The following is a 68,007-nucleotide window of genomic DNA, read 5'->3' as shown; positions in this document are numbered from 1 at the left end:
ATTTCTAAGGGGAAGATAGTTTAACATTACATCAGCTTGTTCTTCACGAAACCAGGGTGTTTTCTGCATACTTCTTTGTTTATGAGGGTCTTGTACATTATCTTCTGGCCTTGGGGCCTATTAACATTTTATGCAAGTCAGGTGAATGTAAACCTATTTTCTGTTTCTATGGTGATCTTAACTGAAAGGTAGCAGTCTCATAGGGCAACAGTACAGAGTAGAAGTATAACCTTGTTAACATAAAAATTAATCCTTCTGCAGAAGTGGTCAGTTGCATTTATCTAAGAAGTTTACCCCAGACTGACTATGCGACTTTGGTGAGGCAGCCTCTGCCTAGCACTCCTGGCTGACAATTAACAACCATCTCATTGTTACCACACTAGGGCTAAGTTCTTATTTCTCTAGATCTTTAACTATATTAACAATGGTTTCTATAACACAACCTTAGCACGTTAAAAGCAAAAACACAGCAAGCAAAACACAGCAAGCAAACATCAACCCAATAACCACCTTTAGAATAATTTTTCTTATGTTTTCTAATAGGACTTATTCACCCCTCAAAAATGCTCTATGTCTATTAGGGCTTTTATATAATCAGGTTCTTTATGCTATTTTATGATTAGGATATTATAAGCAATCATGCATATTAGTACCAAGGGCATAAATGCATTTGGCTAACAAACTACTAGCAAAGGAGTTTAAATTAAAACACTCCTTTCACCCTGGATAATCTCATAAAATACCACCACCTGGGAAACTTATTGATTAAAGTTCTAAATTGATTCTTAGTTGGGAAGAGATCGGGGAAGGCCTTCTGCCTGTGTCACAGAAATTCGGGAGTAGTCTATTGAGGCAGGCATCAGAAAGACAGATATCATCTTTAAGGTGAGCGCCGGGGGCAGCTTTTCGAAATCCCTGAAAACCTGATCTGCCTTGCCTGTCAGGCTTTCTCCTCGTGACCTTGTCATGGGTGGGATCTCGTGTGCTGGCTCCTGGCAACAGAGGATCTTTCCCATAGTAGTGTCCTCTAAACAGCTAAACTGGGGATGCTTTAAGCTAACGGTACAGGCATATTCACGAAGGGGCTTGAGGGGTATGGGCTTCCCTGTGACTCAGATGGTAAAGAATCTGCCTGCAATGTGAGAGAACTGGGTTCAGTCCCTGGGTTGGGAAGATCCCTTGGAGAAGGGAATGGCTATCCACTCCAGTATTCTTGCCTGGACAATCCCTATGGACAGAGGGGCCTGGTGGGCTACAGTCCATGGGGTCGCAAAGAGTCAGACACAACTGGGTGACTAAGTACACACACATAATAGTGTATAGTAATGCTGCTGATATGAAGTTAAACTCAGGTAAATAGCGTGGAAATGCATATTTATAATGGCATTTATGAAGGAGTTGAATTTTTTTTTTTTTGAAGGAGTTGAAATTTAACTGTCCCAAACTGTGGTAGACTAAAAACATAAATTTGCAGGACTTATGCTAGGGGGCATCTTCCAGGACTGCTACTGCCAGTACCCCTGACTGATACCCCAGCCTGAGGCATCCTTCGGGGTGTGTGTGTGTGTGTATGTGTGTGCACACGTGCACACACATACACACACACATGCATGCACATGCATGCATAAATGTTGGGGTGTAGTGGGAAAAATGAGTAATAAGTATTAGTTCAGTTCAGTTCAGTTGCTCAGTTGTGTCTGACTCTTTGTGACCCCATGGACTGCAGCATGCCAGACTTCCTTGTCCATCACCAACTCCTGAAGCTTGCTCAGACTCGCCCGTTGAGAAGATGATGCTGTCCAACCATCTCATCTTCTGATGGCCCCTTCTCCTCCTGCCTTCAATCTTTCCCAGCATCAGGGTCTTATCCAATGAGTCAGTTCTTCGCCTCAGGTGGCCAAAGTATTGGAATTTCAGCTTCAGCATCAGTCCTTCCAATGAATATTCAGGACTGATTTCCTTTAGATTTAACTGGTTGGATCTCCTTGCAGGCCAAGGGACTCTCAAGAGTCTTCTCCAACACCACAGTTCAAAAGCATCAATTCTTTGGCTCTCAGCTTTCTTTATAGTCCAACTCTCACATCCATACATGACTACTGGAAAAAACATAGCTTTGAATAAACTGAACTTTGCTGGCAAAGCAATGTCTCTGCTTTTTAATATACTGTCTAGGTTGGTCATAGCTTTTCTTCCAAGGAGCAAGCATCTTTTAATTTCATGGCTGCAGTCACCATCTGCAGTGATTTTGGAGCCAAAAAATAAAATAAAATAAAATCTATCACCATTTCCATTGTTTCCCCATCTATTTCCCATGAAGTGATAGGACCGGATACCATGATCTTCATTTTCTGAATGTTGAGTTTTAAGCCAACTTTGTCACTCTCCTCTTTGAGTTTCATCAAGAGGCCTTTTAGTTCTTCTTTGCTTTCTGCCATAAGGGTGGTGTCATCTGCATATCTGAGGTTATTGATATTTCTCCCGGCAATCTTGATTCCAGCTTGTGCTTCATCCAGCCTGGCATTTCGAGTGATATACTTTGCATATAAGCTAAATAAGCAGAGTGACAATATACAGCCTTTGATGTACTCCTTTCCCAATTTAGAACCAGCCTGTTGTTCCATGTCCAGTTCTAACTGTGGCTTCTTGACCTGCATACAGATTTCTCAGGAGACCAGTAAGGTGGTCTGGTATTCACATCTCTTGAAGAATTTTCCACAGTTTGTTGTGATTCACACATCAATGGCTTTGGTATAGTCAATAAAGCAGAAGTAGATGTTTTTCTGGAACTCTTCTTGCTTTTGCGATGATCCAGTAGATGTTGGCAATTTGATCTCTGGTTCCTCTGTGTTTTCTAAATCCAGCTTGAACATCTGGAAGTTCATGGTTCACGTACTGTTGAAGCCTGGCTTGGAGAATTTTGAGCATTACTTTGCTAGCGTGTGAGATGAGTGCAATTGTGCAGTAGTTTGAACATTCTTTGGCATTGCCTTTATTTGGGATTGGAATGAAAACTAACCTTTTCCAGTTGTGTGGCCACTGCTGATTAGTATTAATTCAACAGGAATGAAAAGAACTTAGCTCTTTTTTTTTTAAATGCTTAAACTATATGCCTTCAGTGAATAGGTTATTTATGTACATTGTCAGGAGTAATATTAAAAATATTTAACAACTGGAATCAAATGGCCATTCAAGACAGACTAGTGACCAATCAGAATGGGCCAGGCTGGAAAGGACTCTCAAAGCTGCACTGGTGCCAATCAGCTGAACATCATGACTCCACATGATACCAATTTAAATAGATACTGAAGGGCCGACAGTGAAAAGTGAGCCTCCCTCCTATTCTGTCTCCCAGCCTCCCCACTCACCTCTTCCAAGGCCATTACTTTTACCACAAAACGAGCTTTGAAGATTTTGTAATAAGACAAAGCTAGGCTTTATCAAAAGAGAAATTAATTTTCTAAATGTATTTGTTTCCCCCTCTAGTATGTTAATTACCTAGGCTAGTAGACTTGACTGAAGAGCTTTACATGCGGGAGCACCCCAGTCAGCCCATCAGCCATAAATGGCAAGGGGAAAGGTCCTTTCTTTCCAATCCATGAGATTGTGAAATATAACTCATATTTTTTGGCAAGACAAAAATTTAAACATAAAAAAGTTTTCTCTGCCCTTTGGCCTCCTCTCTCCTACCACTGTGCATTGTGTATTTGCATAATACATCAACAAAAGCTCCCCCATTAGCAGGAAACACCTGTTCAACCATAAAAAGCAACATTCTCCTAGTATCATCAAGACAACTCCTTAAAAGATAACATTCCTCCTTGATCTTGTAAGGGCTCGCATGACCTACCACGAGGATGCTTAGATTTGGGTTATGTAAACTGTCAATATCACATCATTTGCTGTACTGCCCTCTGTCTCGGAAAACCTATATAACTGTGCCTTAATTTTCAACAGGTGGGACAGTTCTCAGAGCTTTATTTTATTTACTAATTTGTTTATTTTTATTGAGGTATAATTGCTTTACAATGTCACATTAGTTTCTGCTGAACAGTAAAGTGAATCAGCTATATGCATATGTATATCCCCTCCCTCTCCCACCTCCCTCCGGCCCCTCCATCCCACCCTCTAAGTGATCACAGAGCACAGAGCTGAGCTCCCCGTGTGATATGGCAAGTTCCCACTAGCTATCTATTCTACACCAGGTAGTGTACTCTCTGGGTTTTCCTGATGGCTCAGACAGTAAAGAATCCACCTGCATTGCAGGAGGCCTGGGTTTGATCCCTGGGTTGAGAAGATTCCCCTGAAGGAGGGCATGACAACCCACTCTATTATTCTTGCTTGGAGAATCCCCATGGACAGAGGAATCTGGTGGGCTGCAGTCCATGGGGTTGCAAAGAATCAGACATGACTGAGTGACTCACCACAGCACAGCACAGTGTATTTGTGTGCGTGCTCAGTTCCTCAGTCATGTCTGACTCTTTGTGATGCTATAGACTGTAGCCCAGCAGGCTCCTCTGTCCATGGAATTTTCCTGGCAAGAATACTGGAGTGGGTTTCCATTTCCTCTTCCAGGGTATCTTCTGGACCTAGGATCCAACCCATATCTACTGCATTGGCAGGTGGATTCTTTACCACTGAGCCACCTGGGAAGCCTATGGCAGTGCATTTAAGTCAAATCTAATCTCACAATTCATCTCACCCTCCTTCTACCTCCCCTACCATGTCCACACATTGATTCTCTGCGTCTGCATCTTGATTCCTGCCCTGAAACGATGTTCATCATTACCAGTTTTCTAGATTCCACATACATGAACTAATATATGAAATTTGTTTTTCTGACTTACTTCACTCTGTGTGACAGACTCCGGGTCCATCCACATCTCTACAAATGACCCAATTTTTGTTCCTGGCTTATGGCTGAGTAATATTCAATTGTATATCTCAGAGCTTTCTGAGAAGCTGTTCCCAGGTTATAATTCTCAAATTTAGCTTGAATAAAAATTTCCATTTCTTTCTTGGATTGATTGATTTTCACTGACAGAATTATAGTTGAAAAAGAGAAGAAAGATGTGTTAGATAGGTTGAGAGGAGAGCTGAGGGCTGGGGAGCTGAAAGCACATTGCCTCATAGGCTGTGCAGAACCAACCTGTGGGTCAGCACTTCAGGCAAATCCAACGACATACAATGAGTCTTCCTCACAGAGACAGAGGGAAGGGACCCCAGAGATGCGTTGGAGTATAGTTGTCTTGAGAAGATGAGGGACCTGCTGCATTGAGGATCAAGAAACCAGAAGATGACAGTGGCAGAGATCTAGAAGGTTCTACAGTATGGGTGAAATGGAATCAACCAGGGCCCAGGGCAAGGCTGTGACCCAGCTAGGACAGGCCAGAGTAGCCCTCACCAGCAGGTTACCAGCAACAGAATGCCCAAGACTTGCATCTCAGAGAACAGTCAAAATCATCCTCTCTGTAGAAAAGTCCAGCAAGAATTTAAGGAGACTTTGTAGATCTTAGGACCAAGATCCCAGAATAGTGTCTCAAGTTCATGTCAGCTACCCTTTGTCTTTCTTTTTATCCTCCCATGTGTCATTTTGAGGATAGCCGACTGATAGAGATGGACTATTAAGAGACTGAGTGTTTTAACCTAAATTTAGAGGAAATATTTAAATTATTTCAACTGACTAAGTTTATAAATTGGTCTAACATTTAGAGTTTTTCCCCTACTGTTCCCCAAACCTGAGGACATTTTATTTACACAGCTGAATGGATCTTGAGTAAATCTGTGACATTGCCATAAAAATATCAAGTAGCTTTTCATATAAAAAGCTGCCAAGACAGAAGGTTATGTCTTTTGGCATTTATGGTTTGTTTTTCTAAGCTTAACTCTCAGAAGGTAACTATATTTTCCTTATAGCCAAAATTTTGATGGATTTCCACATATGGCCAACTGTACACATACATGTAAGCCAAATGATTTACCTGAGTCATAGACTATATGAAAACTAAAACAAACATGTTTGGATTAGTGCATTGAGGAAGGTTGCCATTACTGAGAAAGAATGAAATAAAATTAAAAGTCACAAAATTAATGTTCTAATTAACAATTCTCAATGAGTAAAGGGAAACATTCCACTAAGTAGAAAATGCATTTTACTGACTAAAGTGATCAAAATAAGTAAAATGTGATTGTGAATATGGTATCAAAAATGTGAAATTTGAAACCCAAGAACCATTTTATGAGAGAATTTAAAAAGCACTTGGTGACTATTGCTATTAGGTATCCCTCCCATCAGGTGCTTTTCTTCCTCTGAAAAAATCTGAAGCTAAAATTAGCCTGTCTGCTCCCACCTCTACTGTTTTTGCTAAGGATGAAAGGAAGAAAATAATGCCAAACACTGTAGATTGGTGGTGGAGGGAATTCGATGTTTACTGGACAAATAATTTAGTATTATTCTAGGAATTGTTGTTTAAAGATGTACATTAAGACCCATTTCAAGTCCGTACAAATCCAATCATTCATCTTCTGCATCATAGTCACCGTTAATGAAAAATTTAATATTGATACTTTGGCAAATATCATTTTTTTGTTCTATCATTTTGATAGACAACCAAGAGTATACATGAATTGAGAGCAAAGTTCATGATACCTATAACTTCCCTAGTGGTCCAGTGGCTAAGACTGAACCACCTGGACTCATTGCAAGGAGGTGAAGTTTGATCCCTGATCAGTTCGTTGCCATGCCTTCCTCTAGGGGATCTTCCCGACCCAGGGATCCAACGCATGTCTCTTATGTCTCCTGCACTTGGAGGTGGGTTCTTTACCACTAGCACCATCTGGGAAGCCCCAGGGAACTAGATCCCACATGCTGCAACTAAAGATCCCCCATGCCCAGATGATACCACTCTAATGGCAGAAAGTGAAGAAGAACTAAAGAACCTCTTGATAACCATGCCGACAAAAGTCCATATAGTCATGGCTATGGTCTTTCAGTAGTCATTTACGGTTGTGAGAGCTGGACCATAAAGAAGGCAGAATGCTGAGAATTGATGGTTTCAAACTGTGGTGCTAGAGAAGACTCTTGAGAGCTCCTTGGACAGCAAGGAGATCAAACCAGTCAACCTGAATATTCATTGGAAGGACTCATGCTGAAACTGAAGCTCTAATACCTTGGTCATCTGATGCAAACACCTGATTCATTGGAAAAGACCCTGATGCTGGGAAAGACTGAGGGTGTCAGAGGATGAGATGGCTGGATGGTGTCATCGATGCAGTGACATGAACTTGGGCAAATTCCAGGAGATGGTGAGGCACAGGGATGCCTGACTTGCTGCAAGCAGTCCATGGGACTGCCAAGAGTTGGACACAACTGGGCGACTGAACAACAACATGCCCAGATGAAGATCTAAGACCTCAAGCGCCACAACTGAGGCCCAGGACAAATAAATATTTTTAAAAAGTTCATGACACCTGCATGACATTTAACACAGTGCCAAAAACAAGGTAGATAATAAATGACAGAATTGAATTAACTAAGCCTTTCAATGGCTCCTAGTTTCGATTCATTTAGTCCCTAGTGGAAAGCTTTAACAAAGCATGGTAATGAAACTTTTTCTTTCCTCAAGTGAATTGAGAATGCTTTATGATGTTCTAGATTTCTTTAGCTCTGTTCATGTAATTGTGACTTTATCTTAAACACTTATTATTTGTGTGGATATATCTGGGAATTAAGGGCTCATTAAAAAAACATTTAGTTGATTACGGTAAAATGCCTAGATCCATCCTTCTGCCTCATTTTTCTTCGAAGCTATCAAACAACAAAACAATGGTGTAGGCGGAAAACCGTTTTTGTGATTGTAACTCACCGTGTTAAGGTCTAAAGATGAGGTCTAAAGTCTCTCAAGGAGGCTTATCTTTAATTTTTCTTCTCCAAAGGATTAAAATCCCATAACGAATTATTTTTTTTCCATTTATTTTTATTAGTTGGAGGCTAATTACAATATTATAGTGGTTTTTGTCATACATTGACATGAATCAGCCATGGATTTACAAGTATTCCCCGCATAACGGATTATTATAGAACACATCTTGGCACGATCAAAACATTCTGACAAGGACCAAATCTAACACTATTAGGCAAGGCTATTTTTTTTTAATGGAAAAATTCTTTAAAACACCAGTATATCTGATAAGAGTTCTGAGAGATGGGATCCTTGCTGGAGGGAGGCTGGGGGGTACAGGTGAGCACCCAGTGAGCACCAGCACCTGGTGATGTCACAAGCTGCTGCGGGCTACAAGCCCCGGTTGCTATGGAGGCCGCGTTCCCGCCTCTCCTCCACCCCAGGCTCGCGGCCCGCTCGGGCAGAGTGATGACCCAGGAGAGCAGCTGGAGAGGGCGGCCGGATCCCGGTGCACCATGAGCCTCGGGCCCGGCCCCGTTTCGGGCCGATGTGCACCACATATTCCGCCCGCCTCTCTCCTCCCGGCCTCGGCTGCGAGGGCGGCAACGGCTGGACAAGAGGCCCGATTAAGGCGCCGGGCTTCTCTACGAACACTCGCCGCGGAAGCGGGTTCACCAGCCTCGGGGCTCTGGAGCACCTAAGTGAGAGTGTACGCAAGCTGAGAGCGGGGGGCGGGGCGTGAGGCGGGGACTGGGCGGGGTCGGGGCGGTGTTGGGAGGGGAGCCGCGGTACTGGGTAGGTTGCCGCCCGGAGACCGACGGCCGCGCGGGTGGGAGAAAGCAGCCGGGGGAAAGGGAGGCTAGAAGCCCAGCAGAGGGCTGAGGGCGGGGTCGCGGAGCCCTGCAGAGCCAGGTACGGGAGAGGCCCTGGGCGGGGGAAGGGCTTCCCAGGTGAGATGGGAGGCTCCCGGCTCGAGCGGAAGCGGCAGTGAAGCCAATCGCCGGGCTATCGGCCGCCTCCTCCCGCTAGGCACCGCCTTCCCGTCCTGCCCCTGTGGGAGCAGCGCCCCAGGGCACGACCCTCGCCCTGCGCGTGCGGCCGTAGCGTCTCCGCGTTCGGCCCCGCCCCTCCAGGGCCCCGCCTCCGGGCCCCGCCTGCTTCCTGGCGCGAGCGGCTTCCTGACGCGATTCCCCGCCCCCTTCGGGTTCGCTCAGGGAGTCAGGCCCCTGGCCGCCACCGCCACCTCGGCCGCTGCCGCCGCCATCGCCTTCATCCTTCGTCCCCCACCATGGCCGAGGAGCTCTCCGCGGCCACGTCCTACACCGAAGATGATTTCTACTGCCCCGTCTGTCAGGAGGTGCTCAAAACGCCCGTGCGGACTGCGGCCTGTCAGCACGTGTGAGTAGACGCCCCCTCCCCCGCGCGGAGCCGGGTGGTGGTTTAGGCCCCGCACCCCGCCCCGGACCCTGGGACGTGGCCTGGTGGGAGCCGAGCCCGCCGCGGCCTCCCCTCTCCTCAGCTCGGCGCTGAGGGCCCATTCCCGGTCAGTCGGAGGCCGGGCCGCCCTGCCTCCGAACTCGCGGGCCTCTCGCTGCACCCGGCCCCCCTCAGCCCGAGCCCCCCTTGCTCCGGAGCTCCCTCGTCGTCGCGCCCCCGGGGCAGTGCCCAGGCCAGCCCCTGTGGCGTCCTGGCTCCTCGAGGCCCCGACCCTCTGCTGAAGGCCCGGGAGGAACTGCAGAGAACGTGGAGCCTTTTTGTTTCCTAGCAACCCGAGTGAAGGCTGGGGTGTCGAGTGTCAAAACCGGCCTGAGGTGCCCGCTCGCCGCGCTCCGCGACCCTACCCCCCACTCCCGGCTCTCAGGTCTCTCTTCCTTTCAGGACATTGGCCGCCCATCGTTTCCAGATCTAGAGCTCTTATCTAACTTAACCTTTCAGTCCCGCTTCACAGACCACCCTTGAGAGTGTTTTAATCGGTTCAAAATTTAGTGCAGGTTGGAATGCTCTAGAATGGATTGGCTTCCCTCATATGTTAGAACTGACAGGATTTCCGGGTATTGAAGTGATAGTTTCCCTTTGTTTTACCATTCTGCTTATTACTTGATTGCTACAACGATGGAAATGAGAAAGACCGCCCTTGTGAGGAATGAACTGAATTGAAGGCTGTAACCGTAGGGAGGGTGGTGGAGCACAGTGAGGGGTTGGTTGATTGAGGTGGCCTGGTGCTGTTCGATTTGGCATATTTAAAGGAAGCACTTCGATAATTAATAGAGGCTGCTAGGATGTCAGTAAGATTTAGCAGGAGCCCTTCTTGTAAAGGTAGATAGCACTTCTGACAAACCTGAATGCTGATCGGGGTCTCTGGAGGAACTTTTTAAGTAAACACACCAATTCCCAGGCTCCATTCCAAACTTAGAAAGAATTTATGGCAGGTGAGGCTTGGAAATCTCGTTTTGAAAAAAATACACCCAGTCTTGAAAGTTCTGTGTGCTTGCAAATAGCTGAAAGGAATCGAACCATTTTCTAAACCGATTTCTCTTTCCGCTGGGTTCTGTAATTTTGTAAAGAATGGGTTGTTGAATTTGGGGTTAGTCTCAAATTTCCTTACAGCTGTTTCTTGATATCCACTTTTCTCACTTCGTTCCCAATCTGTTGTCTACCTTACTCCTCTTCTGTAGTGTTGTATGAGCCCAAGAATATGTGAGTTTTCTTGATAGAAGTTACACCAGTTATAGTTTTGCCGCTTATAGGAGATGAATGACAGTCTTTATTCCTTTATTATTTGGTGCAACAAATGCAGGTAGTTAAAATATCTTGAGATATTTAGGGCACAGTGTATACCTTTTGGCTTTTAATCTACAAGTGTTTATTTTAACTTGATTCCTTTTCTGCCCTTGGGCTAGCAGTGGATAGAAGAAAGGGAGGGAAGGAGGGCAAAGTAAGGAAGTAGGTCTTTTTTGGACAGAATCATTTCTAGTACCTACTGGGTCATTGACCTCATGGAGCTCATGGTAATCTCTAGTTCCCCTCAAAATTCCATGCAGTTTGCTCTGGTTCACTTCCCTTGTGAGACATTTTGTTAAATCAGACTGTAGTTTGGCTTGACCTCAAGGCTGTGGAAATGAGTGTGGAGATGATTTGTTGAGGGTTTTTCTCAAATCATCTTCTTTGGGCTGGAATGCGGAAATAAAATAGGGACTAGATTTTGGTAAGAGGAATGGACACGTTCTACTCACTCTTCTCCATCCCCTTCTTTACCCACACTGTCCTCCATCAAACACATACAGTTGCTCTAAGGTTCTGACTAAACAATAAATTAAGGTGGAAGGAGAAAACATTTTCTTTGGAAAGAGTGATAATGGTAGAACAGGGTATTATTAGAAGGAGTTCAGTGGGGAAATAAAATTGTACTGTAAATAACCTAGTTTAGAATGTCATTTGCTCTTCCCCTTTCACAGAGAACAAACCTGGGCCTCAAACAAATTTATTTTAGCTACAAAAGGAATTTTTTGTTCATGGGTAGTGAGAGATGAGGTGATGAGAGCTTTGGGCCCCTATGCCATTTCAATGGCAGTGAAGGATTTGCCCATTCTGGTAAATTCATTTATCACTGGAATAACTTTACCAAAAAAATAGATTCCCATTTAATCCTTATTCATCCCCTGGTGGCTCAGATGGTAAAGAATCCGCCTGGAATGCAGAAGACCAGGGTTCAAACCCAGGGTCAGAGAGATCCCCTGGAGAAGGGAATGGCTACCCATTCCAATATTCTTGGCTGGAGAATTTCATGAATAGTCAGGAGCCTGGCGAGCTACAGTCCAGTGGGGTCTCAAAAGAGTCAAACACGACAGTGACTAATGCAAGAGTAACGTGCCTTCAAACAGCTATTGTTGGATACCTTCTGGGTGTCAGGTACAGAGAATATGAAGTGGTCTTTCTCTGGAGAATGTTAACAGTTTAATGGAGAAGATCTGTATCTGAATGTGATTGGTATGGAAGAAATTGAGGAGGAAAATTTATGTGAGCTTTGAAAGCGGGTATCTAAATTAACCTATGAGTAGAGGAGAGAGTTCCTGGATGAAGTAATAGCTTAGGTCAAAATCAGTATTCAGGGTTTGTTGGGGAATACCCTGACTAGGTGTACAGCACGGGGAGGGGTTACCAGGATGACTGTTTCTAGGTTACAAAGTTTGGCTGGAGCCAAAGATGAGAGTAGTGAGAGGGAGCTTAGGGATGTTGGCGGGAATTTACTGTATAAGCCAATTTGAACTTATTGCTGAAAGCCATAAAGATCTACTGAATAATTTTGTCAGGGGAGCAGCATGGTCACATTTAAATTTTAGAGTACTTATAGTTACTGGCCTGGTCTAGTTTGGTACTGGTGAGATTAGTGAAGAGATCATTCATTGCTCTGTCAGAGAGAGAAATGATTAGAACTTGAACCAAGATAACAGTAGAGGGACTGGAGAGAGAAGGTTCCTGACATTTTAAGGAGATTGTGTAAGATTTGATGATTGTCCAGTAGTTAAGTGTATGTACAAAGATCTGGAATACATGGAACTAAAGCTGTGAGTATGGATGTAGCCACTGGGGGAGGTATATAAATTGAAAGATAGCAGGGATTGAGATGGAACAAAGTTCTAGAGAACATATATTTAACTGTGGAGTGGAGGAAGGTGCAGCCTGAGAAGGATTAGACAGAATAGGGAGAAAACCAGGATAGTGTGTGACAAGCAACCAAGAAGAATTTTAAGGAAAAGGTAGTCAGGAGTGTCAGATGCCTTAGAGTGGTCAGATGTTTTGAAAAACATGTAAAGATGAATTAACAATATTAAAGTTAAGCAGGTATGTTTCAGAAGGTACAGACTGATGTACCTTCTGTAAAAGTATTTATAGTGAAGTATAAATGGTATAAATGGTGAAGTATTTGTCTCTCTTGCTTTTATCCTTTGTAATCTTCAAAGGCTCTTTGAAGCAAACCTCCCTTTTTTTTTTTTTTCCATTCATTCAAAAAATCTTTATTGAATACTTACTATGTACCAGGCAGAAACAAAACAAAATTTTTCTCTTTTGCTGAACTTACTTTCTAGTTGGGGAGGTAGGCAATAGACAACATGACAAATAAGCAAGTCATACAGTGTGTTAGAAAGTATTAAGTTCCATAAGCAGGGCCTTACAGAACATGGTAAGAACTTTGGTTTTTACTCTGATTTTTTGTTTTTTTTAGTGTAGAAATTCAGGTGTTTTTTGTTTCTTATTGGGGTATAATGGCCTTACAATGTTGTGCTAATTTTTGCTGTACAACAAAGGGAAAGCAGCTGTATGTATACATATGTCCTCTCCCTCTTGGAACCTGCTCCCCACTGTCTCCACACACACCCATCCCACACATCTAGGTCACCACAGAGCACCAAGCTGGGCTCCCTGCGCTGTATAGTAGTGAACCAAACCTTTGTCTATTTTGAATGGTTAAGGAAATAACTCTGTCTGCTGTTAGATCTAAGCTCTATCACAGTGAAAAATGACATACAATGACAAGTTAATGCCTGCCAGACTCTTAAAAATGGAAGTCTAATCCATTTGCTTTGGGGCATATATGTAAGGAAGCATCTTTTATTTATTTTTGTGGCACCAGGCTGCATGCAGGACCTTAGTTCCCTGGCCAAGAATCCAACCTGTGCTCCCTTAAATTGGGAGCATAGAGTCTTAACCACTGGATGACCAGGGAAGTCCCAGGAAGCATCTTTTAAAATGAGCTGATATAGATCAGCTTCCACTTCTCATTAAGCACAGATTTGTATGATTTGTGTATGTGTGTTTATGATTCTTTGTTGACCTGCTTTGGATTATCCAGTCCCTGAATTTTCACTTACTGTTTCTTATAATTTGAGCAACTTTATAGGTATCCTGTTTGGGCATTTATGCTCTAAATACATATTTTTAAAATTTCTTCTTTTCTACATACTAATTATAATTCTGAAAGCCAGGCTTGTGTGGTTTCTTGCTGATTTAATAAATGCTGCTCTAGGCCATCCTTTTCTTAAAGTTTTTAAGACTTTATCTAAATGTTTTTGAAAAATATTTATAAAGTGGTATAATTTAAAAAACTATACTATTTAATTATATAACATAAGATTGATTTGATTTATTCTTAAAGACTAACTTTAAATATCTGATTTTTGAAAAAGTTTTAAGTTATTTTGGGAAATGATTTTGATTATACACTAGGAAAATAAAAGATATACAATTTTAAATTAATAGTGAAGCAGGAGCTTGATGGATGGGAAAGTTGCTTTTCTCTCCCAGTGTCTGATCAACCTGTTGTTTGGAGAATGGATAAGGAAAATTCATCAGGCATTTGCTTAAAGTTAGGAGAGATTTAAAGATAACCTTTTAAATTGTTTCACTATCCTAAAGATGCGGGCTCCTTTGATATATCAAAATAGTTCTAGTAATCTTGACTTGCACCTTTTTTCCATGTCCCTTATAGTTTGTTTTGAAATAAACTTTGTCTAGCAAATTCAGATAGTCTAGTGAAAGGGAGATGAGGAATAAGCAGTTTTGTATCTGAAGAAATGTGCTTGATGGTACAGAGGCAGAAACAGAATGGAGATAAAAGACCTGAATAACTTTCTTTGTGTACCACGTATCACAGTTTATAATCATAATATTTTTGGAATCAGTTGATTTGATAGATGCCATTCTCTCCAGTTAGACTGTAAGCTCTTAAAAGGCAGCAACCCAGGTCTACTTTTACTTATCTGAGCCTGGTATATGCATTTGGTACTGAATAATTGTATGAATGGGTTTGTGTTAGGAACTCACAGCTTACTAGCTGTATCACTTGGGCAAGCCGTTTAGCCTGTTTTCTTCTCCATAAAACGGGTAGAAGCAGCCTGTTTCTCAGTGTTATTGCAAGGACCAAATGAGGTAATGTTTGTGAATGATAGTAATAATCTTGTATGTGTATTTTATAGTTTTCAAAACCCATCAAAATATAAAAATATTTTTAATTTAGTACCTATGGCATCTAACATGAAAAGCTAGATTATTTTCGTAAACAAGGAGAAATCTTACTTCTAGTGTTTTGGTCCATATGTTTAAATACCAAAGGCATTATTGTGAATGGAGAATATTGTAATTCACAATTTTAAAGGTACAAAAGGAAATAATATGACTGTCTCCCACAGTCACTGTTACCTTATATATTCTTCCAGAGTGCATACTATATGCACTCTTTAGTACATTGCTATTTTCATGTTTTAGTGTATTGGAGGTTATTCTGTATCAGTACATAAAGGACCTTCTTTCTTTCTCTTTTTTTTCTGGTTGTAGAGTTTTCATTAATTCATTCAGCCAACACTGAGTGTCCATTATGTGCTGACAGTACTGTTGTATATTCTAGGGCTCTAGGGGTTCAACAAACTAGGCAGAAATTCATGACCCCATTGGAACATACTGAGTGTTCTAGTATTCCGTTGTTTGATGTATCATTGTTTATCTAATCTCTTACCTGATGAACACCTAGGTTGTTTCCAGTCTTTTTGCTGTTACAGATAGTGCCACAGTGATTAAACTTGTATGAATACCATTTCATATGTGAGAGTTTTTCCTGTAAGATAATTTTCACAAGTGGAATTGCTGGGTCAGAGGGTAAATACAAGTGAATTTGTCAGCTGTGTCACACAGGAATGATTATAGCTATATTGAAGTGTTTTGTACATGAAAGGTGCTCATGGTTTTGATTTGAGGACTGTGGATTGTATTTTGGGTTAAGTAAATTTTTGGATTAGATTAAGGTAGGTTAGCATTCAGTGCCTACTAGATTGAAGGCAAAAGGAGAAGTGGGTGGCAGAGGATGAGATGGTTACATAGTATCACTGATTCAGTGGACATGAATTTGAGCAAACTCTGGGAGATAGTGGAGGACAAAGGAGCCTGGCGTGCTGCAGTCCATGGGGTCTCAGAGTCAGACGTGACTTAGCGACTGAGCAACAGCTAAGTGCCCAGCTCTGTGTTACAGCGCTGGTCACACAGTGGTGGACAGTTAGATATGATCCCTGCCCTCAGAATTGGCATTGATGAGACGCATTTAGTTCAAATGAACACTCAGATAAATGTGTAGTTACAAACTCATAGGTTGAAAGAGCAAGTATGAGAAGGGGAGCAGATCTAGGTGAGTTGGTGAGTCGATGGCTCAGTAGTCAAAGACCTTTCTTGAGGAAGTGAAATTGTTGCTGAGGTTTAAGTGATATGTAGGTGTTTAATTTGTGGAGGACTGTGTTTGTATATAGAGTGTGTTGGGGTGAGGGAACATTCAGGACTTTGTTTTTCAATGAAGAAACACCTTGCCTTAGTCTCTTACAGGTTTATTTATAAAGATATTTATTTGTTTGGCCGTGCTGGGTCTTCATTGCGACATGGGGGATCTTTTTGTTGTGGCATGCAAACTCTTTGTTGTGGCAAGTGGGATCTAGTTCCCTGACCAGGCTTAAACCGGGTCTCTGCCTTGGGAGCTCAGTCTTAGTCATTGGACCAGCAGGGAAGCCTTGTTTACTTATTTTTTTAAACTCTTGGTTTCCTTATCTGTAAAATAAAGGAACTTTTAAACATTTATTTATTTTAAGAGTTTAAGATAATGTATGTAAAGTTTCTCAAACCCTGCCTAGCACATATTAAACTCTCAAAAAATAGTTTCTGCTGTTTGTATAGATGTCATGTTGCTTTTTACAAAACTGGGCTTACACAATGCCATTAATACTATTAAAGTATATATGTATTTTGTGAGCTTTTTTGGTAAACCACTATTTTGTTAGTTTAATACAGTTCATAACGGTGTCTAGAAGTCACTTTAAAATTTGTTTCTTTAGTTGCTAGCAAGCTATATGCATTTTTCCATATTAAATATTTATATCCTAATTTATAATTTTATTGTTCAGAGTGTGCTTTATGTACATTTGTGGTCATTTCTATGACTGATTCAGTAATAATCCATTGTAATTTATTACTTATTTTACATTCTTTTCCTGCCTTTGTTTTGGTATATTTCTGTATCTTATTATACATTCAGATTTGAGATACTTGATTCCCTTTATCTAAGTTATAATGCTGTTCCATTTTTTCTCTTTGTTGAATCAGAAAATTGTCCATTTTCAGACTTACTTGGAATCTACTAAGATAATGGTTTTGAGTCTTTATTAATTTGCCTATCTTATTTAATTGACCTTAGTACTTTTTAGAGGGCATTCCTTTTCTATTGTTTCTAAAATCTCTTTAGTATATTTGAATTCTTATAATTTGATTCTTGGGGGTTTTTTCACTTTCATTAGTTACTTTTGCTAATTTTTAGCACAGTATCATATGACTTGTTGACTGTTTTTGGATGCAGTATATACACACAAACTTGGTGCAAGTACCTATGCTGTAAGTCCCATCAGGGTAGGGATTTTCATCGCTTTTGTTCTCTGATGTATTCCTAGTGTCTGTTATGTAGTAAGTACTTAATACATATTATTAGGTGAATATGCATTATACTATATGGATAAGTTATTTATTTTGAGATTATTGTAGATTCACATGTAGTTGTAAGAAATAACACACAAATTGTGTACCCTGACCCAGTTTCCCTTAATCGTAATGTCTTGTAATTAAAACCAGGGTATCTCACTGATAAAGAACATTTCCATCACCACAAAGGTTTTTCCTGTATTTCTTATATAGTCACACCTACTTTCCTCTTGATTCCACTCTGTCCCTCCTTCACCCTTGGCAAGCACTAATGTTCTCATGTTCTCTGTTTGCATAATTTTGTCATTTCAAGAATCTTAAATATTGTGCAACTCTGTAAAATACAATAAAAAAATAAAAACTCACTGAAATGTATGCTTTAACTGGGTGAATGGGGTATGGTATATGAGTTTTAGCTCAGTAGTTGTTGTTCAGTCGCCCAGTTGTGTCTGACTTTTTGTGACCCCATGGACTGCAGCACACCAGGCCTCCCTGTCCTTCACCATCTCCCAAAGTTTGCCCAAGTTCATGCCCATTGCATTGGTGATGCCATATCCAGCCATCTCATCCTCATATTTCAATAGAGCTGTTACCAAAGAGAGAATGTTATGTAATGTTATATAAATGGAATCAAACAATATATAATTTTTGGGGATTTCTTTTTTCCCTCAGCACAATTCTCTAGAGATTCAGGTTGTTGTGTGTTATCATTGGTTCCTCTTATTGGTGAATATGCATGCATACATGGATGGATGTACCGCATTTTGATTAAACATTGATCCACTGAAGGTAATCTGGAATAGTCAGTTTTTGACTATTTCAAATAGAGCTGCTATAAATATTCATGTACAGATTTTTGTGAGAACATAAGCTTTCATTCCTCTAGGATAAATGCCCAGGAGCACAATTAGTAGATCATATGGTGGTTGCATGTTTTATCTTTTAAGAAAATGCCAGATTATTTCCTACGGTATCTATACCATTTTACATTTCCACCAGCAGTGTATGAGTGATCCAGTTTCTTTGTATCCTCACTAGCATTTCATGTTGTCAATTTTTAAAAATTTAAGCCATTTAATGTGTGCAGTGATATCTGATGACTTTAATTTGCATTTTACTAATGGCTGATGATGTTAACCATCTTTTCATGTGCTCATTTAGTGTCTGTATCTTCTTAGGTAAAATTAGCATCGTGTCTCTTCAGTTTCTTTAGCCTATGTTTTTTCAATTGGATTATTTGCTTTTTCCTTTAGAGCTTTGAGACTTCTTTATGTATTCTAGATACTACTCCTTTGTTAGGTACATGATTTACAATTTTTTTCCCAGTCTTTGGATTGTCTTTTCATCTTTTTAACAGTCTTTGCACAGCAAACATTTAAGATTTCTATAATGTCCACTTTATCAATTTTACCTTTTGTGAAATGTGTTTTTAACATTAAGTCTAAGAACTCTGTCTGGCTTTGTATTCTAAATATTTTCTACCTTTTTCTAAAAGGTTTATGTTTTACATTTTGCTCTGTGAATTGGTCTCCTAGGACTGCTATGACAAATTACCACAAACTTGGTGACTTAAAAACAACATAAATGAATTTTTTTGCAGTTCTGTAGGATAGAAGTTTGAAATCAATTTCAGTGGGCCAAAATCAGGGTGTTGGCAGGGCCTTGAGAACCTGGGGGCCACATCACTCCAGTCTTGGCCTCCATCTCAGTATGGCTTTCTTCTGTGTGTTTGTGTCAAATCTCCCTCTGCCTCTTTTACAAAGACTTGTAGCATTTGGGACCCACTTGGTTAATCCCAGCTAATTTCTTCATCCCCAATCCTTAACAGTAATCAGATCTCTTATAATATAAGGTGATATTATCTTGTCCTGGGAATTAGAAAGTGAATATATCTTTGGATGGCCATTACCCAGTTTACTACAGTCTGTGATCTGTTTTGAGTTAACTTTATATAAAGGGGCAATTTGAATGGAGTTTATTTTTTTGGTCTATGGGTTTCCAGTTGCTGTAGCATCATTTATTAAAAAATCTATATTTCCTCCATTAAACTGTTTTTGCACCTTTGTAAATCAGTTTTGCTTTCTAAGATATATTTTTACCAGTCTTTAAGAAGTAGTTTTAGTATCTATTTAAAGGATAGCTGTGCTTAGTTACTAAGATTTGACTTAGGGTTTTTTTTTGGCGGGGGGGCAAGCCACACGGTTTGCAGGATCTCAGTTCCTCGACCAGGAATTGAACCCAAGCCACAGAAATGAAGGCTTGAAATGCTAACCACTAGGTGAGCAGACAACTTCCCCAAATCTTATTCCTGTAGTCACTTGTTGCATCCACCTCTGCCCCACATTTCCCCAGTATAATCACTATTTCTTTGGTATCTTTTAAGAAGTTTTACATATACATAAGCAAATCTGAACATATATTCTTTCCCCTCCCTTTTTTTACACTAATGGTAGCATAGTGTACATAAAAATTGTATTCATACTTGCTTACAGCATTTCCCTTAGGGAATATAAAACATAAATAAAGCTAAAATACTCTTTCATGGTTATTGTAATGAGTAGTGTGTACTTTTTTCAGGCTAAATTAAGACTTTACATAGAGTGTTCTTTCAGATGTTCGCATTTGAGTTGTGCCCCAGTCCCATTTTTGGCATAGGCTCTTTGATTTTTACTGGATGACTTTGCATAGTGCAGTAATTTCTAGGAATACATGTATAATTTTACCAGAACTGAGTCTTTCAGAGAGTAAAAGTGCTAACTTTTCTGAGTCTATTTGTGTATCAGCCCAAAGAATGCTGGTATAGAAATATTAATATCAGACAGTATAATTGAGATAGTATGATAAGAAAGGTCATTTCAAAAAAAAAAAAAAAAGAAAGGTCATTTCAGTTGGATAAAAGAAATAATCATGAATTTTTTTGCAGCCACCAATGTAACTTTAGATGAGACCTGACAATTGTTGGGAGGAAATGACAGACCTCCAATTTTTCATCCTTTTAAATGGAACCAGTTTTCACTGGGCCTTAGGAAGTCAAGTGGGCCTTAGGAAGCATCACTCTGAACAAAGCTAGTGGAGGTGATGGAATTCCAGGTGAGCTATTTCACATCCTGAAAGATGATGCTGTGAAAGTGCTGCACTCAGAATGCCAGCAAATTTGGAAAACCCGGCAGTGGCCACAGAACTGGAAAAGGTCAGTTTTCATTCCAAACCCAAAGAAAGGCAATGCCAAAAAATGTTCAAACTAACACACAATTGTAAGCATCTCACATGCTAGCAAAGTAATGCTCAAAATTCTCCAAGCCAGGCTTCAACAGTACGTGAACCGTGAACTTCCAGATGTTCAAGCTGGATTTAGAAAAGGCAGAGGAACCAGAGGTCAAATTGCCAACATCCGTTGGATCATAAAATAAGCAAGTGAGTTCCAGAAAAACATCTCCTTTATTGACTGTGCCAAAGCTTTTGACTGTGTGGATCACAACAAACTGTGGAAAACTCTTCAGGAGGTGGGAATACCAGACCACCTGACCTGCCTCCTGAGAAATCTATATGGAGATCAAGAAGCAACAGTTAAAACCAGACATGGAACAACAGACTGGTTCCAAATTGGGAATGGGGTACGTCAAGGCTGTGTATTGTTACCCTGCTTATTTAACTTATATACAGAGTACATCATCCAAAATGCCGGGCAGGATGAAGCACAAGCTGGAGTCAAGACTGCTGGGAGAAATATCAATAACCTCAGGTATGCAGATGACACCACCCTTATGGCAGAAAGCAAAGGAAAACCAAAGAGCCTCTTGATGAAAATGAAAGAGGAGAGTAAAAGATTTGGCTTAAAACTCAACATTCAAAAAAGTAATATCATGACATCCAGTCCCATCAGTTCATGGCAAATAGATGGGGAAACAATGGAAACAGTGAACGACTTTATTTTTTTGGTCTCCAAAATCACTGCAGATGGTGACTGCAGCCATGAAATTATAAGATGCTTGCTCCTTGGAAGAAAAACTATGACCAACCTACACAGCATATTAAAAAGCAGACATATTACTTAGCTGATAAAGGTCTGTATAGTCAAATCTATGGTTTTTCCAGTAGTCATGTGTGGATGTGACAGTTGGACTATAAAGAAAGCTGAGCACCAAAGAATTGATACTTTTGAACTGTGGTGTTGGAGAAGACTCTTGAGAGTTCCTTGGACTGCAGGGAGATCAAAGCAGTCCATCCTAAAGGATGTCAGTCCTGAGTATTCATTGGAAGGATTAATGTTGAAGCTGAAACTCCAATACTTTGGCCACCTAATGCGAAGAACTGACTCATTGGAAAAGATCTTGATACTGGGAAAAATTGAAGGCAGGAGAAGGGAACAGTGGAGAATGAGATGGTTGGATGGCATCACCAACTTGATGGCTATGAGTTTGAGCAAGCTCTGGGTGATGGTGATGGACAGGGAAGCCTGGCGTGCTGCAGTCCATGGGGTCGCAAAGAGTCAGACATGACTGAGGATAATTACCTTACAATATTGTGGTGATTTTTGCCATATATTGACATGAATCAGCCACCGGTGCACATGTGACCCCCTATCCTGAACCCCCCTCCCACCTCCCTCTCCACCCCATTCCTCTAGGTTGCCCCAGAGCACTGGCTTTGAGTACCCTGCTTCATGCACTGAACTTGCCCTGGTCATCTTTTTTACATATGGTAATACACATGTTTCAGTGGTATTTCTTCAAATCATTCCACCCTTGCCTTATCCCAAAGTCCAAAAGTCTGTTCTTTACATCTGTGTCTCTTTTGCTGCCTTGTGTGTAGGATTGTTGTTACCATCTTTCTAAATTCCATATATATGCGTTAATATACTATATTGGTGTTTCTCTTTCTGACTTACTTCACTCCGTACAATAGGCTCCAGTTTCATCCACCTCATTAGAACTGGTTCAAAAGCATTCCTTTTAATAGCTGAGTAATGTACAGTGGAAGTGAGAAATAGATTTTAAGGGACTAGATCTGATAGACAGAGAGCCTGATGAACTATGGACGGAGGTTTGTGACACTGTACAGGAGACAGGGATCAAGACCATTCCCATGGAAAAGAAACGCAAAAAGGCAAAATGGCTGTCTGAGGAGGCCTTACAAATAGCTGTGAGAAGAAGAGAAGCAAAAGCAAGGGAGAAAAGGAAAGATATTTCCATTTGAATGCAGAGTTCCAAAGAATAGCCAGGAGAGATAAAAAAGCCTTTCTCAGCAATCAATGCAAAGATATAGAGGAAAACAACAGAATGGGAAAGACTAGAGATCTCTTCAAGAAAATTAGAGATACCAAGGGAACATTTCAGGCAAAGATGGGTTCGATAAAGGACAGAAATGGTATGGACCTAACAGAAGCAGAAGATATTAAGAAGAGGTGGCAAGAATACACAGAAGAACTGTACAAAAAAGATCTTCATGACCCAGATAATCACAATGGTGTTATCACTCACCTAGAACCAGACATCCTGGAATGTGAAGTCAAGTGGGCCTTAGAAAGCATCACTACGAACAAAGCTAGTGGATGTGATGGAATTCCAGTTGAGCTATTTCACATCCTGAAAGATGATGCTGTGAAAGTGCTGCACTCAATATGCCAGCAAATTTGGAAAGCTCAGCAGTGGCCACAGGACTGGAAAAGGTCAGTTTTCATTCCAATCCCGAAGAAAGGCAACCCCACAGAATGCTCAAACTCCGCACAATTGCACTCATCTCACACGCTAGTTAAAGTAATGCTCAAAATTCTCCAAGCCAGGCTTCAGCAATACGTGAACCATGAACTTCCAGATGTTCAAGCTGGTTTTAGAAAAGGCAGAGGAACCAGAGATCAAATTGCCAACATCCGCTGGATCATCCAAAAAGCAAGAGAGTTCCAGAAAACATCTATTTCTGCTTTATTGACTACGCCAAAGCCTTCGACTGTGTGGATCACAATAAACTGTGGAAAATTCTGAAAGAGATGGGAATACCAGACCACCTGACCTGCCTCTTGAGAAACCTGTATGCAGGTCAGGAAGCAACAGTTAGAACTGGACATGGACCAACAGACTGGTTCCAAATAGGAAAAGGAGTACGTCAAGGCTGTATATTGTCACCATGCTTATTTAACTTCTGTGCAGAGTACATCATGAGAAACGCTGGGCTGGAAGAAGTGCAAGCTGGAATCAAGACTGCCGGGAGAAATATCAATAACCTCAGATATGCAGATGACACCGCTCTTATGGCAGAGAGTGAAGAGGAACTAAAAAGCCTCTTGATGAAAGTGAAAGAAGAGAGTGAAAAAGTTGGCTTCAAGCTCAACATTCAGAAAACTAAGATCATGGCATCTGGTCCCATCACCTCGTGGAAAGTAGATGGGGAGGCAGTGGAAACAGTGTCAGACTTTATTTTTTGGGGCTCCAAAATCACCTCAGATGGTGATTGCAGTCATGAAATTAAAAGCCGCTTACTCCTTGGAAGGAAAGTTATGACCAACCTAGACAGCATATTAAAAAGCAGAGACATTACTTTGCCAAGAAAGGTCTGTCTGGTCAAGGCTGTGGTTTTTCCAGTGGTCATGTATGGATGTGAGAGTTGGACTGTGAAGAAAGCTGAGTGCTGAAAAATTGATGCTTTTAAACGATGGTGTTGGAGAAGACTCTTGAGAGTCCCTTGGACTGCAAGGAGATCCAACTAGTCCGTCCTAAAGGAGATCAGTCCTGGGTGTTCATTGGAAGGTCTGATGCTGAAGCTGAAACTCCAGTACTTTGGCCACCTCATGTGAAGAGTTGACTCATTGGAAAAGACCCTGATGCTGGGAGGGACTGGGGGCAGAAGGAGAAGGGGATGACAGAGGATGAGATGGCTAGATGGCATCACCGACTCGATGGGCATGAGTTTGAGTGAACTCTGGGAGTTGGTGATGGACAGGGAGGCCTTGCGTGCTGCAGTTCATGGGGTTGCAAAGAATCAAACATGACTGAATGACTGAACTGAACTGAACTGAATATTCCATTGTGTATATGTACCCCACCTTCCTTAGCCATTCATCCGCCAATGGCTATCTAGGTTGTTTCCATGTCTTAGCTGTTGTAAACAGCTGAATGAACTGTGTTCAGTGAACATTGGAGTACATTTGTCTTTCAATTCTGGTTTCCTCGGTATGTATGCCCAGCAGTGGGATTGCTGGGTTGTATGACAGTTCTATTTTCAGTTTTTTAAGGAATCTCCACACTGTTCTCCATAGTGGCTGTACCAATTTGCATTCCCACTAACAGTGTAAGAGGGTTCCCTTTTCTCCACACCGTCTCCAGCATTTATTGTTTGTAGACTTTTTGATGGCAGCCGTTCTGACTGTTGTGAGATGATACCTCATTGTGGTTTTCATTTGCATTTCTCTAATAAAGATTGATGTCAAACATCTTTTCATGTGTTTATTAGCCATCTGTATGTGTTCTTTGGAGAAATGTCTGTTTAGTTCTTTGGACCACTTTTTGATGGGGTTCGTTTTTCTGATGTTGAGCTGCTTGTATACTTTGGAGATTAATTCTTTGTTGGATGTTTCATTTGCTATTATTTTCTCCCATTCTGAAGGCTGCATTTTCACCTTGCTTATAGTTTCGTTTGCTGTGCAAAAACTTTTAAGTTTAATTAGGTCCCATTTGTTTATTTTTGTTTTTATTTCTGTTACTCTGGGAGGTTGGTCATAGAGGATCTTGCTGCGATTTATGTCAGAGAATGTTTTGCCTATGTTTTCCTCTAAGAATTTTATAGTTTCTGGTCTTACATTTAGGTTTTTAATCCATTTTGAGTTTATTTTTGTGTATGGTGTTAGAAAGTATTCTAGTTTCATTCTTTTACAAGTGGTTGACCAGTTTTCCCAGCACCCCTTGTTAAAGAGATTGTCTTTTCTCCATTGCATATTTTTGCCTCCTTAGTCAAAGGTGTCCATAGGTGTGTGAATTTGTCTCTGGGCTTTCTATTTTGTTCCATTGATCTATATTTCTGTCTTTGTGCTAGTACCATACTGTCTTGATGACTATAGCTTTGTAGTATAGTCTGAAGTCAGGAAAGTTGATTCTTCTTGTTTCGTTCTTCTTTCTCTCGATTGCTTTGGCTATTCGAGGTTTTTTGTATTTCCATACAAATTGTGAAATTATTTGTTCTAGTTCTCTGAAAAATACCACTGGAAACTTGATAGGGAGTACATTGAATCTATAGATTTCTTTGGGTAGTATACTCATTTTCACTATATTGATTGTTCCTATTCACAAGCATAGTATATTTCTCCATCTATTTGTGTCATATTTTATTTCTTTCACCAGTGTTTTATAGTTTTCTATATATAGGCCTTTTGTTTCTTTAGGTAGATTTATTCCTAAGTATTTTATTCTTTTCATTGCAATGGTGAATGGGATTGGTTTCTTAATTTCTCTGTTTTTTCATTGTTAGTGTATAGGAATGCAAGGGATTTTTGTGTATTAACTTTATATCCTGTAATTTTACTATATTCATTGATTAGCTCTAGTAATTTTCTGGTGGTATCTTTAAGGTCTTCTTTGTAGAGGACCATGTCCTCTGCAAACACTGAGAGTTTTGCTGCTTCTTTTCCAATTGATTCCTTTTATTTTTCTTTCTTCTCAAATTGCTGTGGCTAGGTCTTCCAAAACTGTGTTGAATAGTAGTGGTGAGAGTGGGCACCCTTGTCTTGCTCCTAATTTTAGAGGAAATGCTTTCAATTTTTTGCCATTGAGGATAATGTTTGCTCCGGGTTTGTCATGTATGGCTTTCATTATGTTGAGGTGGGGGCTTCCTTCATCGCTCAGTTGGTAAAGAATCTGCCTCCAGACCAGGAGACCTGGGTTTGATTCCTGGGTTGCGGAGATCAAGTGGAGGAGAAAATGGCAACCCACTCAAGTATTCTTGCCTGGAGAATCCCATGGACAGAGGAGCCTGGCAAGCTACAGTCCATGGGGTCACAAGAGTTGGACATGAGTTAGTAACTAAACCACCACCATGTTCCTTCTATGCCTGCCTTCTGGAAAGTTTTTATCATAAATGGGTATTGAATTTTGTCAAAGGCCTTCTCTGCATCTATTGAGTTAATCATATGGTTTTTATTTTTCAGTTTGTTAATATGATGTATCCCATTGATTGATTTGCAAATGTTGAAGAATTCTTGCATCCCTGAAATAAGGCCCACTTGGTCATGATGTATGATCTTTTTAATATGTTGCTGGATTCTGTTTGCTAGAATTTTGTTGAGGATTTTTGCATCTTTGTTCATCAGTGATAATGGCCCGTAGTTTTCTTTTTTTGTGGCATCTTTGTCTGGTTTTGGAATCAGGGTGATGGTGGCCTCATAGAATGAGTTTGGGAGTTTGCCTTTCTCTGCAGTTTTCTGAAAGAGTTTGATTAGAATAGGTGTTAGCGCTTCTCTAAATTTTTGATAGAATTCACCTGTGATCCCATTTGGTCCTGGGTTTTTGTTGGAAGATTTTTGATTACAGTTTTGATGTCTGTGCTTGTGATTGGTCTGTTCAGATTTTCTATTTCTTCCTGCCTCAGTTTTGGAAGGTTATACTTTTCTAAGAATTTGTCCCTTTCTTCCAAGTTGCCCATTTTTTGGCATATAGTTGCTCATAGTAGTCTCCTGTGATCTTTTGTAGTTCTGTGTTGGCTTTGTGATTTCTCCATTTTCATTTCTAACTTTATTGATTTGATTCTTCTCCCTTTTTTTCTTGATGAGTCTGGCTAACAGTTTGTCTGTTTTATTTATCTTCTCAAAGAGCCAGCTTTTAGTTTTGTTGATCTTTGCTATAGTCTCCTTCATTTCTTTCTCATTTACTTCTGCTCTGATTTTTATGATCTCTTTCCTTCTATTAACTTTGGGGTTCTTTTCTTCTTTTTCTAGTTGCTTTAGATGTGACGTTAGGTTGTTTATTTGATGTTTCTCTTGTTTCCTGAGGTAAGCTTGTATTGCTGTGAACCTCCCTCTTAGCACTGCTTTTACTGAATCCCATAGGTGTTGTTCTGTTTTCATTTTCATTTGTTTCTATGAATATTTTGATTTCCTTTTTTATTTCTTCTGTGATCAGTTGGTTATTCAGGAGCATGTTGTTTAGCCTCCATATGTTTGTGTTTTCTATAGTTTTTTTTTTTTTTTCCTTTTTGTAGTTGATATCTAATCTTACCACATTGTGATCAGGAAAGATGCTTGAAATCATTTCAATTTTTAAAATTTACCATGGCTAGATTTGTGGCCCAGGAGGTGATCTCTCCTGGAGAATGTTCCATGTGTACTTGAGAGAAAGGTGAAATCCATTGTTTTTGGGTGAAATGCCCTATAGATATCAACTAGATCTAATGAGTCCATTGTATCATTTAGAATTTGTGTTTCCTTGCTAATTTTCTGTTTGGTGGTTTTATCCATAGGTGTGAGTGGGATATTAAAGTCCCCCACTATTACTATGCTATTGTTAAAATTTCCCCTTTCATGCTTGTTAGCATTTGCCTTACATACTGAGGTGCTCCTATGTTGGGTGCATATATGTTCATAATTATATTCTTGGATTGATCCCTTGATCATTATGTAGTGTCCTTCTTTGTCTCTTGTCATGGTCTTTATTTTAAAGTCTACTTTATCTGATATGAGTATTGCTACTCCTACTTTCTTTTGGTTTCCATTTGCATGAAATGTCTTTTTCCAGCCCCTTACTTTGTCTGTATGTGTCCCTAGGTTTGAGGTGGGTCTCTTGCAGAGAGCATATAGAGGGGCTTTTTGTTTTTGTTTCCATTTGGTTCCCTGGTGGCTCAGTGGTGAATCTTCTGCTTGCAATGCAGGAAACCTGGGTTCAATCCCTGGGTTGGGAAGATAGATATTCTCAGTCGAGTATACAGTAGGGAGCCCTGATGGGCTTTTGGTTTGTTTTATTTTAGGTCCCATTAGAAGATAGTTTAGTTATTTTTATAAGTTTAAACATTTTTACCCCTGTTTTTACTCCTAATTGAGAAAATTTAAGTCCAGCTCAGTGAATTTTTTTCATACTGAGCACATCTGTGTATTCAACACCCATGTCAAACAACAGAACTCCAGGACTCCATCACCGGCACTTTAGAAACTCCTCACTTCTCTGAGCCGTATATCCCATTTCTTCAGGACACCATGGGTTTGACTTTTAACAGCATAGTATTACCTGCTTTTTGATCTTTATAAGAGTAGAATCATGCGGTTTGTAGTCTTTTGCATCTGACTTCCAAAGCTCAATATTGTTCATCTGAATTCATTCTCATTGCAGTATATCAGAGTTTCCATTTTGTGGATATGCCGTCATTGCTTATGCGTTATTCTGTTGATGGACATTTGTGTTGTTGGCTGTTACATATAGTGTGGCAGTGAACTTCCCAGGACATTTCTTCTGATCATATGTGCAAGTCAATTGGGTATATACTTTGGAGTGAAATTACTGGTTTGTAATTGTGTGTGCTAAATTGCTTCAGTTGTGACTGGCTGTTTGTGATCCCATGGACTGCCCACCGGGCTCCTCTGTCCATGAGATTCTCCAGGCAGGAATACTGGAGTAGGTTGCCATCCCCTTCTGCAGGGGATCTTCCTGATGTAGGGATTAAACCCTAATACCTTGAGGCTTCTGCATGGCAGGCAGATTCTTTACTGCTGAGCCATGGGGGAAGCCCACTGGTCTGTATTAGGTTCTACCAAATGGTTGCATTAATCTTGAAAATATTCATATCAGTTTATACCTTTATAGCATTGAGTGCAATTTAGGTTGGTTTCACATCATCCTCAACACTTGGTACTTTCCATTTTTTTCATTTTGGTCATTCTGGCAGGTATGTAGTGTCATCAGATTGATATTATTTTAGGTATTGAATAAGTGTACTTTGAAATTGTGCTTTATTTTATTCAGTCCTCCCAATACAACTTTTGTTTGTACATCAGGTTTCAAAAAATCTTTTAATTTGTGTTTATATTTTATTTGTAGTTAATTGTTTAGCATTATTGACTAATTTACCTGCTGATAGTTATTCTAACCTGCTTTGTTTTGTTCACTCATGCTCCATCAATTTTATGCATGGTTATCTTTTTTGTATTGAATTGTGTTGGTACTAACTTAGTTCAATTTTTCAAAAAAATAATTGTTTATGTATATCTATTGGTGGCTGTATTGGGGCTTTGTTGCTGCATGGGCGTTTTTCCCCCTAATTGTGGTAAGTGGGAGCTACTTTAGTTGCGGTGTGCAGCTTTCTCATTGCTGTGGCGTCTATTGTTGTGAAGCATGAGAAGCCATGTCTGTTCTTCGATAGTTGCTGCACGTTGACTCTGTAGTTGCGGCACACGGGCTCAGTGGTTGTGGCTCCTGGGCTCCAGAACACAGGCTTAGTAGTTGTGGCACATGGGCTTAGTTGCTCTGTGGCAGGTGGGATCTTCTTGGATCAGGGATGGAAACCGTGTTTTCCACATTGGCAGGTGGATTCTTTAGCACTGAGCCACTAGGGAAACCTGGCAGTTTCAATTTTTATTTAAAGAGAAATGTTAAGCTTAATAGTTTGGTTGATGGCTTTGCCTTTATCTCTTTAATTACTATTTCTTTTTGTTAGTATTCTAGACCGGGCTTCTATAACATTATTTACTCTTAGTTTTTCTGTTTCTTTGAACCTTCCTTTAAACGTCTATATTTCTCTAGATTGTTTCTTCAGTGTTTGTTTCACCTTGTCTGCTCTTCATATATTCCCCCTAATTTTCTTTTCCATCTTTCTACTTGTTTACTGGATATCATGCATTGAGGTTTTTTTAGGTGCTTTACATTTGTACTTTTCTGTCAAACCAACTTTTCCAGTATCTCTCAACTTGGTTAATACCGTCACATTTTACTACTCATCTCTTCCAGTGTTTCTTAACTTGGCTAATACAGTTACTTTTTACTCAGCCTTCTAAATCAGAAATGCTTTTCTTTCTCATTCTCCCACAAGTAATTTTCAAAAAGTTATATTTTATTTTTTAACTTAGGACATTCCCTTCATATGCGATCATAGACATTGCTAAGTATGTCTCTAAAGTAGTGATCCTCTATTCCTCCTTCCTGCTGCTGCTGCTGCTAAGTCGCTTCAGTCATGACCGACTCTGCGACCCCATAGACGGCCGCCCACCAGGCTCCCCCGTCCCTGGGGATTCTCCAGGCAAGAGTACTGGAGTGGGTTGCCAATTCCTTCTCCAATGCATGAAAGTGAGAAGTGAAAGTGAAGTCGCTCAGTCATGTCTTAGTGACCCCATGGAATGCAACCTACCAGGCTCCTTTGTCCATGGGATTTTCCAGGCAAGAGTACTGGAGTGTGTTGCCATTGCCTTCTCCGATTCCTCCTTCCTATCTCTCCTTTAATGTAGATCCTAACATGATGTAGACTATTGTTACAGTTAGTCTTATGGGCTTTTTTTTTTTGTCTGACTCTTCCTCTCTTTTTTTCTTTTTAACAGTCCCTCTGATTAAAGAATGCAAACATTGAAATAAAGAATTAAAATATGTTGTATTAAAAATTTACAAAATGTAAATAAAATTTCAGTTTTAAATTTAAACAATTAAAGATGATGGTTTTTGTAACTGTAGTTATTAAAGCTGAAAATGGCATTCAGAGTTTTGGAACACCTTCAGTAAGGATTTTGTTATTTATTGGCAAGTTGCAATTTAGAAATACAGAGCACTTATAAATTTTGCTCTCCTTTATGTCTGCGTGTTATTATTATTATTATTATTATTATTTTTTAAATGAGTGTTTTGACAACTGAAAAAAAATCTTCCATCTAGTTTGGATATCATACTTTGGTTATGATGAGTATTTTTAATGTTTTAATGTATTGTGATCTCTTCTGTGCTACCTTAGTGATGTTCAGTTCAGTTCAGTCACTCAGTCGTGTCCGACTCTTTGCAACCCCATGAGTCGCAGCATGCAAGGCCTCCCTGTCCATCACCAACTCCCAGAGTTCACTCAAACTCATGCCCATCGAGTCGGTGATGCCATCTAGCCATCTCATCCTCTGTCATCCCCTTCTCCTTCTGCCCCCAGTCCCTCCCAGCATCAGGGTCTTTTCCAATGAGTCAACTCTTCACATGAGGTGGCCAAAGTACTGGAGTTTCAGCTTCAGCATCAGACCTTCCAATGAACACCCAGGACTGATCTCCTTTAGGACGGACTAGTTGGATCTCCTTGCAGTCCAAGGGACTCTCAAGAGTCTTCTCCAACACCATCGTTTAAAAGCATCAATTTTTCAGCACTCAGCTTTCTTCACAGTCCAACTCTCACATCCATACATGACCACTGGAAAAACCACAGCCTTGACCAGACAGACCTTTCTTGGCAAAGTAATGTCTCTGCTTTTTAATATGCTGTCTAGGTTGGTCATAACTTTCCTTCCAAGGAGTAAGCGGCTTTTAATTTCATGACTGCAATCACCATCTGAGGTGATTTTGGAGCCCCAAAAAATAAAGTCTGACACTGTTTCCACTGCCTCCCCATCTACTTTCCACGAGGTGATGGGACCAGATGCCATGATCTTAGTTTTCTGAATGTTGAGCTTGAAGCCAACTTTTTCACTCTCTTCTTTCACTTTCATCAAGAGGCTTTTTAGTTCCTCTTCACTCTCTGCCATAAGAGCGGTGTCATCTGCATATCTGAGGTTATTGATATTTCTCCCGGCAGTCTTGATTCCAGCTTGCACTTCTTCCAGCCCAGCGTTTCTCATGATGTACTCTGCACAGAAGTTAAATAAGCATGGTGACAATATACAGCCTTGACGTACTCCTTTTCCTATTTGGAACCAGTCTGTTGGTCCATGTCCAGTTCTAACTGTTGCTTCCTGACCTGCATACAGGTTTCTCAAGAGGCAGGTCAGGTGGTCTGGTATTCCCATCTCTTTCAGAATTTTCCACAGTTTATTGTGATCCACACAGTCGAAGGCTTTGGCGTAGTCAATAAAGCAGAAATAGATGTTTTTCTGGAACTCTCTTGCTTTTTGGATGATCCAGCGGATGTTGGCAATTTGATCTCTGGTTCCTCTGCCTTTTCTAAAACCAGCTTGAACATCTGGAAGTTCATGGTTCACGTATTGCTGAAGCCTGGCTTGGAGAATTTTGAGCATTACTTTACTAGCGTGTGAGATGAGTGCAATTGTGCGGTAGTTTGAGCATTCTGTGGGGTTGCCTTTCTTCGGGATTGGAATGAAAACTGACCTTTTCCAGTCCTGTGGCCACTGCTGAGCTTTCCAAATTTGCTGGCATATTGAGTGCAGCACTTTCACAGCATCATCTTTCAGGATGTGAAATAGCTCAACTGGAATTCCATCACATCCACTAGCTTTGTTCGTAGTGATGCTTTCTAAGGCCCACTTGACTTCACATTCCAGGATGTCTGGTTCTAGGTGAGTGATAACACCATTGTGATTATCTGGGTCATGAAGATCTTTTTTGTACAGTTCTTCTGTGTATTCTTGCCACCTCTTCTTAATATCTTCTGCTTCTGTTAGGTCCATACCATTTCTGTCCTTTATCGAACCCATCTTTGCCTGAAATGTTCCCTTGGTATCTCTTATTTTCTTGAAGAGATCTCTAGTCTTTCCCATTCTGTTGTTTTCCTCTATATCTTTGCATTGATTGCTGAGAAAGGCTTTTTTATCTCTCCTGGCTATTCTTTGGAACTCTACATTCAAATGGAAATATCTTTCCTTTTCTCCCTTGCTTTTTGCTTCTCTTCTTCTCACAGCTATTTGTAAGGCCTCCTCAGACAGCCATTTTGCCTTTTTGCGTTTCTTTTCCATGGGAATGGTCTTGATCCCTGTCTCCTGTACAGTGTCACAAACCTCCGTCCATAGTTCATCAGGCTCTCTGTCTATCAGATCTAGTCCCTTAAAATCTGTTTTTCACTTCCACTATAGTCATAAGGGATTTGATTTAGGTCATACCTGAATGGTCTAGTGGCTCTCCGTACTTTCTTCAATTTAAGTCCGAATTTGGCCATAAGGAATTCATGATCTGAGCCACAGTCAGCTCCTGGTCTTGTTTTTGCTGACTGTAGAGAGCTTCTCCATCTTTGGCTGCAAAGAATCTAATCAATCTGATTTCGGTGTCGACCATCTGATGATGTTCATATGTAGTCCTCTCTTGTGTTGTTGAAAGAGGGTGTTTGCTATGACCAGTGCGTTCTCTTGGCAAAACTCTGTTAGCCTTTGACCTGCTTCATTCCGTACTCCAAGGCCAAATTTGCCTGTTACTCCAGGTGTTTCTTGACTTCCTACTTTTGCATTCCAGTCCCCTATAATGAGAAGGACATCTTTTTTGGGTGTTAGTTCTAAACGGTCTTTTAGGTCTTCATAGGTCCGTTCAACTTCAGCTTCTTCAGCGTTACTGGTTGGGGCATAGGCTTGGATTACCGTGATATTGAATGGTTTGCCTTGAAACGAACAGAGATCATTTTGTCGTTTTTGAGATTGCATCCAAGTACTGCATTTTGGACTCTTTTGTTGACCATGAAGGCTACTCCATTTCTTCTAAGGAATTCCTGCCCACAGTAGTAGATATAATGGTCATCTGAATTAAATTCACCCATTCCAGTCCATTTTAGTTCGCTCATTCCTAGAATGTCGACGTTCACTCTTGCCATCTCCTGTTTGATCACTTCCAATTTGTCTTGATTCATGGACCTAACATTTCAGGTTCCTATGCAGTATTGCTCTTTACAGCATCGAACCTTGCTTCTATCACCAGTCACATCCACAACTGGGTATTGTTTTTGCTTTGCTTCCATCCCTTCATTCTTTCTGGAGTTATTTCTCCACTGATCTCCATTAGCATGTTGGGCACCTACCGATCTGGGGGGTTCCTCTTTCAGTATCCTATCATTTTGCCTTTTCATACTGTTCATGGGGTTCTCAAGGCAAGAATACTGAAGTGGTTTGCCATTCCCTTCTCCAGTGGACCACATTCTGTCAGACCTCTCCACCATGACCCGTCCGTCTTGGGTGGCCCCACACGGCATGGTTTAGTTTCACTGAGTTATACAAGGCTGTGGTCCTGTGATCAGATTGGCTAGTTTTCAGTGATTTTGGTTTCAGTGTGTCTGCCCTCTGATGCCCTCTCGCAACACCTGCCGTCTTACCTGGGTTTCTCTTACCTTGGACGTGGTGTATCTCTTCACGGCTGCTCCAGCAAAGCGCAGCTGCTGCTCCTTACCTTGGACGAGGGGTATCTTCTGAAGGCCACCCCTCCTGACCTTGAACATGGAGTAGCTCCTCTTGTCCCTCCTGAGCCCGCGCAGCAGCCTCTCCTTGGAGGTGGGTTAGTGATGTTACCTTCTATTTATTGAGCACTCTCCTGACTGTCAAAAATACTGTAGTAAGTATTTTACTACATGACCTGTCCTTTTTTTTTTTTTAACATGACCTATCTTCAGAGGATTAACTCTGAACAAGCCTGTCAAGTATACGTAGTAACATTATTGTATGTGTGAGGAAACTGATTTTAAAGAAGTCACTTGTTCAATGCTATGTAGTTGAGAAACTCAGAGTGATACGTTATCATACTTTTACCTCTCAACTTTTGATAGTATATATGTGAAAGATTTGTATTTGTGTTTATAAGGGTTTAGATTAAATGATTCTGGATCCCAGATAGAGATGGCTGTGACTTTTATCTTTTTTCTAAAAGCAAGAGGTTCAACTTTGGTATTTGTTTAGGTTAGGGGAGAAGATTTTGGTGAACTTGGTTGCAATTAGAATGTTGGTTATAGATATTTAGAACTGGATGGATTCTCAAGTATTTCTCAAATCACGTTCCATTGCATATTGTGGGAATTTTCATGTATCCTCATCACAGAAGTTTGGGCAACATTTGGTTTCTGTAGCAGAGAAACCTTAATAGCTTTGAATACTTCAGTTTCTGAAATAAGTTTCTGTAGGAGACATATTCATATCATGTAGAACAACATCTTGAAGTACGTCAGTTTGAGACAAAAGCTCATGTGTGGTCCATTCTCTTATTTTGTTTGGGGAGGAAATGGAGACCCATTGTGGTTAAGTGTGTCGCCTAAAAATCACACAGCTGCTAAGTAACACGGGATAAGATCCAGTCATTCTTTTGTACCATGCTTTCTCTGATAATGTTATATAATATCTATTTTTCCTGTATTATGTTAAAAGTTAAAAGACTTGTGTGTAGTTTCTTTTATATTCCCATCTAGTCCAGACACTAGTCTTATACTGAGAAATTAATATATAGTTTTAAAAATTCAAGATTTATTCACATACAAATACCCTATCATTATTACATATTCATAACTGCTGTGTTTAATCATTAAAATGAAGAGTACTTTTTCCTGTAGTAAAGTGTTACATATGTTTGGTTTAGTTTCTGTAGAAAGTGTTTCCTGACTGCAATGAGAGAAAGTGGAATACATTGTCCCCTCTGTCGTGGAAGTGTGACTAGAAGAGAGAGAGCATGTCCTGAACGGGCCTTAGACCTTGAAAATATCATGAGGAAATTTTCTGGTAGCTGCAGATGCTGTGCAAAACAGGTAGAGTAAATGTGATACAGTTCTTTGAAAGTCAAGCTTCTGTTCTGAAATTTCTGTTTTAATTGTCTTGGTGTGTACTGTTTTGAAGAGAAATTATTTAGGTTGGGAATAGGGTAAAAAAGGCCAGAAAAGCTGTGACTGTACATCTTCCTAGATAATAAACTTACTGAGAAGAGACCAGAAGATACGTCCTTGAATTTGCCATAATGTTTAGCATGGCATTTTTTCAAAATAATCACTCTTGATTAACCTACTAAATGAACTGAATGAACAAACTGGCATTTAACTCCCTTAAACCCCGTTCTGGTACACTTTCATTTCTTAAGTAGTTTTTCTGGTAGCATTATTATTGTAATTTTGCCTGTAGAAATGGGCCAAATGGATTATGTACTCATGGGGAACTCTCTAACTGCCCACTGTACTTGGATATTTATGTGTTTATCTAAAAAAATCACAAAGTATTTGGCAGAACACTCCTTACTTTTTAAGGAACAGATGGAAAAAATCAGGTATTGGCAATTAACCGACATTATTTCTCCAATCTGGATTTTATTTTGTCATTTGGAGAGGGAGTGAAATGGTGAGAGGTAGTTAGGCTTTGAGTATATTGGTTTATTTAAAGATTTATCACAGCCACTTTCTCAAACAGCTAATAAAGTCATTGAGCAAAACCAATTGCTGTTTTATGCATTCACACAAGACATACCTGATTTTCCATCTCTTTGAGGGAGGTGTTAACTGACAAGGCAATGAAGTGAAGTTGGAAAATATACTTGAAATTTCTGGCTCTGCTCCTTAGAGAGAAACTGAAAAATGTTCCAAGTGTTAATTTGGGAACTTAGTTTTTTAAAGCATTTTCTAACTCTGCCAGGTTACAGTAGTTAAAGAGAGAAAAATATGCCCAGTGCCATGAGGCAATTTCTTAATAATTTTTAATATTACTTTGTGTCTATTAATAGTATTTTCAAGTGTAAAATTATTTATTAATTTATAGGGTCAGTTTATGGACAGTTGGACTCATCTCCATTTTCTCTGCATCTAATGGACAGAAACTTACTTCTTATTTTTAGAATTAAATCATTTACTTTAAAAAAAAAAAAACTCTTGTTTAAATGGAATATTTACTTACCTGTTTTTGTCTTGTTTTTTTCCTCTTGTTGGCAGTGTCTCAAATCTTAATGAGTTCCCTTTTAAACTAAAAGTCACAATACATTAAAGATTTTTTAAATTTATGTTTAATATGGTGAAAATACATAATGTAAAATAGCCTTTTCTTAGTTTTTTTTTTAATAAGTGAAAGATTATGGTAAACCTTATTTTTTTATATAATAAACATCTACATATATTTCCATTTGCTAAGGAAACATGATATGTATTTGATATATATGTGTTAAGTATATATGTACACACATATATACACAATTTAATGAGGCATCAAGTGAACAATTAAGAGTGCAGTATTATGAATGGTAAGGTAGAAAACATACCATTTTTAAGTGTACAATACAGTGGTATTAAGTACATTTACTGTATTGTGTAACAGTCACCGCTATCTGTTTCCAGAATTTTTTCATCATCCCAAACAGAAAATCTGTACCTGTTAACTTGTAACTTGCTGTTCCCCCCGTCCCGCCATCTTCCCAACCCCATCTAGTAACCTATGTTCTACATTATCTCTCTGAATTCTCTTGTGCCTTATAGAAGTGGAATCATATAATGTTTGTTCTTTTGAAAGTCACATTGCTTTTTTAATCAATAATTTACAGATTAAATTCTATCGCATGAGACATCATTACAAATCTTGTAAGAAGTATCAAGATGAATATGGTGTTTCTTCTATCATTCCAAACTTTCAGATCTCTCAAGATTCAGTAGGGAACAGGTAAGTAATATTTATTTTTATCGTTAAAATGGAAATTTGGGGGAGGCTATGTAAGGTATTTTTTGTTTTATTTATGTGTGTTTATATTTTTTAATTGCCTGTCTTCATAAGTTTGACACATGTTAAATTGAATCTGGGAAATTGTGCTCAACTTAAGCTTATGTAAGAATTATTTTAAGAAAATTTACATGTTTGAGTAAAAAATAGATTTGTGAATTGAAGGTATTTTCTTTTGCAGGTGAAATTACTTGAAAACTAGAGGAAATCCCTTTTCAGTAATGTCTTTGCAAACTAGAATCTTTTTACTAGTTGTTTGAAATTTTTATTTTGATAAAAAATGTCATGTAAAAAGGAGACTTGGTACTATTATTAGTTCTATTTTAGTCTCAATTCTTTTAAAGCTAGGTTTTGGTTTGATATGTATCTTATTGTCTCAGGTTTATGTATATTAAACATTTTTATGAAATGTATTTTATGCATAAGAATGGCCAGAATGCACATGTGTGGTTTAAAAATTAGTCACAAAGCAAATCCCTGGTTATTCACTAACCCATATCAAAAATTAGATAGCATTTTCCAGCCCCTTAGAGTCTCCTTGAATGCCCATGCTCCATTTGAACCCCATATTCCCAGAGATAATCACTATCCTCTTTTTTGGGTTATTCATTCTTTTGTTTTCTTTATAGTATTACCACCCATGGATGTATCTCTAAACAATGAAATGTTTTATTTTTAAAAACTCAACAGCAAGCACACACAATTGTGTAAAGAAAGGCAGTATTGGCAGTATTATAGAAAGGCTCCCAGGAGACGATATGTTAAGCAAAGTCTTTAACATTTTATTTTAGTAGCATTTCATTTCACTTGTTGCTAATTTTCAGTAATTTAACCACTCTTAAGCACTCATAGTATAATAAAGCTTCTTCTCAACTCCTTAGTTAAAACTGTTCTGGTAAAGGTCTTTCATAATTTTTTGATCACTTGTTTTTTAGGTTACTAGCCTTCTCATTTTACTTGGCTCAGTGTCACTGGATGAAATTGGTCACTCCTATTTTGTGATTTTTTAAAATTTCTTTTTATCCCCTTAGGTTCATTCCTTCTGTTTTTTTTTTTTAAGTTGTACTTCTGCTGTATTGGAATTACTCAACAATTTTTTATTAACTCAGTAGATTATTATTAAGTGCCGGGATTATCTTTGTCTTGTTCAACAATCATGTCTCTGTCTCTTAGCGAAGTTGCTAGTATATGATGTGGGCAGTCACGGCTTGTTAAATAACTCAGTTTTCTTCTCATGAGACATGCCTTCTTCCCTCTTATTCCCCAGGTCCAGCTGGTCGTAGGTAATAGCAGTATTCCTTATCTGTATTCTTCTTCTACCCTATTGTCATTTCCCCATCAAGTCTCCATCATCTCTCACTTGAACTGTTGGAGTATTCTTTTGGTTGGTGATCCTCCTTTAGTCTGTCCTGCATGCTATTGTCAAAGTGTATTTCAGAAGTGTAGCTCTGACCTTTTTCTCTGTCTTTGTACCTTCCCTCTGTACCTTGTCAATGACGTCCCATGGCCCCATAGCAGTGTTTCTCATCCTGAATTCCATTAGCCAGTAACAGCTCTGTGAACTACCTAAACTGCCATTTTGTGTGTAGGTACTAACTATGTGTACATTTTTCTGGAGAGAGAATATAAAAATTCTCAAGGGATTCCATGATCTAATTCAGCAGCTAGCTTAATAAGACAAAATCCCGTATTCTAAAGCCCTTTCTTATTTGCCCTCACCTTTCTTTTTTAGCCTTTGTCTTTCTTGGTTATTCATTACTGCATCATATGCCTTAGCTGTGTTGAGTTATTCCCACCATATCCTTTCCATTCTTGAGAAACAGAATAACTTAGTTGTTAAACATGAAGGCTTGGAGCCAGACTGCCTGGGTACCAGGCTCTTTCCTTTACTAATTGTATGAGTTTGGCAAGAAAGTGTACCTCAGTTTTTTCATTTGTTTGAAAGAGAAAGGGGTAGTGATGATACTATTAAACACCTTATTAGATTGGGAGTCAATAAATAAATAAATAGATTGGTCAATATTGTATTAACCAATAAATAGATTAATACAAGTAAAACAATCAATTTTAAGCTTTTTTTTTTTTTTTCCTTTTCTGTTTTGGTCACACCATGCAGCTTGTGGAATCTTAGTTCCTTGACCAGGGATTGAACCTGCAGTCTCAGCAGTGAAAGTCCCAGAGTCCTGACCACTAGTTGTAAAAGTTGCTCAGCCGTGTCTGACTCTTTGTGACCCATGGATTTAGTTCATGGAATTCTCCAGGCCAGAATACTGGAGTGGGTAGTCATTCCCTTCTCCAGGGGATCTTCCCAACCCAGGAATCGAACCCAGGTCTCCCACATTGCAGGCAGATTCTTTACCAACTGAACCACAAGGGAAGCCCCCTAACCACTAGACCTCTAGGGAATTCCCTAAATGCTAGTTTTTAATTATCATCATCGTCATAATCATCATCATTCCCTCACCTCCACACTTTCACCCCCGTTCTAACCCATACTCTTTGCCAGCTAGTGGACTTTTTCTTCTCTTAGAAAACTTAGATCAAGTGTTAGTTACTCTGAAGTCTTTCCTGTTTACTTGTCTGTCTTTTTTTTTTAAATCTAGTATTAATAGAATGGGCTTCCTAGTCTTATTCATGGTGTTTATATCCTGTGCATTTGTTTTGGATGTATAATGTGAGGTAGGAAAAGTTTTCCCCAGATGATAACCATTTGTCCTAGTACCATTCATTGAGGAGTCTATTCATTCCCACTGATTTATGATGCCATTTTGGTCCTATACATCTCTATTCTTTTCTGTTGCTTCATTTATTCCTCAAGAACCATGTTACAGTAATTATTGTGGCTTTAACAGTAGGTTTTATTATCACATCAGCTAGGGAAAGTTCTTCTTGTTGTACTTACTGAATTGTTTCTCTTATTTTTAGCTCTTTGTTATTCCACATGAATTTTAGGATCAGACTTTTGGGCTTCCCAAAAATTCCTGTAGAGGTTTTAATTGGCAGCATTGTTTGAATTTACTGAAATCATACATTAATTTGGAGAGAATTGGCATTATGTGACACTTATTTTTCCCACCATTTCCCATCTGTTTGTCTCTCCATTAAAAAAAAATGCACTAAAAGAGGTCCATGTAGAGCACACATGAGTATGTTCTAGTGTATCCTTTCCTGGCTTCCCAGGTGGTGCTAGTGGTAAAGAACCTGCCTGCCAATGCAGAAGACTCAAGAGACATGGGTTCAATCCCTGTGTTGGGACGATCCCCTGGAGAAGGAAATGTCAACCCACTCCAGTATTCTTTCCTGGAGAATCCCATGGACAGAGGAGCCTGTTGGGCTGCAGTCCTTGAGGGGTGGGAAAGAGTCAGACACGACTGAGCGCACGCACACACGCAAGCGCACACACACACATACACACACACACATGCATCTTTTCCTAGTAGTAGTGACAGTGAAAGTGTTAGTTGCTAGGAAAGCCTTTAGTTTTTGTTGCTGTACAAATAGATCTTTTTTTTTTCTTGTTTTGTAATCTAAGTGGTTATTACTAGTGAGTAGGAATATTAAGGATTTTTATGTAATTTAATTTTGTATTTAGAAACCTTGGTGACTAGTTCTGATAGTTCTAAATAATTTTCCTATGTATTCTTTTGGATTTATTACGTAGAAACTTATTTGGTTTGTCAGTGCAATTTTGTTTCTTACTGCTTTATTTCATACTTGATTTATTGTATTAAATAGGATCTCTATCAGTATTAAATAACAGGTACCTTTTAAAAATTCTTGATTTAGTGGGAATGTGTCTAAAATTTTATTATTAAGTTTAGTTGTTTACTACAGTTTTTTAACATAGATATTCTTCATCTGTTCTGTGATTCTGTCATCCTAAATTTTAAGATTTCTCCATAGAATAGTTCTTACTCAAATTAGAATCTTTTATGTGGTTATAAAAGTATGTATGTCTGGCTCCATTCCCAGATAGTCTGCTATCTAAAGTTTAGGCATTTATATTTTTAAAAGCATTGTGGGTGATCAGAGGGTTTTTTGTTTTTGTTTCCATTTATGGAGGTTGAATTTTATTGAATGGTTTTTCTGTATCGGATAAAATGATCGTTTTTTAAAAATTGATAATATGGTTGCCAGTAATAGATATTCTATTGTTGAGCTCATTCATATGTTTCTAGAATATACGAGTATGCTACCAGTAGTAGTGTAGGCATGATACAGGATAGTCAGGAAGAGCTAGAATGATGATGATAACTAAGTAATAATGGAAAGTAGAGAACTCTAAGAGGAGGTGGAAGGGAAAAGCGTTTTAAAAGGGCATTAACTTTGATATTAAAATGCTTTAAATTGGAAGTTTTGTGATTGTGTATCCTACCAGTGGAAAAAATTGAGACTATACTCCCAGTATGTGTGTGTTTATTTTAAGACTAAGCATGTATTTTATAGTACTGATTGATACTTTATTTTATAAAACATGCAATAGTTAAGATGAAAAAGTTACTTTAAAGAGAAGCTGTAAATTTTTAAGCAATTTTCAACCAGTTAATAAGTTTGCTTTATTTAATGGTATAAAATATTTTCATTCCTAAAGTTTTAATAGTGTTTTTATTGAAAACAATATTGCTGACTATGATTTCTAAAATTTCTTAAAATCTTGATTTAATACAGTGACAATAATTTAAAGATTTGATTTAGATCCAAATCTTTAGATTATTGATACTTGGTCTTGATGACTATCATGGCTGAAAAAGATACCTACAACACACAAAATAATAGATCCAAATGGAAGAAATATGTCATAGTTTGAGATTCCTATATTTTTCAATCCTGTTTGATAAATATCAGAAAGGCTTTTGTTGAAATTTTTATCTTCTTTGATGTTACAGTTATTCTTACAAACCATTTGAAAGTTTTTATAATGTTTTATAAGGGCATGTTCAAAACCCAATGATTATATTTATTTGGAAGATTTGAAAACAGTTTAAAAATCTGTTACCAAGTATAGATATGAGACTTAAAAAAAAACAGGTGACATCCTGTTTTTGGTAAAGTCATAACATCCTTTTAATGAATGTAATCTCCCTAGTGTAAATTTATTTTAAAAGCAGTTTTTAGTTTCCACCTTTACCTGCAGAAACAGATTAATAACTGCTAAAAAGATACAAAATAATGGTTAATAGCCTTCTATTTGAGTATGAAATCAGGGAAGCTTCCTTGCAGAGAATATGTGTGGAGACACAACAACAGTATTTTCCCAGAAGGGAAATGACTGTCATTGGAGAACATCTGTTAGGTAGATGATGTTGCTTGTCATTCTATAAAAGAAAAATGAATAATCAGTTTTCTAAGCTTTACAACTCTTTCACTCTGATACTCAGATGTAAGCAAAGCTCTTGTGTGGTACAGTTTTTTTGGTCCACTGCCTATCTCATTTTTATTTTAATGTTTCTGCTATTGGAAGGTCTTGCTTTTATAAAATTGACTACATTGATAAAATTCTGTAATGCATAGCTGACAATCCCCATAGCATGCCCACCTTTCTTGGGATTTCTCAAATACTGCAAGTGACACATGACACTGGCATGGGGTCCGAGTGAGGACATCAAGATGTTTTGTATGTTAAATGTCAGAAAGTCTAATTTTTGGAAAATATAAACATAGTGAACATTCAAATATTTTCTTAACCTCCGTTTTGGATGCTGCAACTTTAAGCTATGTCCTAGTTACAAGCCAGAAAGTTCACAAATTCTTGATCCTGCCCCAGCATTCAAAAACTTACTAGTCCAGGTAGAGGTAGAGAGTCTCTTAATTTGAAAGTCTAAAGGACCTGGGGAAATATTCATGCTGTGGATTTAAGATAATTCTGCAGAATTCTGTATTCTTTATACTTTTGTAACTATGTCTAAGTTAATTTCTAGAGGATATGATAAGGACATTATAAGCAGTCTTCTTACCAGAATTTATTTAAAAATAATGCCATAATTATGTCATAGTTCAGAACTATTTGAAGTTCAGGCTTTTCAAACAAATTCAGACTAGTTGTCTTCATTAGCAGGTAATGAATCTATATCGTGCTTTATTACTTGAGGTATTAACTTCTCTTCCCTCCCCCACCCCCTACCAATGATTCTTAAGTAACAGGAGTGAAACATCTGCATCTGATAACACAGAAACTTACCAAGAGAATACAAGGTAAGCTTTGGAAATTTCTATTACTTTAGTAAATAATACCCATCATTTTGTAATGATGGATTTTTATTTTTTATTTTTATTTTTAAAAAAATTTATTTTAATTAGAGGCTAATTACTTTACAATATTGTGATGGTTTTTGCCATACATTCACATGAATCAGTCATGGGTGTACATTTGTCCCCCATCCTGAACCCCCATTCCACCTCCCTCCCCATTCCATCCCTCAGGGTCATCCCAGTGTACCAGCCCTGAGCACCCTGTCTCATGCATCAAACCTGGACTGATGATCTATTTCACATATGATAAGATACACGTTTCAATGCTATTCTCTCAAATCATCCCACCCTCGCCTTCTCCCACAGAGTCCAAAAATCTGCTCTTTACATCTGTGTCTCTTTTGCTGTCTCGCATATAGGGTCATCATTACCATCTTTCTAAATTCTATATATATGTGTTAATGTACTGTATTGGTGTTTTTCTTTCTGACTTACTTTGCTCTGTATAATAGGCTCCAGTTTAATCCACCTCATTAGAACTGATTCAAATGCATTCTTTTTAATTGCTGAGCAATATTCCATTGTGTATATCTACCACAGCTTTCTTATCCATTTGTCTTGAAAGCATTTCCCCTAGAGTCAGGAACAAGACAAGGATGCCCATTCTCACCACTACTGTTCAACATAGTTTTGGAAGTTTTAGCCACAGCAATCAGAGAAGAAAAAGAAATAAAAGGAATCCAGATTGGAAAAGAAGAAGTAAAACTTTCACTGTTTGCAGATGACATGATCCTCTATGTAGAAAACCCTAAAGACTCCACCAGAAAATTAATAGAGCTAATAAATGAATATAGTAAACTTGTAGGATAAAAAATTAACACACAGGAATCCCTTGCATTCCTATACACTAACAGTGAGAAAACAGAGAAATTAAGGAAACAATTCCATTCACCATTGCAATGAAAAAAATAAAAATACTTAGGAATAAATCTACCTAAAGAAACAAAAGACCTATATATAGAAAACTATAAAACACTGATGAAAGAAATCAAAGATGACACAAATAGATGAAGAAATATACCATGTTCATGGATCGGAAGAATCAATATAGTGAAAATGAGTATACTACCCAAAGCAATCTATAGATCCAATGCAATCCCTATCAAGCTACCAACGGTATTTTTCAGAGAACTAGAACAAATAATTTCACAATTTGTATGGAAATACAAAAAAACCTTGAATAGCCAAAGTAGTCAAGAGAAAGAAGAATGGAACTGGAGGAATCAACCTGCCTGACTTCAGGCTATACTACAAACCTATAGCCATCAAGACAGTATGGTACTGGCACAAAGACAGAAATATAGATCAATGCAACAAAATAGAAAGTCCAGAGATAAATCCACGCACGTATGGACACCGTATCTTAGACAGAGGAGGCAAGAATATACAATGGAGAGAAGACAGTCTCTTTAACAAGTGGTGCTGGGAAAACTGGTCAACCACTTGTAAAAGAATGAAAGTAGAATACTTTCTAACACCATTCACAAAAATAAACTCAAAATGGATTAAAGATCTAAACGTAAGACCAGAAACTATAAAACTCCTAAAGGAAAACATAGGCAAAACACTCTCTGACATAAACCATAGCAGGATCCTCTATGACCCACCTCCCAGAGTAATGGAAATAAAAGCAAAAATAAACAAATGGGACCTAATTAAACTTAAAAGCTTTTGCAAAATGAAGGAAACTATAAGCAAGGTGAAAAGACAGCCTGCAGAATGGGAGAAAATAATAGCAAATGAAGCAGCTGACAAAGAATTAATCTCAAAAATGTAGAAGCAACTCCTGCAGCTAAATTCCAGAAAAATAAATGACCCAATCAAAAAATGGGCCAAAGAACTAAACAGACATTTCTCCAATGATGGATTTTTAAATTAAAATTTTTAAATTCAGTTAAGTCATCAGACATAATGCTGGAAGTTAGCAGTTTAGAAAGAAATCAGTTGGTTTACGGATCACATTAAATTAGAAGTAGTTAGCTTTTCTGTGTCACTGTGGTCAGGTTTCTTCCATGCATAATTTATGCAAAGTTGTCAGTATTGAACTGTCCCTTGCTGAAATTGAGGGATTAAAAGCCAGTGATGTATGATCCTCAAAATATTTTGAAATGTTGATCATTTTGATAATTGATATTTTCATTTTTCTGTGAATTTTGTGTGTATACTCTTACAAACTAGGATAAATTACAGTTATATACCATATTTATGGAAGTCTTTTAAAAATTTTAATTTCCTAGATATGGTGTTTCCATACGGATACAATGGAATATTTAAAATTTTCAAGAGATATACAGTGATGTCTATTGGTTACATTAATGACTGAATTAAGTTGTTCAAATCTACTTAATAAATGGGACAACTGGGTTTGTTTTTCTTTTTGTTAAGGCCTATTTTAGAGGCACCATGAGAAAGTTTTTCCTAGACAATAAGAGAACTGTAAACTAAGATTGTCTGGGAATATCTCTTGTAGATTAAATAATGAAATAAGTAAATACTGAAAACGTAGTTTTCAAAAAATGAGAGAATCTTTAGTTTGGTAATTGTAACTTTTAAAGAAAGAAATAGTAATTGATCAAAAAATAGGAGTGCATCATTCTTACATTACAATTTCAAATTCAGTATGCTTCATTTAAAATTGTTTTATAGTTCTTCTGGGCATCCTACCTTTAAGTGTCCCTTGTGTCAAGAATCAAATTTTACCAGACAGCGTTTACTGGATCATTGTAACAGTAATCACCTATTTCAGATAGTTCCTGTGGTAAGTATGTATGTTTACGACAGTCTTCTGTTTAAGGTATGCTGTTCTATTTATTTCCCTTCATCTGTACATGGGACAGTGGTTAATTTAGATTTGGATGGGGCATTATCAGTAAGGTATATTTTGTCATCAAAAGATTGATAACTATGAAGCAAAATGAGATACTTAAAATTCTAGTAACTAGGAACTTCCCTGGCAGTCCAGTTCAAGGGGGTAGGGGTTCGATACCTGGTCTGGGATCTCTGAGATCCCACCTACCTTGTGGCCAAGAAATCAAAGCATAAAACAGAAGCATACTGTAATAAATCAGTAAAGACTTTAAAAATTGTCCACATCAAAACAAAAAAAAAATCTTATTAAAAAAAAAAAAATCCCAGTAAGTATAAGAAGAGAGAGGCTTATTGTGAGGGTAAAGTAAGATCAGAACTTGGAAAAGTGCAGAGTGAGGAAAGGTGCACTGAGGACTCGTTACTGAGGGGAGCTTTGTAAACGGTGTCTTTGCAGAATGCTGGCGCTAGTGGTGAAGAACCCACCTGCCAGTGCAGACAGGTAGAGACATGGGCTTGATCCCTGGGTCAGGAAGATCCCCTGGAGAAGGAAATGGCAACCCACTCCAGTAATCTTGCCTCAAGAATCCCACGGGCAGAGGAGCCTGGCGGGGTACAGTCTGTAGGGTTGCAGTCAGACATTACTGAAGTGACTTAGCACATAAGCACACACAGAATGTGGTACATTCTACATGAGAACATAAAGCAAAGAAGGAAAAGAATCATACTTTCTTTTTGATGGATTCATATCTTTTTGATGCCCTTTTGAGGATGTATGGGAAGTGGTGGGACCTTTCTGATGATGGAAGGAGGTAGAGGGGAGTGCAGGATTCCACCATTGCGTTCATGGGCCTCCAGCTCCGACATGAGTTTCAGTTTCAGCTGTGGGTGAAACACAAACTGAGCTGGAAGAACTACTTCCCATTTTGATACGTAAATGTTTTCCTTAGAAGTTAGAAGGAAAATATAGATAAAATAAGGATCGTGTATACATCTAAGCAATTTTAGTGGCTATACTAGAGAAAAGTTGTGGAAGAGTATGGCTCAGTATGCCCTCGAAGACCCATGTGTTGTCATGGAGATACCCCATCTACTTTCCTCATTAGGAGAGAGTCTGTTACTGTTTAGCAGTGCCAAAAGACATCTCTAGGGAAAATCACATATTTAAGAGATTTCATTTGTTTTATATTGCATTAGTGATTTTTTTGTTGCTGCATTATATTCAATATAGCACAATCTTTGTCTATAGTCCAGTTACTGAAGTTCTGTTTTGTTTCATTTCTGTCTAATTCATTCACTTTTTAAGATGTAGTTTAAACCTTTAGGGGCTTCCCTTGTCGCTCAGTTGGTAAAAGAATCCACCTGCATCGTGGGAGACCTGGGTTTGATCCCTGGGTTGGGAAGATCTCCTGAAGAAGGGAAAGGCTACCCACACCCGTACTCTGGCCTGGAGAGTTCCATGGACTGTATAGACCATGGGGTTGCAAAGAGTCAGACGCGACTAAGCAACGTTCACTTTCACTTTCAAACCTTAAGGATACAATTTAAAGCTTCCTTTCCTTTCATCTTATAAATGATGTTGAACTAGTAATAATTATTATATGACAGTTTTTTTATGACTCTAATGAGAATATATTCTGTTGTTCAGTCACTAAGTTATGTCTGACTCTGCAACCCCTTGTACTGCAGCATGCCAGCCTTCCCTGTCCTTCATTATCTCCTGGAGTTTGCTCGAACTTACATCCTTTTGAGTCGGTGATGCTATCTAACCATCTCATGCTTTGCAGCTCCTTTCTCCTTTTCCCTTCACGCTTTCCCAGCATCAGGGTCTTTTCCAGTGAGTTGACTCTTCGCATCAGGTGGCCAAGTATTGGAGCTTCAGCTTCAGCATCAGTCCTTCCTATGAATATTCAGGATTGATTTCCTTTAGGATTGACTGGTTTGATTTCCTTGCAGTGCAAGGAACTCTCAAGAGTCTTCTCCCATACCACAGTTCGAAAACATCAATTCTTCGGTGCTCAGCCTTCTTTATGACTCAACAAATGTGAGAACATCTGTACATGACTATTGGAAAAATTGTAACTTTGACTATATAGGCCTTTGTTGGCAAAGTGATGTCTCTGCTTTTTAATATGGTTTGTCATAGCTTTTCTTCCAAGGAGCACGAGTCTTTTAATTTTATGACTACAGTCACCATCTGCAGTGATTTTGGAGCCCAAGAAAATAAAACCTCCCACTGTTTCCATTTTTTCCATTTGTTTGCCATCAAGTATTGGGACCAGATACCATGATCTTAGTTTTTTGAATGTTGAATTTTAAGCCAGCTTTTTTTACTCCTCTTTCACCTTCATCAAGAGGCTCTTTAGTTCTTCTTCAGTCTCTGCCATTAGAGTGGTATCATCTGCTTATCTGAGGTTGCAGATACTTCTCCTGGCAGTCTTGATTCTAGCTTGTGATTCATCCAGCCTGGCATTTTGCATGATGTACTCTGTGTAGAAATTAAATAAGCAGGGTGACAATATACAGCCTTGACATACTCCTTTCCCAGTTTTGAACCAGTTCATTGTTCCATGTCTGGTTCTAACTTTTGCTTCTTGACCTGCATATAGGTTTCTCAGGAGGCAGGTAAGGTGGTCTGGCATCTTCTTAAGAATTTTCCAGTTGTGATCCACAAAGTCAAAGGCTTAGCGTAATCAATGAAGCAGAAGTAGATACTTTTCTGGAATTCTCTTGCTTTTTCTGTGATCCAGTGGATGTTGGCAGTTTGATCTCTGGTTCATCAGCATGAGCATTACCTTGCTAACGTGAAATGAGCACAGTAGTATGGTAGTTTGAACATTCTTTAGCATTGCCCTTCTTTGGGACTGGAATGAGAACTGACCTTTTCCAGTCCTGTGGCTTTTGCTGAGTTTTCCAAATTTGTTGGCATATTAAGTGCAGCACTTTTTAACAGCATCATCTTTTAGGATTTGAAATATCTCAGCTGGAATTCCATCACCTCCACTAGCTCTGTTCATGGTAATTCTTCCTAAGGCCCACTTGACTTCATACTCCAAGATATCTGACTTTAGGTGAGTGGCCATTCCATAATGGTTATCTAGATTATTAAGATCTTTTTTGTCCAGTTCTGAGTATTCTTGCCACCTCTTCTTAATCTCTTCTGCTTCTCTTAGGTTCTTGCCTTTTCTGTCCTTGATTGTGCCCATCTTTGTATGACATGTTGCCTTGGTATCTCTGATTTTCTTGAAAAGATCTCTAGTCTTTCCCATTCTATTGTTTTCCTCTGTTTCTTTGCATTGTTCACCTAAGAAAGCTTTCTTATGTCTCTTTGCTATTCTTTGGAACTCTGCGTTCAGTTGGGTATGTCTTTCCCTTTCTCTGTTGCCTTTCACGTCTCTTTTCTTTTCTCAGCTGTTTGTAAGGCCTCCTTAGATAACCATTTTGCCTTTTTGCATTTGTTAAACCAAAATCACAGAAAGCTAACCAAAATGATCACATGGATCACAGCCTTGTGTAACTCAGTGAAATTATGAGCCATGTGGTGCAGGGCCAACCCAAGACAAATGGGTCATGGTGGTGAGTTCTGACAAAATGTGGTCCATGGTGGGAGTGGCAAACTACTTCAGTGTTCTTGCTTTGAGAGTCCCTTGAACAGAGAATACATACTGGTTAATGGTAATTGTCATTACAGTTGGTTAAGGCTGGATGTGGTGTTTTTGTTAAAAAGTAGAATAATCAGATTTAAGTAACAGAATATATAATATCTCTCTTTTTATTGTGTTGCATCAGATTAGTATACTTTATCTAAGGTAATTTGGTCTAGAAATAATCTAGTCATGAAATTTGGCCCTTAGAAGTGCTTTATGTAAAATTTTTTGGTAACATGTTTTAATACTTTCAATAATAATGTTAAGTTATTTTCATTATTTTTTATTTGAAATATTCTGTTTCTTATAGACGTGTCCTATTTGTGTGTCTCTTCCTTGGGGAGATCCTAGCCAGGTTACTAGAAATTTTGTTAGTCATCTAAATCAAAGACATCAGTTTGATTATGGAGAATTTGTGGTAAGTGAATTTTTCAATATTAAGAAAATACTTTTTAAATATTGAAGTCACATTAACCTTTCAGTCTAGATGAATTTTGAGGTGAAATACTGTATCATGTTGGATGAATATAGAGCAAGTTCTGTTGATTTTATAATAACATAGGTGAACTTTGGTTTGTATAAATGGTGAATTTATTGTCCACCTCCTATACTAGAGAGATTATTAATAGAGGACTAGCAAACCCCCGGATTAACAAGATGCTCATTTATATGAATATTATCTAGATTTAAGAAAAATTATACCTGCTAGAAAAGTAAAGTTGGTATGACAGCTAGAGGATGTATTTCTTGTGTAGTATAAATAGCTTGTTAAACTCATAATATCTACATGTGAGAGACATTCTTTTTAAAAATGCAGAGCTTATTTATTAAGTAATGAAAGTGAGAGTGTTAGTCACTCGGTTGTGTCTGACTCTTTGCAGCCCCATGGACTGTAGCCCACCAGACTCCTCTGTCCATGGAATTGTCCAGGCAAGAATACTGAAGTGGGTCCCTACTCTAGGGGATCTTCCTGACCCAGGGTAAAGCCAGGTTAAATAGTAGATTCTGGCCTTAGTTCACTGCTTTAACAGAGTACATGAGGGAAGTTATATAAAAATGGATCTCCAGAGCAAAGCATGAATTTAATTTTCACTTCCCAAATGTGTCTTGATAGTTTAAAAAAATTAGATGACTTTTATTAATTATGAATTTGCATTTTATTCATCTTCAGTGAATTAAAAGTCTTATTAAGATTCAGCCTGACAAAAAATGGTTCATATTTGTTTTCCTGTTTAGGTGAGCACAGGCATGGGCAATTGAGATTGGCTGGAACAGAATTTACACATCCCTGCCCCTCAGTGTTGAAATTACATCATTCTTGATATATATTTTTATTTTGTATAATTTCTACTTTTTAGTGATACTGTATAAAAATGGTCAAATATATGTAGAATTCAGGTGTAGTCTGATAATTTTAGCATTTTTATGGTATAATTATGGATTATTCTGAATTCTCAATGTAAGAAAGGTTACTGCATCTGGAGAATTATGTTTGGAAAAACAAAAATATATTTTGTGAACCACTTTTGATCTGATTGTCAGATTGTTTTACCTTGCCACAGAAGAACATTTAATTTTAATTATTCGAGTTGTAAAAGAGGAGGCCTATTTTAAAGCAAATCCATGGACCATAATTGAAAGGAAACAGAATTGTTTAAGTTAAGGAGTAATAGTATAATCAGATTGAGTGGACTTTAGTTATCTTTATATTATGATTAAGATGCTGTTAATTCAGGTTAGCATCAGACATTCTAACTCTCAAATTTCATTCTCTGCTGATCCTCTCTTTTGTTTATCAGTTTTTATAAATAGTTATAAATGAATTTTAAAATTTTAGATCTTATATTTTAAGTTTATGTTGTAACATAAACGATTTCAAGTATATGTAATGTGTATCAAGATGTGTAATGTATTGGGCAAAGTATTGAATAATTGAGTATGTTTTTCCTATTGACATGTTAATGTTACATTTTTAGAATCTTCAGCTAGATGAGGAAACCCAGTATCGAACTGCTGTTGAAGAATCTTTTCAAGTAAACATCTGAAGGCTGTAGAAACCTCTGCATCTTTGTACCTGCAAGTGCCATCTTTAAGGAGAAAACTACATGAAGTCACCATTTCAATAACTTGATGTGTATATTAATAAAAGTAATTCAGTCTATTGTTTTAGTTTAATTGAAAAAGGTGGGCCATGTAAAAACTTAATTCTTTTGATAAGTTAAAAGATAAAACTTAGGACATTATCTTTATAAACATTAAAAGGATTATATTTCATTAATAGTGAAAAGAGAATCCCTATTGTACTTATCTTTTTTGCATTACATATTCTTGAATTTTTCCTTGCTTTTGAAATTTGGTGCAGTTCCTCCCATTGACATTATTGTACACAGGTAACACAGTACCAAATTCTGAATGATGTGATTAATATAAACCTAACAAAACTGAGCCAGTTATTTGAGTTGCAAATGGAGACTTGAAGTGCTAAATGAAACAATCCAAAGGAAACTTTTTTAAATACAGATTCTAGCTAAAGAATTCAACTATAAGAAAATTGTATTTATATAATGTTTAGTATTTTTGAAGACTAGTGAGATTTCTTTAATAATTTTAACTCTTTAAAAAGCAAAAGCTCATTGTATAGATATTTCCTTTTTGCTGCTAGAAGGAAATATCAAGAGAAAAATTGATTTCTTTGGTGAACAGTTGGTAATGTCAAATCTTGTTTGTTTGGCTGACTAATTTGTAAGCCTCAAGTACAGTAAGCTGAATTACAGCTCTTTGGCCTCAGAATTTTCAATAACAGAATTGCTGGTTAGCTATGATGAACCTTTTATTAGAAACTTGCAGTTGGTGATATTACATTCTCTCTATATATTTAAATGAGAGGTTTGACTTCGTCTCAATTTAGAAATTTGTTCAAAGCTCAAGATGTGTATGTATATATACATGCACTTTTGTATGTGTATATACACATGTAAGCATGCAATTTGTCTGGTTATATGCAGAATTTCTATTAAGATTTTTAAAAGGGACAAGTAATATGGGGTTGATGTGTTTATCTGAGTTGATTAAAATTTTGTATGTTACCAAAATTTTTAAAGTAACAGTCAAATGCTAAGTTGTCTACTTGGCTACTCTGACACCTTAAAAATTGAGTTTACACACCTACACAATTATATGTTTATATGGTGCTCATTTGTTATCTTAAAGATAATGCGGGACTATAGTAGTGAGATGGATCCTACCAGCCACTCTGTTTCACTACATTTTAGTCAAAATTTAGTTCATTCTTAGTATTCATTAATGAAAGTCATAAAATAACTTGTACTAGACGGCCCAAATCACAGAAAAAAGCTGAAGAGTGGATTAGCTGACATTCCATACTAATATAATTGTTTATGCTTTCTTTAAATTAAATAACTAAAAGAACATAAAATCTCAGAAGTAGTTTGCTGCTAATATATACATATGTTGTATAAAAAGGTATATTTTGGTTTTGTTAAAACCCTTGTTGACTTTTCTACAGTGAATGTTTTTTTAACTTGATTTAATAAAAATGTTAATTTTGAAACGGAGTTTTGTAAAAACCTTTTTCAGTCAAATAGTAATGACTTTATTTATGGGTAGTAATAGCAATCACCAAAAAAGCCATACATCTTAACATATGCCTTGTTTCTGTCATCCTAAAGAGTGATGTTTACTATGTGCTTGAACGTTTCTCTGTGGTTACATGAGTGTAATTATAAGAATAGCTGTTTAATGAACTCTTTTTTAAAAGACTTTTGACTATAGATTTTTCCAGTTTAAAGCAATAACTTCAGTACTTTCTTTCAGAATTTAGTACTTCCAGTATGTCAAGTAAAACCATTCTAAGATTTGAGAACTTCTTTAAAGGAAAATTATAGAGATCATCGTGATGAAATTGTGTTTTGAAGTTTGTGGATTAGTTAAATACCATTTTATTGTCTTGTGTGTCTTTCATAAACATTTTTTCATAAGGAAAATACCAACTTTTACTCGCTGTTACCTGGGGACTCCTCAGTATGGAAATATTTGTTGAAAACCTCCCATCCTTTGAGCAGGTTTAGGAATAGGGAGGAAACTGTTGATACTTTACACCTAAGTTTCACAGTACCACTTAACAGGCCTCAAAAGTTTATGTTGTTAAGCAGAGTCTTATTTGAGATGTATTGCTTTATTTTTCAATTAAACATGGTTTTCTCCTACTTGTGTGTCTAATTAAAATTTTGTCTAGAGGCAAACATGATAACATTTAACTCTTGTAACTCATCCTGGAAGACATGTAGGAGATAACCCATTATTTTGCATTTAAAAACGTGGATAGGAGAAAGCTACCACATGCTGATGCTGTATGTTGGGAGTAACTTTACAAACCTATTTTATCTTTATTTCAAATGTTAATCAGCTTATAAAGCTATTTTATCAAGTGTTCACACAGCAGGATTTTCAAGCCCTGCAATTTAATAGCAACCAGGCAGAAAGCTAGTTAACTGGTTAACAGACATTTTTTAATGGAAAAGTTACCCTTAAATAAGGTATCAGGGTTATAAGAATGTATTGCCAAACACAGTGTCATACACCTGTTGCATGCTTAGTAAGTATTACAGTCTTCAGTGAATCATAACTTGATAGGAACCCCTTAGGGCTGCTACTCAAAGAATAAACCCTCTGGAGGTGGTGACATTTGTAGAAAAGGTATGGCCCAGAATACATGTGAATACATACAGTATAAAACTTCTAATAGAAATATGAATTAAAAACTCATTCTGTGATACCACTTAGTATGCAATGTAATTTTCTAATTAGGCAGTGCAGTTCTGAAAAAGATGGGGAATAGAAATGAGTTTTATCAAGGGATTAAAAGAGGATACAGAGAATCCCATAAATCCTCTTATTGAGTGACAACTTGCCACTAATATCACAAATTGTTTTGCCTGTTTTTATACTCTTATGGGGGAAGCACTCAGTAAAGATTGTATCCAGATACTTTTGTTCAATATTGTTTTGAAATGTCTAGATCAGTTTTTAGTCTACAGATGCCTACAATAACTTGTCTTTTGTCCAGAACAGAAAAGCTACAAAGTTGCTTCTAAAGCTACTTTTAAATATTTCTGTGTGAAAATTAAGTGAATTACAAGTGGTTCTTTTTTCATGTATGTTGACTCCTAGTGGTTCCACATCTAGATAAAACCTGAAAACTGACTGGTCTTCCTTTTGTAATAACTGGAAAAACAGGTGAAGAGTGTAACCAAATGGTTTTCCACTGAAACCAGGTAAGAACCTGACCTTTCTCATACTGTTTTCAAGGGCATTTTGTTAGGAACAAGATTTTAATAAATATGTCAGGACTGTATTTTCTGGCAGTAGTGTGTAACACTACCAATAGAAGCTTAAAAAGGGCTGCTGCAGTTGATACAGAAGAAGGGAGTAGGTGTATCTTCATGGGATACTAAAAGCTCTTAAAACAAGCAAGCCTAGTTTCTTGGACTAGGTAGCCTGGTTTTGATGGTTCTGCAAGTTGATACACTTCCTGTGGTTTGGAACAAATTGTGTAGCCTCTCACCTCTGGACTGTGGAGATTAGGAGTTAATATGCAGAGTTCCTGAAATAGAGCCTGTTGTCTTTACTATTACTGTGTATTCAGTACAAATTTAACAGTTATGTTTACATCTGGCAGGTCTCTTCAATTTCTGTAAAATTTTGTTTGTAAAATCTGGATTTTTGTTTTGTTTTTTACAATTTTTTAAGGATTTATTTATTTTTTTATTGAAGGATAATTGCTTTACAGAGTTTTGTTGTTTTCTGTCAAACCTCAACATGAATCAGCCATAGGTATACATATATCCCCTCCCTTTTGAACTTCCCTCCCATCTCCCTCCCCATCCTACTCCTCTAGGTCGATACAAAGCCCCCGTTTGAGTTTCCTTAGCTATACAGAAAATTCCTGTTGGCTATCTATTTTACATATGGTAATGGAAGTTTCCATGTTACTCTTTCTATACATCTCACCCTCTTCTCCCCTCTCCCCATGTTCACAAGTCTATTCTCTATGTCTGTTTCTCCATTGCTGCCCTGTAAGTAAATTCTTCAGTACCGTTCTGTATACATGCGTTAGAATACGATATTTATCTTTCTGTCTCTGACTGACTTCACTCTGTATAATAGGTTCTAGGTTCATCCACCTCATTAGAATTGACTCAGAGGCATTCCTTTTTATGGCTGAGTAATATTCCATTTTGCATATGTACCACAACTTCTTTATCCATTGATCTGTCAATGGACATCTAGGTTGCTTCCATGTTCTACCTATTATAAATAGTGCTGCAGTGGGATACATGTGTCTTTTCCAATTTTGGTTTCCTCAGGGTATATGCCTAGGAGTGGGATTGCTGGGTCATATGGTGGTTTTATTCCTAGTTTTTTAAGGAATCTCCATACCATTTTCCATAGTGGCTGTATCAATTTACATTCTCACCAACAGTGCAAGAGTGTTCCCTTTTCTCCACACTCTGTCCAGCACTTATTCTTTGTAGACTTTTTGATGATGACTGTTCTGACCAGTGTGAGGTGGTGTCTCATTGTAGTTTTGATGTGCATTTCTCTAATAATGAGCAATGTTGAGTGTCTTTTCATGTGTTCATTAGCCATCTGTATGTCACCTTTGGAGAAATGTCTGTTTAGGTCTTTTTCGCACTTTTTGATTGAGTTTTTTGTTTTTCTGGTATTGAGTTGTATGAGCTACTTACATATTTTGGAAATTAATCCTTTGTCAGTTGTTTCATTTGCTATTATTTTCTCCCATTCTGAGGGTTGCCTTTGTCTCCAAGAAGTACAAATAATCCAGAAAAAGAAATTTTAAATAAAAAAATCTTTAAAAATAATCTTTATAAAGAATAATCAGCTGATTGTCATCCTGTTGAGAAGAAAAAAGTACAATATTTGTAATATTAGCAGATGACTTGAATAGCTTTTATATGATTGCCTAGGTTATTTGGTTGTCTCTATAAGACCCCCCCTTTTTTTTGTAAATTTTTTTGATGTGGACCATTTTTAAAGTTTTATTGAATTTGTTGCAATATTGCTCCTGTTTTATGTTTTGGCTTTTTGGCTGCAAGGCATCTTGGGCTCCCTGATCAGGGATTGAATCCATAACCCCTGTATTGAAAGGTGATGTCTTAGCCACTGAACTGCCAAGGAAATCACTAACCTTTAAGGTTTTAAATTGTTTTTCTGACCTTTTTGAAAAGTTCATGAATGTTTGTTTAGTGTTACTTTATACCAACCATTTTCTGTTTTCAGATAGACTATCAAGCTCATTACATTAACGTTAATGTTTTTAGTGGAAAATAACTTAAAAAATGTTTCATTGAGAGTAGTGGCATTGTTTGGCATCTTAACAGATCTCTTTTAATATCTCACTTAATGAAAGACTGCACTTGGGTGTTAATCGCTTAGTCATGTCCAACTCTTTGTGACCCCGTGGACTGTAGCCAATTAGGCACCTCTGTCCTTGGGGATCTCCAGGCAAGAATATTGGAGTGGGTAGCCATTCCCTTCTCCAGGGGATCTTCCATACCTAGGGATCAAACCTGGGTCTGTGGCATTGCAGGCAGATTCTTTACCATCTGAGCCACCAGGGAAGTCCCTGCCCTTGAATGCATGATGTAAAAATTAGTATGTTCGGTGCCACTGCCTTGATTCATATAAGGCATTAACACCACCAGTAACACACTAAGGCAATTAAAAATCAGTATTTTTATGAAAATATTTTTGATCTTATAGACCCTTGGAAGTGTTCATGTTCAGAAACTATTTCGCCTTCCCAAGGGTTCATGCACCACCCTTTTGATAGAGAACATGTTTTGTAAGTTAAAATTGTTTTAGCACATTCTTTTCATTTTCTTAATGGTGTGAAGTACAAATTTTTGGATTTTGGTGAGTTCAATTTGATCATTTTTTTCTTCCTTTCATGGTTCTGTGTCTTTTTTTTTTTTTTGGTTCTGTGTCTTATATAAGAAATCTTTGCCTAACCCAGGGTGTCGGAGTTTTTAATGTTTTCTTTTTAAGTTTTATTGTTTTTGCTCTTCCATTTAAGTCTGTAATCTCTTTAAGGTTGATTTGTGTATGGCATGAAGTATAGTTCTTGTATGGAGATAGCCAGTACATGACTTTCCTTTTCACCAAAGAATTCCCTTGGCACCTTTGATAGCAATCTGTTGACCATAGTAACAGGATTTATTTTAGGACCCTGTGTTCTTTTCTATTCATCTATATTTGTCATTATGCCAGTACGACACTGTCTTGATAATTGTAACTTTATGGTGAGTATTGGAATTCATAAGAAAGTCCTCCAACTTTGTTCTTTGTCAAAACTGTTTTGTTTGTTACAGGTCTTTTGCATTTCCATGTAGATTTTAGGATCTACTTGGCGTCTGCAAGAAGTATGGTACATTCTTTTTTATTTATTGAGGTAAGATTGGTATATGACACCATATAAGTTCCAGATATACAAAGTTTTGTAAATTGATAATTGTATATGCTATAAAAGTAATCACCACCATAAGTCTAATTATCATTCATCACCATGCGCTTGATCCCATTCACCCATTTCACCCTCCCTGCCATTTCCCTTGCTTTCTGCTGTGCACCAGTCTGTTCTCTGCCAATGAGTTTGTATATGTTTTGTTTCACGTGATTTTTTTTTAGATTCCACATATAAGTGAAATCACAGGGTGTTTGTGTTTCACTTCACAAAATATCCTCAAAGTCCACCTGTGTCTTAGATGCCATGTCTTTTATGGCTAGTATTCCATTGCTAGATTTGCTTCAGTGTTCCATTGCTACAGTATTGCCTTGTAAACATTTACTTCAAATCTTTATGTACATTGCTTATATGTAATGCATCTTCTTTATCTGTTTACTTCTTGATGGACACTTGGATATCTTGGCTTAAATAAATAAAACTGCCATGGATATAGGAGTGCATATATCTTTTCTAGTTTGTTTTCATATTCTTCAGATAAATACCCAGAAGTGGAATAACTGGATTATATGGCAGTGTTATTTTTTGAGGAACCTCCATACTGTCTTGCATGGTGGCTGCACCAATTTAATATTACCAGCAGTAGTCTACAGGGGTATCCCTTTTCTCCACATTCTCTCCAACACTTGTTATTTCTTGTCTTTTTGATTATAGCCAGTCTAACAGTTTTGTGATGATACCTCATTATGATTTTTATTTTCATTTTCCTGATAGTGATGTTGAGCATCTTTTAATGTACCTCTTGGCCATCCATATATCCTTTTTTGGAAATATCTATTCAGATTCTCTACCTATTTTTTAAATACTTGCTTTGTTGTTGTTGAGTTGTAGTATAAGTTATTTGTATATTTTTGACATTAACCTCTTATCAGATATATGAATTGTGAATAACTCCTCTCATTCCATAGATAACCGTATCATTTTGTTGATAGTTTCCTTTTCTGTGAAGAAGCCTTTAGATTGATGTTGTCTTATTTATTTCGCCTTTGGAGTCAGATCTAAAAACAAAAATTGCTAAAACAGATGCCAGGGAGGTTACTGCCTCTGTTTCTTTTAGGAATTTTATGATTTCAGGTCTTAACTTCAAATCTGTAACTCCATTTTGTGTTAAGTTTTGTGTATGGTGTAAGATAGTGGTCTAGTTTCATTCTTTTGCATATGGCTGCCCAGTTTTTCAACACCGTTTATTAAACAGACTGACCTTTCTCCCGTTGTATGTTCTTGGCTTCTTTGTCATAAATCAGTTGTCCATATATGTATGGGTTTATTTCTGTACTCTATTCCATTGATTAGTGTGTCTGTTTTTATACTCATCCCATATTGTCTTGATTACTGTAGTTTTGTAGTATAGCTTGAAATCAAGGATCATGATCCTTCCAGCTCCGTTCTACTTTCTCAGGATTGCTTTGGCTATTCAGGGGTCCTTGTGGTTCCATACAAATTTTAGAATTTGTTCTATTAAAAATTCACTGAAATTTTTATAAGATTTGCATTGAATCTGTAAACTGCCTTAGGTAGTCTGGACACTTTAACAAAATTCTTCCAATCCATGACCTTAGAATATCTTTCCATTTCTGTCTTCTTTAATTTCTTTCATCATGTCTTACACTTTTTTGGGGAGGGGTGGCATACTGCACAAGCAGGACATGACATGAGGGATCTTAGTTCCCCAACTAGGGATTGAACCCACACCCCCTGCAGTGGAAGCACAGAGTCTTAATCATTGTACTACCAGGGAAGTCTTGTCATACAGTGTTCAATGTGCAAGTCTTCTACCTTCTTGGTTAACTTTATTCCTAAGTATTTTGTTCTTTTCTATACAATTGTAAATGGGATTTTTCTTAATTTCTCTTTCTGATACTTTGTCACTAATGCATAGAAATATCACGTTTCTATATATTAATTTTATATCCTGCAAGTTTATTGATTTTGTGTATTTCTAACAGTTTTTTGGTAGTTTTTAGGGTTTTCTGTAAGTAATATCATGTCATCTGCCAATTGTGGCAGTTTTACTTCTTTCTTTACAATTTGAATACCTTTTCTCTTTCTTGCTTAATTGCTGTGCTAGAACTTCTAACACTATATTGTTTCTTTTTGGCTGCACTGTGCAGCTTGCCCCTGGCCAGGGATTGAACCTGTGTCCTTAGCAGTGAAAGTAGAGTCCTAACCACTGAACTGCCAGAGAATTCCCTCCAATTCTGCATTGAATACAAGTGGGAAGAGTGGTCATCCTTGTCTTGTTCCTAATTGTAGAGGAAAATCTTTCAGCTTTTCACTGTTGAGTATGTTAGCTGAGAGTTTGTGATAAATGTCTTTAATTTTGTTAAGGTATGCCCCCTCGATACCCACGTTGTTGAGAGTTTTTATCATTAATAGATATTGAATTTTGTCAAATGCTTCTCTGCATCTAATTGAGATGATAATACTACTTTTACTCTTCAGAAATGTGGTGCATTCTTAAATGTAGAAATTCCCTTAAAAATCAATCTTACATATTTAATGAACCCATAATGAATGTAGTATGGTGTAAAAAAGATTTTTGTTATAGTATGTAATCTTGAATATAAGAAAACACTAGTTTTCTGAATATTTACATAGTCGGATTTTATTAACAAAAATATTCCTAGAAAGTACTGTTGGAGAACTGACACATTTTCTACTTATGATTGCTTATTGCTTACCTAGAGTATAAGTAAGATACTGTACTGTTTCCTAACACATTTGTTCCTTAAAAAAAACTACCATCCTACAAAGATAACATCCTTAAGCAACATCCTACCCATTTCTTTTAAAAACTTGTGTATTTAAAGTAGAAGGCTTTCTGTTGGTTGTTCATCCGTAAGTGTATCAGTCCTCTGTCTAACCTACTTGTTTGTTGTTGGAAATTACATTTTTGTGTGCTAGCTGGTGGTTTTTAAAAATTTACTTGAAAAAGTTGTTTTCAGGATTCTGCAAAACAATTATTTTATACAACATTAGTCAGATTTAAGTTTGCAGTAAGTCCATTTTTTGCTTGTATGTGTTGGCATAATGTTTTGCCTTGAAAATGTAATACTGTTTACAACATTTGAACATTGTTATGTTAATCAATATTCAGATGCTTTTTAAAAATAAATAGCTTGCTTTTAGCTCGTTCCTTCTTGGTAAAATAAAGACTTCCTGAAGATTTCCAAGTTACTTCACTTGGTGGAATGAACATCTGAGTGAACCAGCACCCCCCCCCCCCAATCTTGTGTGCATTTGCACGAGTACAGGTTTGAATTTTGCATTTTTTAATTGATTCTATTTTCTTACCTGACTCCTCATATTTTTTCTTATTTTTAATATTACTAAGTAATTATGCCCCATTTGTGCCTATTTTTAAAAAATAAATATATGTACATATTGCATTCTAGTTTTATTTCCTCTTTAATGAATGATCTTGTCTTGATTTAAACCCAGTTAACTTCCCAGGGATCTGCCGTCTTCCTCTAAAAGTTTTACCTTTAGAGCCTGAAGTGTGCTTCAGAAAATCTTTCTCATGATTCCTTTAAACAGAAAAAGCCAGTCTTAATAGTGAATGAATGACCTAGAAGCCTATACTCTTGAGAAAACTTTGGGTTTGAAACTACGTCCCATCATATATTAACTGTCATCTTGGGTAAGTCATTTAATCTGTATAATACAATCTCAGTTTCCTATCTGTGAAATAGCAGTGCCCTGCCTCAGAGAGTCATGGTGAAGATTAAGACAATGCTTGATATGTAGTAAGCGTTCCATTTCAGCCCTTTTTAATCTACTTTTATTTCTTTTCTCCTGAGAAGTTGAAAAACTTAGGCTCAATATTTCAGCTTTTATAAATACCTTTACCTATTATTCATTTTTGTAGTATAGTTAGGAAAATATCTAAAAACAAAATAAAATACAACTTAAAATGTACCCTGTATACATGATATTAACCACTTGTTTCTAAATGGTTAAGAATGCATGGATCCACCATGGGGAAAATTGTCTTTATAAAGAACAGTAACTGGGACAACCAGTGAAATTTGTATGTTGACCATGTATTAGGTAATATTTTAACATTTCCTGAGTTTGGTGGTGTATTGTGGATATGTATACATAGTTTTATGAGAAACTGCCAAGTTTGTTCAGCTATACCTTTTTACCAACCATGTATGAGGGATTCAGTTTCTACACATCATCACCAGCATTTGGTATTTTGAATATTTTTTTTTTAATTTTAGCCATTCAGATAGGTATATGATGATATCTCATTGTGGTTTTAATTCATGTTTTCCTAATGGCTAGTAATGTTGCATCTTTTAATGTGTTTATTTGCCATCTGTATGTCCTTTTTAGTAAAACATCTGTTCATATCTTTTGCCCATTTTCCAACTGGATTATTTGTTTCTCTGCTATTGAGTTTAGAAAATTCTTTATATATTCTAGGTCCAAGCCTTTTGTCATATATATGGTTTGCAGATATTTTATCCCAGTCTTGGTTTCTCTTTTTTCTTCTTAAAAAGGTTTAAAGTTCTACATTTTGTTGTTGTTGTTTAGTTGCTAAGTCGTGTTTGACTCTTTGCCACCCCCATGGACCTGGCTCCTCTTTCCATGGAATTTCCCAGGGAAATGGAGTGGGTTGCCATTTCCTTCTCCAGGGGATCTTCCTGACCCAGGGATCAAACCCGTGTCTTCTGGTTGCTGGATGGATTCTTTACCACTGAGCCACCAGGAAAGACCCTTTAAATTCTGATGAAGTACAATTTATTGATTTTTCTTTTATGAATTATACTACACACATAAGAACTCTTGACTAGCCCTGTGTCTTAGAAGTTTCTTCCTATGTTTTCTTCTGAAAGTTTTATAATTTTCTGTTTTACCTTTAAACCTATAATCCATTAATTGTTGTGTAAAGTATGAGATTTAAGCTGAGGTTCCTTTTTATTTGTTATTTGCTTATGGATGTCCAGTTGCTTCAGCACCATTTGTTGAGAAGACTGCCATCCTGCATGGAGTTTGCTTTTTCATCATTTTTTGGAAAAACAAAAGTCACTTGAGTGTACTTGTATGGCTCTTTTTGGGGGTTCTCTCTTCTGTTCCGTTGGTCTCTGTGTTTAGCCCTTCACCAATATGTAAAGTAGATATGTAAGAGACTGTCTCTGTTCTTAAAAGATAAATCAGAACTATTAGGTCATGATAGTTGCAATTTGCACTTGAATGGTTAGGCTAAAAGGAAAGACATAGATAAATGTGACACAATATTAACACCAACAGAGGAGCCTGGCAGGCTATAGTCCATGGGGGTCACAAGAGTCAGACATGACTTACTGACTAAACCACCACATTAACACCTAAAGACAATAGAAGAAAGATATGAGAACTTATGTAATAGTCTTGTAAATTTTCTGCAAGCTTGAACTTTTTAAAAAATAAACCAAAATGTATTCTAAAAAAAACAACGTATTTATTTTAACTTTTTATTTTATGTTGTGGTATAGCCAATTAACAGTGTTATGACATTTTTAGGTGAATAGTGAAGGAACTCTGCCATACATATGCATGTAGCCATTCTCCCCCAAACTTCCCTGCCATCCAGGCTGCCACATAACATTTAGCAGAGTTCCATGTGCTATACAGTAGGTCCTTGTTGGTTATTCATTTTAAATATAGCAGTTAAAGTTTTTAATGGGAAGAAAAACATAATTTGTGACTTGCCTTTTGAAATTTAAACCTGTGTCTTCAAGTTGACAAGCTGCAGAACTCAGGCAGCTTATGGAGGAGATTGAGCTGAGCAGAGACAATGGCTTAGCAAGAAGTGATAAAGTCTGTGATTCTAGTATCATGGAGCTGAGAGGTGTACTTTCCAAGGTACTGAGCTTTTCCAGAATATTTTCAGACTATAAGGCATGATGGTATCCAATTGAATACCATAAGATAGCTTCATCATTCTGTACTTTAGTCTGATCAAAAATAAAAGTTATGACCTGTTTTTGAATACATAAAATAAGACATTCTTGCAATATCAGGAATTTTTTAAATTTCAGTTTAAACTTCCTCATTTTTTTTTTTTTTTTGATCATTCCTCATGACCTGGTTTTAGGATCTTCATTGTCTTATCCCAGTTTAATTTTGTTAATGCTTTCAGTTGTTGGTTCCCTGATCACAATACGGTGCTTTAAAATTTCTTCTGATCCTTGCAGGATAAATTTGGTACTACTATGTATGTTGTTTTAGAAACCAAATTTTTATCAAAATTGCTGAAGTGTGCATGAGCATTGATGGAAGTCTGTCAATTATAACCTATAAAATATTTTTTATAATTTAGGACCTTACCTTTATGACTATTGGATTTTACCTTTTTAGTTTTGCCCCTGTTGCCACTTACATGTTTTGAATTTTGATTTTGGCATTCATATTAATCACTCCAAGATTCATTTACAAATTTGGTTAGCAGACTTTGGCCTTACTATTTAGGACCAAGGCTAACTCAGGAGCAAATCACTAAAGACTGCTTCAGACAGGCTCCATCTACTAAACAATAATCTTTGAGTATGGTTATTAAACTACTTACAAATATGCCTAAATATCCTAGTCTCCAGCTCTTGCATTTTGTTCTCGAGGCTAACAACTCTTTTATTTATTTATTTTTTAATTGCTTTACAGAATTTTGTTGTTTTCTGTCAAACCTTAACATGAATCAGCCATAGATATACATATATCCCCTCTCTCTTGAACCTCCCTCCCATCACCGTCCCCATCCTGTTTGAGTTTCCTGAGACATACAGCAAATTCCCGTTGGCTATCTATTTTACATATGGTAATATAAGTTTCCATGGTCTATTAAATGCATTAAAATATGAAATATTTTTAGTTCAGTGTGACTTATTGAATATACAGTGCATTCTCTAATTACTATTTTCTAATTACTTACAAGCCAGTAGTTCTAGAATTTTGTCAAGTAACATGATTCTCATTGGTAATTTCCAGAGTACACTTGCTGTGTCCTTGGAACATAAGTTCTTTTAGGGGTGCTTAAAGGGGGACTATATGTGAGATGTATTGTCTTCACTGGTGAAAGGTGTGATTATTTCGGTTAAGTTAGAAGTTTTTGTTTCCTCCATTGTTTGTTTAGGCCATGATATTGGAGAGGACATTCTGGTTCTAAACAAGTGTTTCTTGTACCAAAAATCAGGAGTTGATCCAGATAGAGGCCTATGATATCGTGAGTATGAGGTTCTTCAGTACAAACCTGCCTATTAGTAAATTGAAGTGGAGATTCTGTTTTCGGGCTCTGCTGCTTAGTATGTAATGTCGGAAAATAGAGTAATAAAGAGGCAAGTAGATCTGAAGTTTGTGAAAATTGTAATACTGGAAAGGGCGTGTTAATTGTATAACAAATTTTGAGTTGGTTTGAGCCATTACATCATTTAATCCAAAGATGGAAATGTACACATGAGGCCACTGTAAACTATGTCCTTTTTATTCTAAACCTGGGACTTCCTGGTTTACTTGACTCTTGTCTTGCCTTTTTAAAATTAATCTTTATTTTTTAAAATTAATTATTATTGGAGTATAGTTGATTCTCAGTGTTGGTTTCTGCTGTACAGCAAAGTGAATCAGTTATACATATACATATATCTACTCTTCTTTAACCCTTATCATTACTTGAAGATTATTTATAACATCAAAAAATGTAAAAGGATTATTGCTATAATTATCAGAGATTGATACTCAGCCCACCTTGAGAACATGACAAGGCTGGGTCCTCCTGGGCTGTATGTCTTGAGTTATCTATGAGTCTGGGCCCCAAAATCAGAATCTTGAGGTAAAACTATAGGTCAGTTAATGTGTGACCAGTTCAGAATCACTAGGCCAAGAAGGAAGAGAGAAACTGCAGTGATCAATAGGAAGCAGAAGAGGTCAGATAAGAGTATTCTAGGGTGTGTGTTGGGTTCAGGCAATCCCCAGCAGAAGTAGATCCATGGAAGATAGGCATCCTTTATATTCTTTTCGTGTTAACCTGCAGATTGAATATGAAGTTTAATGTGGAAGGTGCTCAGCAAACAACTGTCATTATTACCATTGTCGTGGAGTTGTCTCACTCTTTATCATTCTGGGATGCTGTTAATCTAGACCTAAAGGTGTGAATTCATCTGAAGCAGCTGTTTACTCTTATTCATGTATATTGAGCTTTAATCTCTACTTATTTTGTTTCTGCCACTCTTCCTAATATTTTCCTCAGTAGAAAAGATGGAAGTCAGGGTTTGTATCTCTAGAATCTTAGTGCTAAGAAGTCCCTTATTTCCTTGATGGAAGTCTCATGGCTAGTTAGTACTTGTTTTATTTTATTGTGTTGAGATACTTATTTTTCTAGGCATATATATATATGGCACTCTACTTTCCTGGTTCTCCTTAGATTATACTCCTTGTGGGTTGATCATCTTTGACCAGGCATTCAAGTAGAATTTTTCAGGGCTCAACCTAACCCTTCCTCTTTCTCACAGTGTTCTTTGTCCCTAATCGAGGATTTTCATCCTTCATTGTACATTGGTGATCACATTCATACAGGTTTCAAGTACCATCTTCATGTAAACCAGTCTCAAGTTTTCATCTGCACTTCTCCTCTGAGTACCAGAACTGTGTATCCAGCTATTTCCTCAGCATCTCTGATGGTCTCCCAGGCATCTCAAATTTGTGATAGATCGCATTTACCTTCTCATTCCTAGTTCTGTGTGTTCCAAAACGCAGAATTATAGTAGCTTCCAGTACTTCTTTAGGCTAAAAAAGCCTAGGGGTTGTTCTTGGCACTTCTCTTTCCTTACCTCACATAGCCAA

General features: G+C 37.7%; 1 protein-coding gene across 5 annotated transcripts; it reads left to right on the top strand.

Annotated features, from left to right (window-relative positions):
* The first annotated feature begins 8,588 nt into the window (after positions 1-8,588).
* RNF138 (ring finger protein 138) lies at positions 8,589-54,850 on the top strand. 5 transcript variants are annotated; one of them, XM_043444106.1, is made up of 8 exons: positions 8,589-8,607; positions 9,113-9,296; positions 35,819-35,984; positions 37,751-37,866; positions 44,059-44,115; positions 46,819-46,930; positions 50,935-51,042; positions 52,601-54,850. In XM_043444106.1, exons 2-8 carry the CDS (start codon positions 9,187-9,189, stop codon positions 52,667-52,669), a joined length of 738 nt encoding a protein of 245 aa, XP_043300041.1. In that variant the 5' UTR covers positions 8,589-8,607; positions 9,113-9,186; the 3' UTR covers positions 52,670-54,850. The 5 variants fall into 5 exon arrangements, with proteins under 5 accessions (XP_043300041.1, XP_043300040.1, XP_043300043.1 ...); XM_043444105.1 differs by lacking the exon at positions 8,589-8,607 and adding an exon at positions 8,703-8,810; XM_043444107.1 differs by lacking the exon at positions 8,589-8,607 and having other exon boundaries at positions 8,729-9,296; positions 44,065-44,115.
* Positions 54,851-68,007: the final 13,157 nt, after the last annotated feature.

The sequence above is a fragment of the Cervus canadensis genome, chromosome 23, assembly GCF_019320065.1.
Source record: "Cervus canadensis isolate Bull #8, Minnesota chromosome 23, ASM1932006v1, whole genome shotgun sequence".
NCBI classification, from domain to species: domain Eukaryota; kingdom Metazoa; phylum Chordata; class Mammalia; order Artiodactyla; family Cervidae; genus Cervus; species Cervus canadensis.
This window is presented reverse-complemented; position numbering and strand designations above follow the sequence as displayed.

Bases quoted from the DNA above. Each gene is read 5' to 3' on its own strand.
- RNF138 (XM_043444106.1), top strand. From the start codon at position 9,187: ATGGCCGAGGAGCTCTCCGCGGCCACGTCCTACACCGAAGATGATTTC. The intron at 9,297-35,818 runs GTGAGTAGACGC...TGTTTGGTTTAG, and splicing joins ACTGCGGCCTGTCAGCACGT to TTTCTGTAGAAAGTGTTTCC. The intron at 37,867-44,058 runs GTAAGTAATATT...ATGATTCTTAAG, and splicing joins CAAGATTCAGTAGGGAACAG to TAACAGGAGTGAAACATCTG.